This window comes from Cryptomeria japonica, chromosome 4 (assembly GCF_030272615.1).
Source record: "Cryptomeria japonica chromosome 4, Sugi_1.0, whole genome shotgun sequence".
Taxonomy (NCBI): domain Eukaryota; kingdom Viridiplantae; phylum Streptophyta; class Pinopsida; order Cupressales; family Cupressaceae; genus Cryptomeria; species Cryptomeria japonica.
Genome location: NC_081408.1, coordinates 303660655 through 303732743, shown reverse-complemented (window position 1 = coordinate 303732743; position 72089 = coordinate 303660655). Strand labels below are relative to the sequence as shown.

Sequence of the window (72089 nt, the reverse complement as noted above, 5' to 3'; positions counted from 1 at the left end):
CCCATCACAAGATTAGTGCTAAGAAAGCTCACTCAATAGGTGTGTAATTGAGTTCATAGCCGACCAGTGTGTGAGAGATGTAGTAAACAACACACTCTTTCCCTTCTGCATTATGTTGGATCTATTGGGATCAACAACGGTGTATACATGAGATAGTCCCTAAGCATCTGGAATGCTTGCTGGCATCTGGCATCCCATTGAAAGTGGATGTTTTTTTGTAACATATCTATAAAAGGATGGCACTTATCTTCTAGTTGTGTAATGAATCTTTGGATGGATTGAAGCCACCCTTGTAATGTCCTTACTTGACTGATGTTCTTTGGAGGTGGCATATTGATGATTGCTTTGACTTTTGTTGGGTCGACATCAATATCTTTTCTTGAGACAATATATCCTAGAAGCTTCCTTGAGGTTACTCCAAAGACACATTTATTTGGATTGAGTCAAACATGATATTGATCCAGTCTATCAAAGATTTTCTCTAATATTTCTATATGACCTTCTCTGGTTAATGATTTTCCCAGTAAGTCATCAACATAATCCTCCATCATGGTATGCATCATATCATGAAAGATGGTGGTCATTACTCTTTGATAGGTCGCCCCTACATTCTTTATACCAAAAGGCATTACATTCCAACAGTATGTTCCCCATGGAAATGTGAAGGTTTTCTTATGTTGATCCTCTGGTGCAATCTTTATCTGGTTGTACCCTGAAAAGCCATCCATAAGAGAAAGCATGGCATGTTCTGTTGTTAGGTCTATGATCATGTCAATGTTTGGTAGGGGGAAGTCATCTTTAGAACATGCCTCGTTTAGATCTCTGGAGTTAGTATAGATACAGATGCCCCCATTTGGTTTTTCGACAGGTAAAATGTTGGATATCCAGTCTGCATAATCAATTGGTCTAATAAAACCAACATCCAGGGTTTTCTTAAGTTCTGATTTGAATAGTACTGCAATTTGGGGGTGCATCTTCTGAAGCTTCTATTTTACTGGTTTATTTCCTTTTGCCACAGTGAGGTGATGCATGAATAAATCAGGATCTAGACCAAGCATGTCTGCATATGACCATGCGAAGTTGATTTGATGCTTCTAGAAGAATTATACAAACTTATGTTGTTCCTTTGGAGTTAAAAGGGATGTCAGATGTATTTGGTGAGGAGTTTTAGGGGTCCTCATGTTGAATTCTTTTTTTTCCTCAATAAGGATCGTTGATCATTTCGGATTTGCACTGGAGGGGAGGATGTCAAACCTTTCATCTGTAGGTGCCTCAAAGAGGTTTTCACCATTAGATATGCTCTTTCTTTTTAATTTTTTGGGATCAACCGTGCCATGGTGTGGTTTTCACTGGAAGATCCATGTTTTATTGTAATACTATTATAGCTGAAAAGTTTTGCATCTACCCTGAAGTAGGTTGCGCTATTAAGTTCAATGGCGAATCCATCTTTTTGATCCCTACTTGGTATGTTATCCTGTAGTTCCAAAAACTCAATGATTGCCTCATCGTTCTGGAATTGGTCAAGGCATGGAGGATTTGGTTGGTTTCATTCGATGAGTTCAAGATGGATAATGGGTATTACATCATCGATCAGGTTAAGTCCATAAGATGTATTAGTGAGGTTTAAGACATTATGGTGAAGGTCATTGATGGTAGTCTCCCTATCAGAATTAGGCATAGGATGTGACGTAGGGTCTGTGGAAGATGTTTCCAATTCAGGAACCCAAGAGGTTTTAATCTATGCTTCTCCGTAAATAGGGATTTCTTTGTGAGGTGGAGGTGGTGATGCATCTTCCTAATCTGGAGTATTGAGATGTACTGAATCAAATTTCCACTCATGTGAGTCAGTCTCTGAGTCTCTTTCCAACATCCGATTACTATACCAAACTGAGATATCTTTTGAGTTAAACACTGCAGGTGTAATCGACTAATGTACCTTTGGAGATGGAATGATTGGTGTTGCAAGGAGGATTATTGGGATCAGTGAATCTGATACTAGGAGTATCGGTATTGTTGAATCTGTTGCTTTTGATGGAATTAACAGTGTTGTTGATGTTGTTGGGGGTTCTGATACTACTAATGGTGTTGTTGATGCGGTTGTTGTTGTTGATGGGGTTGCTGGTTTGATGGGTGGGATGATTGGTGTTGTGGATGGTATTGCTGGGATTCTCAACCTCATTGGGGAAATTGGTGTATTTCTTAGTGTTGCTGATATAATCAAGGGTGGCCTCTTTAGAGTATTAGGTTGATACAGAGGTTTGTTGGGTTTCCCTTTGAATCTAAGCTTAGGAAGAGTCTCCTTTTGAAAGCCTAAATGAGTGTTATCTTTAGGCTTTAATTTAGGCTACAACAACTCTTATCGTCCTTGCTTGTGAGGTCCCAAAGCACTCTGACTACCATAGCCCATTCTTTGGATAATGGTAAGTCCGTTGCCATATTGATCTATGGGAAGCTTAGCTTGTCGGATTTTCATGGTGATAGGGTCTTTATAGATCCATTCTACTAAGTCCTCATCTCTGGTCTGCTCTTCCTGATTCTTTACAGGGATAAAAGGCTCTAAAGTGTATGCTGGCTTGACTAATGGTGTTTGAAGTAACCTTTGAGGCTTACCATAAGTTCTAGGAGAAGTGGGTAGTTACCCAACACAAAAGAGTTGTCTTAGATTGTACTCCCTAGGACCTTCCTCTGCCATTTTCATCTTTAGCTTCTCTTGCTTTGGTATAGTGGTGTTTGAACTAGAAAGAGAGGTTGGACTTACATATGATGTAGATGGGATAGCTTCTCTATTGTTGGGAATGGTAATCTTTGGCTGATGGTTGATGTTGTTACAATATGCAAATGGATTTGCATCACCCAGGATTGTAATTTCTACACCATTATGAGGAAACTTTATACACTGGTGATAGGTGGATGGAACGACTTGCATGGCGTGTATCCAAGGTCTTCCTAACAACAAATTATATGATAGAGGAAGGTCCAAAACTTGACATATGATGTACTTCACCACTGGGCCCACTCAGATTGGTAACACAACTACTCCTTTTGAAGAACTCTTCGCATCATCATAGGCTTTTATGGTTATCTTTTTGTGGGGGTCCACTGATTCAACTACATATCCCAGTGTTGTGACCAATTGTAATGTACAGATGTTTAGGCCTGCTACATTGTCGATCAAGACTCACTTGGTCCTATGTTGGTTGATAATTCCTTCAATATGGAGTGAGGCATTATGAGGTTGTTGGAAGGATGTATTGTCACTTTCAGAGAAAGTGAGACATGGTGATGACCTCACATTACCAAACATAGCTTGAAATTGATTTGTATTTAGATTGGCAAGGACTAGCACCTCTTGGAGAGCTTGATCCAAGATTGTTTTATGAGATGGGGATAGGTGCAAAATCTCTAAGATGGATATAAGTGTGGGCGTCTTTTCTAATTGTTCCATAAGGTTATACTACTTTGGGATAAAGGTTGTACCTTGTGGAGCTTCTTTAATGGTGATCTTGCTATGGCGCGTAACAACATTGCAGGTAGGGCTTGGATCTTTGATGGTAATGGTTGCAATTTGTTCATTGGCATCATATAGGTGATTCATAATGTAATTATAGGCAGCTCGTGTATAATTATTGGTATCTATGTTTTGTCCTGAAGTGGAAGGACCCCTTTGATCTTGTGATGGAAGCGGGTTCTTAAACATGAGATGATCATTATTTGATGTTTCTGGGTCGTGTCCTTCAATTTCAATCTCTCCTCAGTCAATAAGATCCTGAACAAGATCTTTCAATCTATGTCATTTACTTGTTTTATTCGCTTTCTCTTGATGGAATTCACAATGTTCATTATCCCTCCACCATAGAGGTTTGACCTGAGGTTCATAATTACATTTCTTTGGTAAGGTCACCAGATTTGAAGAGACCAATTGACATAAAACTGTTTCAATAGATTCCCCTAAGGGAGTGTATGTACGTTTTGGTTTATAATTTTGTTGTCATTGTCTCGGTTCATCTTTTGGTGCATTGCATCCTTGATTTTATGGTGGAGCAACCGTATTTTTCTTAGGAGGGGGATTTTGCCCCACAAATTGGACCACGGGTTGTGCACTCTTTATAGTCCTTGCATCCACAACCCCGTCATGGATGATGTTTTTTGTTTTTATTCCAAAAGTTTGGTTTATCACTATTAAAACGCAGGCGAGGGCCATCTTTTGGTTCATTGTATATCTTGATAAGCCCTTTTTTAATGAGGGTTCGTTCACATTTTAACTCTTGGGTGATCATGTCAGTAAAGGATTATGTGCATTTCATGTTTAGGTGGAATTTCATTTCATCATTCAAGTTGGAAATAAATATTTCCACTAACTCTCATTCAGGTAGATGAAGAGAACATCTACTAGATAGTTGTCTCCACCATTGTAGGAAAGCAGAAAATAGTTCCCCTAGTTTTTGCTTGGTGTTACAAAGATCTTCCATGGTGGCATTGCATTCTATGTTGAGTGAATAATATGCAATGAACTTCTAGACCAGTTCTTCAAATTTCCTAATGCCGCCTATTAGTCAGGAAAACCATTGTGTGGTTTTCCCCTCAAACTCTTAGGAAAGAGGTGCATTAGATATGTGTCTTCATATGCCACTTCTAGGCAAGCTAAGTGAAATTCCCTAACATGATCTCGAGGGTCTCCTTTTCCCCGATACTTTTCGAACTTAGGTGTTTCAAATCCTCATGGAAAAGGTGGCATATGTAGATTCCTATCAAAGGGATAGGGACAAATATCATTAAGTGAAAACCGTATAGTTTTCACACCACTGTGGAGTTGTTGGGATAGATTCTCGACTTATTGCCTCAACATGTCAATGTCATTAGGAGGAGGAAGAGGTGGGGGATTTTATTGATTAAGGTTATATCTGAAGTTATCTCAACCTCTTCCACCCTCATTACGAATATGGTGTTCTGATACTTGCTGTAATTATGCAGTATCAAAATTAGAGGGTAATTTGCCTCTCTCTTGAGAAAGTCTCAAAAAGTGAGCATCAGCGTTGTTTTTGAGGATTTCATCGAAAAATTGATTGAAGAGTAGGTTGTGTTGTGCCCTCTCTATTGCTTCAGGAGTGGGAGTACTAGGATTTTCAACATTTGTGTTTCCTCCAAGGGCTTCTTGGAATTCATTGAGATTTTCCTCCTCTTCCTCTTAGATTTCTAGTTGTCTAGTCCTTGATCTGGTATGAGCCATTTTTGAAAGTTGTTGTTTGAAGTTTGGTGAAAATGATTATGAGTTGGTGATGGAATGAGAGATAAATGTTTGTTGAAGTGTTTAGCATATAGATCTTTAACCCTAAAGGTTGATGTTACCAAAGTTCTTCTATGAATTGTGTGTTGTGTTTGTTGACAATGTTTGAGATGATAAGGTATAGCAAAGTCTGAGATGTGTTACAGACCAAGCTACCTAGTAATGAGAGGATGCACTCATAGACTAGTTTTAACTTGCATAGAAATGCCTCCTAGGATGAGTTTATCTTAGATGTAGAGACACTCTAAAGAGTGATATGTTGTTTTGATTCAAGCAATATCTAAAAAGGAACTTAGGACAAGACCTCTTTATGTTTTGAGAGTTGGAATGGATTGATGATGTATGAATGTGAGAATGGATGGAATGTTAACTTCAATAAAAATTTTGCGTTATAAAGGGGATAAATTCTTACTCTTCTCTTTCAGGGGTTGGCGGTTCTTCCCGAGCTATGTTATATGTTATACAGATGTCTAGAAAGAAAGCATGATTGATTTTTCCTCCTTTGTTTTTATGATAACTCAAAGCTCTATATTGAGTAAAAGCTATGTGGTTCAAAGACTCTTGATCAAACTTGTTGGATTTTCCTTGAAGATATAGACGCATGTGACGTAAGAAGGCTCTATGTGAGACAAAAATTTGTCTATTGAGATAGAAAAAATTTCTTCTTTTGATGAAAGCCTTTGAGCTCAATGATCTTTTCTTCAAATTCATACGTTGATAAAAATTCTTCCTTCTCAAAATGTGAAGGATGTGATAACTCAATGATGAACGGTGAGTACCAAACCAGTATTGAGAGGGGGGGTGAATCAGTACAAGCACAAAAACTTTTCCCAGACCAGTTTGACTGCAAACAGTGAACTTGACTGACAATCACTAACACTAGTCTGAACTAGATTACTACCAGTTAAACACAATGCTACTGGGAAAGACATAAACCAGCAACACTTAGCTTTCCATACAACCTACTCCCTCATTTCCACTTTATCCTTATGCATAAACAGATAATCTATCATCAAAGATACAATAATTTACTAGCATAACATGATTCACCGCTTGACAGAAAATAACAAAGCATCACATGAAAGAGGCATCAAACATGACACACATATTTTTCACGTGGAAACCCAACTGGGAAAAACCACGTTTGGGATGAATACCCACAAGTTGTTTTTGAACTCTTTAGAAGTCCGCTCTATTAGGAGCCTAGTCTAGTTAAAGATTGTTACAATAGGTTCTGTTAGGAACCGATCCTGTTAGGGATCACCCAGTTAAGGGATGTCTAGAATACCTAGTTAAGGGTTAAACCCTATTAGAGGTTACCTTGTTAGAGGATTTTATGAACTCAATGGCTTTGAGTCACCCTATTAAAGGATTTACAGCAAGCTGGTTAAAGCTACCCAGTTAAGGGATTTTCCAACTGTTGAAGTAGTTAAAGATCAACAGGTATTACAATGATCTGGTAATAGCACTCAATGCTAATGCAGATCCGCTTTAGTTCCTTCCTTCTGCACACACACTATGTAGGCATCAATCCTCTTATCTAGTCTGGCAAGAATCACATATCTCTGCACTTAGATACATAGACAACATTTGCCAACAATCTCAACATGAAACACAACATTGACCTTATAGGAAACAGATAGGTCGGCAACATAAACCCTAAAACCTAAACATTTAGGTTAAGCAATTGATCGGTTCAATCCTGACCATTGAACACTTTGCATTTGAATACAATGGTCTTGAATAGATCTCAAGATATTCTCCATCATTTGTTCTTCACTGCTTCATGGGTCGATAACCCATCATGCGTTCTCCACCATTTACAGGGACTTCACATATTCCCGAGGTAGATAGGATCAATCTCCTTCATGCAAGATCCTTCACGCGCACAAGGTTGACATGGCAACACGTTATGATCTTCATTACAATGCTAACTCATCACACAATGTCATTGGTTGAATCACACAGGCTTGGAACACTTCAACTGAAACCCTGGAGCTAAGACTACCAACCGGTAGTCCTACCATATTCCATGTACTGGTTCACATTTCAACATACTAGTTCACTTGGACAAACATACTGCTTCACCTATTTCACATATACTAGTTTACAACACCATACCAGTTCACTTTGCCAGTTGCTTAACTTCAATATACCGGTTCACTCCTCAGCATATTTTGATACCACTTCACAACACCATACCGATTCTCTTTGCCAGTTGCTTAGCTTCAATATACTGGTTCACTTCTCAGCATATTGACATCAATGACAACATACAATATCATCATGTCAGCATACTCTTGCACATATGCCAACAATCTCCCCCTTTGGCATTGATGGCAATATACAAATATATCACTCAGCATCACATCTTCTCCCTATTGCTACAAATATCTTCTCCCTATTGTTGCGGATATCTTCTTTGCTTCACATCTTCTCCCCCTTTGACAACAATGCCAAAGTGGAGGGACAAGCTTTCATCTTCCACTATGTTGCTCCCCCTGAGGAGTAGCATCCTTCAACACATCAATCCTGAAAATTTTTGGACACTGCGATCCCTGACTAATGTGGAGCACATACTTTTAGTTCACCTCTTGAAGGGGCAACACCCCTAATTCACCTCTCAAATAGGTAAATGAAGCCTTTGGTAGAGGCTTGGTGAATATATCTACTAATTGCTCCTTACTGGAAAAATGTTCCAATACAACCTCCTTGTTTTGAACCTTCTCCATCAAGAAATGATACTTGAGCTCAAAGTGCTTGGTTCTAGCATGCAAAACTGGATTCTTTGAGATGTTAATTTCACTTGTGTTGTCACAAAATATACTTACTGGTTCTGATACAGGAACTTTGAAGCCATTCAATACATGCTTCATCCAAATAGTCTGGGTGTAGTTCATAACAGTTGCAACATACTCTGCTTCTGTTGTAGACTGAGAGATACAACTCTGCTTTTTACCCATCCATGAGACTAGTCTACCACCAAGGAAGAATGCACCACCGGTTGTTCTCTTCTAGTCATCCACATTACTAGCCTAATCAACATCAATAAACACTTTGAGACTGAAGTCATTGTTGTATGGATACCACAATCCATACTATATAGTTCCCTTCAAATATCTAAGAATCCGCTTGACTGCTATCAGGTGGGATTCTCTTGGGCTTTTCTAGAACCGAGCGGTAATGCCCACTACATGTGCAATGTCCGGTCTGTTATGCACTACATAATGCAACTTAACAATCATTGATTGGTATTCCTTCTCATTTACCACCGCTCAGTCATCCTCTTTTGATAATTTACAACCAGTCACCATCGGTGTACCAACTAGTTTGCTGTCTTTCATGCCAAAAGTCTTCAACACTTCTTTGACATACTTGGACTGAGTGATAAAGATTTCATCTTTCCTTTGTTGAATTTGTATTCCAATGAAGAACTTAATCTCCCCTATAAGTGACATCTCAAACTCCTTTTTCATCCCATCTGCAAAATCATGGCTTGTCTTGTCATCTCCTCCAAAGATGATGTCATCAACAAATACTTCACAAATTAGAATCTGATCTCCTTCTGATTTCAAGTAGATATTTCTATCTTCACTTGTTCTTTCAAATCTAATCTTCACAAGATGGGAGTGCAAGCGTTCATACCATGCTCTAGGTGCCTGCTTTAGTCCATACAAGGCTTTAAGTAGCCTAACCACTATATCACGGTCTTCTGATAGGGAAAACCCATTTGGTTGCTCTATATACACCTCCTCTTCAAGTATTCCATTTAGGAATGCCGATTTTACATCCATTTGGTATACCTTGAATCCTTTAAAAGCTACATATGCAAGAAGCATACGAACTCCTTCCAATCTAGCTACTGGAGCAAAGGTTTCTCCATAGTCTTCTCCTTCTTCTTGAGCATACCCCTTACACACTAGTCTAGCTTTGTTTCTTATCACTGTCCCATCTTCATTCAGCTTATTTCTGAAAACCCATTTGGTACCAATGACATTTTTATGCTTCGATTTGGGTACCAAGGACCATGTACCATTCTTTTCTATCTGATCAAGTTCCTCTTCCATTGCCTTGATCCAATATTCATTTTTATGTGCCTCTTTAAATGATTTAGGCTCAAATTCAGAGATTGTACATGAGTTTTCTCTGACCTTTCTTCTTGTAAGGATTCCTGCATCCTTGTCTCCTATTATTTTCTTTGGATCATGATTGAGTTTGACATACCTAGGTATGTTCTTAACAGCTTCCTCTTTCTTTTCTTCATCATCCTCATCTTCATCAGCATCAACATCTACTGGTGTAGGAGCACAATTACTAGTACTGGGCTGATTTACAACCGGTTCATAGAAGGTTACTACTGGTTCATCTCCTACTTTCTCACTGTCGATTTCCTCAGGTTTCTCAAATTTTTCATCAACCCTAACATTGGTGCTTTCAACAATTCTCTGAATCCTATTGTTGAAACATTTGAGAGCTTTACTTTTGGTGAAATATCCTCAGAATATTCCTTCATCACATTTTGCATCGAACTTTCTCTAATGTTCACTCCTCTTGATATAACATTTTCTACCAAACATTCTAAAGTATCTTACCACTGGTGTCTTACCGGTCCAGTACTCATAAGGAGTCTTATCCTTACCTTTCTTGATGAGTACCCAGTTCATTATGTAGACTGCAGTGCTCGCCGCTTCTCTCCAAAAGGTGTGAGAAACTTTTCCTTGAATCAACATAGTTCTAGCCGCTTCAACCATAGTCCAATTGTTTCTCCTGTTAAGACATTCTGTTGTGGAGTCCGGGGGGTAGACAGTTGCCTCTTGATGCCATTCTCTTCACAATATTTGTTGAATTCACCGGAAGTGAATTCCCATCCTTGATCAGTTCTAAGGCATTTGATTCTTCTACTGCTTTCCTTTTCTACCAATGCTCTGAAAGCTTTGAACTTTCCAAAGGCTTCAGACTTGTCCTTCAAGAATGTGACCCACATCATTCTTGAGCAATCATCTGTTAGAATCATAAAATACCTATCTCCCTACACACTCCTAGTTTTCATAGGACCACACAAATCAGTATGCACAAGATCAAGTAAATTGTCTGGAATGAAATATTTACCTTTGAAGGTTGAGGAAGACATTTTCCCTAGTTGACACTCTTTGCACAAAGGATTTTCTGGTTTTCTCAGCACAAGTAATCCTCTAACTGCCTTGGTCTTACTAGCCTTCACAATGTTATCAAAGTTTACATGGCAGAGTCTCCTATGCCATATCCAACTATCATCAAACTTAGCCATAAGACATGTACTGATATTTGCATTCAGCTAAAATAGGTTACCTTTGGTTTTCTTACCGATGGCCATCAGTTCACCATTCTTTCCTTTGATTTTGCACATTCCATTTTTAAATTCCAGAGTGAGTCCACTATCATTCAGCTGGGCAACACTCAAAAGATTGTGTCTTAGACCTTCCACCCAATACACATTGTCAGCACTACTCTTTCCATTCAGAGAGATAGACCCTCTGCCTTTGACCATACCAAGTGCATCATTACCAAAATGGACAACACCACCATCATACTCTTCCAAAGATAGAAACTTACTTTGGTCACCAGTTATATGATGAGAGCAGCCTCTATCAATAATCCACTCATTGGGATTATCAAAGCAGGAGACAAGAGCCTTCTTGTCTGGCACATCTTCCTTGACTGCAACAAACACAATATCTTCATTTTCTTCATCTTTTGACTCCTCATCAGTGACACCTTCATCAACTGCTACAAAATAGTTTCTCTGGTTTCCTCCTTTGAACTTCTTGAAACTTTCCAGTTTGTCCTTATTATCACCATTAGGGTAGTTTACAACAATGTGTCCTATCCGGTTAGAAGAAAAGCATTTCAAAGGGAGCTTACCTTTGTATTTACCAGTTCCCTTGGGGAGTCTCTTGGCAAGAAGAACTTCAAATTCCATCAGAATCTCCTCATCATCCATTTCTCTACTTTGTCTTTGTTCACAACTGATACTAGCTTCTTTGCCTTTTCTAGATAGTGCAACAGATGCTCTAAAGCCTGATTCAGTCTTTTGAATAATACCATGATAATTATTTAGCTCATAAGTTGTTAGCTTTGCAATGATGGAGTCCAAGGATACCTTTGTCTTATCTATAGACCTCAACTCCTGAATAGCAACAACCCTTATTACATAGATCGGTAATAAGGATCTCAAAACTTTGCTAACAATAATGGAATCTTCGATTTTACCACCTGCACTCTTGATGTCTCCAACAATAGTTTTGATTCTTATTCCATATTGTTAAATGGTCTCTCCTTCAACCATCTGCATGTCTTCAAACTTTCCCCTAAGGCACTCTTCCTTAGATTGTTTCACATGCTCATCACCGCCATAGATATTTTCAAGGGTGTCCCATACTTCTTTGGGATTCACTTTATCCTGAACATCAATAAACTCAATGTCAGATAAACTATTGATTAGGGCTTCCATGACTTGCCCATTCTCCTGAATCTCTCTCTTTTGATCATAGGTGAGAATACCAGTAGGGATAACATAAGAATTCTCAACATAGCTCCAGTGTTGAGAACCCATGCTTCTGATGTATATCTTCATTATGTCCTTCCATATTTTAAAGTTATCTCTGTTAAACTTTGGACCTTCCCTCTTCATCATTAGTGTAGGATCTTTGCCTCAAGTGGTTAAGCTTACAACACAGAGGACCTGGAAGATGCTCTGATACCAATTGATAACTCAATGATGAACGGTGAGTACCAAACCAGTACTAAGAGGGGGGGTGAATCAGTACATGCACAAAATTTTTTCCCAAACCGGTTTGACTGCAAACAATGAACTTGACTGACAATCACTAACATCAGTCTAAACCAGATTACTACCGGTTAAACACAATACTACTGGGAAAGACATAAACCAGCAACACTTAGCTTTCCATACAACCTACTCCCTCATTTCCACTTTATCCTTATGCATAAACAAATAATCTATCATCAGAGATACAATAATTTGCTAGCATAACATGATTTACCGCTTGACAGAAAATAACAAAGCATCACATGAAAGAGGCATCACACATGACACACATATTTTTCATGTGGAAACCCAACTAGGAAAAACCACGGTTGGGATGAATACCCACAAGTTGTTTTTGAACTCTTTAGAAGTCCGCTCTGTTAGGAGTCTAGTCCGGTTAAAGACTATTACAACAGGTTCTATTAGGAACCGATCCTGTAAGGGATCACCTAGTTAAGGGATGGCTAGAATACCTGGTTAAGGGTTAAACCCTATTAGAGGTTACCTTGTTAGAGGATTTTATGAACTCAATGGCTTTGAGTCACCCTGTTAAAGGATTTACAACAAGCTGGTTAAAGCTACCCAGTTAAGAGATTTTCCAACTGTTAAAGTAGTTAAAGATCAACAGGTATTATAGTGATCTAGTAATAGCACTCAATGCCAATGCAGATCTAATTTAGTTCCTTCCTTCTGCACACACACTATGCAGGTATCAATCCTCTTATCTGGTTTGGCAAGAATTACGTATCTCTACACTTAGGTACACACACAACATTTGCCAACAATCTCAACATGAAACACAACATTGACCTTATAGGAAACAGATAGGTCGGCAACATAAACCCTAAACCCTAAACATTTAGGTTAAGCAATTGAGTGGTTCAATCATCACCATTGAACACTTTGCATTTGAATACAACGGTCTTGAACAAATCTCAAGGCATTCTCCATCATTCGTTCTTCACCGCTTCATGGAGGCGATAACCCATCACGCGTTCTCTACCATTTACAAGGACTTCACATATTCCCGAGGTAGATAGGATCAATCTCCTTCATGCAAGATCCTTCATGCGCACAAGGCTGACATGGTAACATGATCTAATCTTCATTACAATGCTAACTCATCACACGATGTCATCAGTTGAATCACACAGGCTTGGAAAACTTCAACCGAAAACCCTGAAGCTAAGACTACCAACCGATAGTCCTACCACATTCCATGTACCAGATCACATTTCAACATGTCGGTTCACTTGGACAAACATACCGCTTCACCTATTGCACATACACCGGTTTACAACACCATACTGGTTCACCTTGCTAGTTGCTCAACTTCAATATACCGGTTCACTCCTCAGCATATTGACATACTACTTCACAACACCATATCGGTTCTCTTTGTCAGTTGCTTAGCTTTAGTATATCGGTTCACTTCTTAGCATATTGACATCAATGACAACATACAATATCATCATGTCATCATACTCTTGCACATATGCCAACAGGATGGTCATATAGTTTGATATTTTGTTTGTACTTTGTTTTGATTTTTGCCAAATGTTTGGTTTTGAAAATTGGTGTTGGATGAATACTTGGTTTTTTTAAATTGGTTTTGATTTTCTATGACAAGAAAATAGAGCAAGCACACAAACACAATAATGTTGCCTCAAAAGGCACAAATAAGTGTGTGTCTAAATCAATCCAATCTTTGAACTTTTTGACCCCTTTTCAAATGTTTTTGTATATGTTTTTTCAAAAGTGTAAAGCTGGCTCAATTTATCACTGGTCTGACACAAAACGAAGACACATCAAACACATTTTATCCCTAAGTTCAAATGGTCAGTTGCGATAATTTCAGCCCACATCTTGATATTTCTTCAACTTTGGTACTACATACCTTATGAATCCCATTGTAGCAAGTAAGGATGTCATATACTAAGTCTTGCATGAGCATAATAGATAGATGATACCTATGATGGAGGAGTCACCACTTTTATCAAGCTACAAGTAGCCTTTCAAAAAGCCATGTTTCTACTCAAGGAAATATGTACGGTGAGTATCTTGGGAGCAAAACCATCTATCCTCTTGCACTGAATTTATCACAAATATTCTCAATCCATAGAATGGTTGGGTTTCTATATAAAAAGGTGTCCAGTATTTTTTGATGTTTTTGGACATAAGTTCATTCTGTAGTGACCCACTTAAGAGCCTTGTCACTCTTAGTGGGGCCCATATGTCCTTTCGGTAAGTTACACTGTAGGAACAACTATACCCAAGGCTACAACTTTCACTCACACTTGATTTCTATAGTGGCTCGAAGGATTTACCACGTGAGGTCATTCTTAAGAGTGATGTGTCTCTTGGCAGGCCTCTATTAAAAAGAAAAAAAATTGAGTGTTACTAACACTTTTCTCTTGCGCCTAGGACCACGAAAGCCAAGGGAGAGGATAGTGTGTGTTAGAAGTAGGACCACTCAACAAAACTTTGCACAAGCATGCCAATCATTGAAAACACTTGCTCTTTTTAATTAATTTTCATTGCAATGTGATCTAACTATTTGGAGATGCTGCTCCAACAATCATGGTGTTCTTTTTAACTTCAAAGGCAAAATGTTTTGTAGTCTAAGAATTTGAAATCTTGGTCAACTGAATTGAGAAAATGTTTTTGCTTGAATTAAAATCGCTTTGAACTTGAAAGAAAAATGGCTTGTTCTTTTCAAGCTTTGCCCAAAACGAAGTGTGGATTGTGATTTCTTTAAATTGATGCAAGAAATGAAATTTGTGTTTGTTGATTTTAAGCACCAAAATAAAGATTTTGCTCCTATCTTGCAAAAAAAGAAATTTGTTGGGTTTTGAAATTGTGGTTCTTTTTACCTTGACAAATGAGATTCTTTTTATGAGCCCAAACAAAATATCTGATTCTTTTTATACCCAAAAAGAAATGTGAAGTTTATTTAAACTAAAATAAAAGGTGAATTCATTTTTAAGCCAACTTTGAAAAAGTTAGTAAAAAAAGTAAATTTACTTAATTTAAAAATCTACACAAAGAGATAAATAGTTAGTAAAAATGATTATGGAGTTTTGGTGGGCTTCTACAAGCCTAAATTCTAATTTTTCGATTACAAAAAGCCCTTTTTTACAACTCTTTGTTACAATAGCACTACTCTATGTGAAAACAGAAGCGCTATTTAGTACGAAAGTGCTAAATAACAATTGAGAGCACTAAAAGAAACACAAACGTGCTAAAAAAAGAAACAAAAATGCTAAAAGAACTTTGTTTGACAGAATTAATTCTGTTAAACAGTGAGTTAAAAACACTAAAAGAAGAAATGATAGCACTATTTAATGGTCAATAACGCTAAAAGAAAGACGAGAGCGCGAGTTGAGAGACAATGGCGCTATTATTAGGAACAATAGCGCTAAAGTACCAACTTTCAAAGGTGCTAGAGCATGAATGAAGGTGCTAAAGCACGAAGTGTGTGTCAATTAAAACATGCAAAATGTTAGTAGTTTTTGAAAAATGATATCGGGAGGTTGCGTGTTCGATTCACGTCGGGCTCACCAAATGATGCTCTGCAAAAAAAAGTGTTAGGATAACAAACACCAATAAATATGAAGAAACAAGTGTTAGTGTTAGAAAATCAAAGATCAAACACTATCCTAAGCAAGCATATCAAGAGAGACACTAAAAGAAAAATAGAACATTTAACAAAGAAAACAAATGCAACAAGGAATCTCCAAATGTCTTCCACCATGCTTGTAGTTTTTCCTCCCTTGTTCCTCTCCTCTCCAAGTTCCCAAATGAGTGTAGCTCTCAATAGCTTTTTGCACTATTCTGGATGTCTTATAGAGGTTCAAGATTGTGAATGCTTTAAGCTATGCAAAATGCAACTGTAAAACAAACTAAAATGATATATTATCTAATTATCTAATATTAATTTTAGCCCAAAATGACAATGTGAAATGATTATGCTAAATGCTCTCTAAAATTCACTATAAGTTAGATGCATACAAGTTTTCAGGATCTGGATTATGAAGAAATGAGCTCTATTTATAGGTAAAATGGAGCAATGGAGGGTTGAGATTGAGTAATCTCAACAAGGGTCAGGATTGAAAGGCTTAAGATCCATCTAAGGAATTTCAACCCAATCCCAAGATGACAAATGTCAACAAGAGATGGGTTGAGAGGAGAGGGAATAAGCATTAAATGTTTGACATGACTGGAGGGTTAACTTGGGAGGTAAGGTTAATGTTGAGTTGAAAAATAAAACCATTATCCAATAAATAATTTCTTTATCCAAATGGATAAACTCTTGTGCAAGAGTTAGTGAGGATAACCATGGTCAAAGCAATAAATGCTTAAAGAGACCCATGGGTTAAATGAGGGTTGAGTTAGAGGTAAAGTCTCTAACCATGGGAGCAAGTGGATTTAACCATAAATGGTTATGTAGGAGCCATTAATGGTCATGTAAGAGCCATTAGTGGTTTGGAAGACTTTAGGGGTTAGCTTGTTGAACACATAAAGTATTAAATGCTATTCAAAGACTATGGAGGCTTTGAGAAGTGACTTCAAGTTTCTTAGGAATGTGACAATATTTAGGAGATGGATTAGGCTAATTAGGAATGATTAGAAAGTGGTTAGAAGGGTCTAGAAGAGGATTTAGGATTGCAAGTGGATTTGGTGGGTGAGGAAAAATAGGATTTAAATTAAAATAAAATTAATTTATTTCAATTTGTGGTTGCAACTTGCATTTGTAGGAGAATGCAAGTGGGGGGATTTAATGATTTAAATAAATATTTTATTTATTTATTTAAAAGAAGGGGGGAGAAAATTAAATAAATAGGATTTATTCATTTAATTGATTGTGAATTTGGTGTAATAAATAAATTAAAATAAATTGAATAATTTATTTAATTAATGGGAGAATGATTGAAGATGAATTAATTAAATGTTAATTTAATTAACCGTTGGCTAGTGGATTTATTAATCAAATAAATAGTAAAGATTCATTTAATTAAAATGGATAGATTTATGTGACTACAAAATCATCTACATATAAAATAATAATCACAATGTCATCTTCACTATGTTTAATATATAAATTTGGATCATTTTTACTTCTAATAAAACCTTGAGAAATAAAGAATGCATTTATCTTAGAATACCATTCTCTAGAAGATTGTTTCAAACCATAAATTGATTTATTTAACTTGCAAACTAAACGTTCATTACCTTCCTTAACAAAACCACGAGGTTGAGACATATAAATTTTCTCATGTAAATCACCATTTAGAAAATCATTTTTAACATCAATTTGATGAATAGGCCAATTCATATGAGAAACTAAAGCAAGAACAAGCTTAATAGTAGGCATTTTAGCAACATGAGAAAAAGTTTCATTATAATCTATGCCTTCAATTTGAGAAAAACCTCTAGCAACTAATCTAGCTTTAAACTTAGTAACTTCATTATTTGCACTCAGTTTAGTTTTATATAACCACTTACAAGAAACAAGATTTTTACCTTGAGATAAAGGAACTAAATCCCAAATTTGATTAGCAAGCAAAGTATCATATTCTTCTTGCATAGCTTTTTGCCAATGAGGTTGATTTTTAGCTTTCTCAAAAGAATTAGGATCATTAAAATTTATAATAGTAGACATTAAAACATAATTGCAATAATTTATTCTTTTAACCTTAAGTTTATCCATTGTAGTTAAATAATCATCAATTTTTTGAATCAAAGTCATAAACCATTTAGACTTCCTTTTAGAAGTAATAGAATCATCACTAGAAGAAGAATCATTAGGAGTAGAGTTATCATGATCATCATCACTATCACTTTTAGAAATAGATGCATTAGGAGGAGTAGGGTTGAGAGAAGGAGTAGGGTTTAGAGAAGGAGGTGTGTCCTCCACAACCACAACCTTACTTTCAACAAATTCATTATCCTGCACATTAGAACAATCATGAATACCATTTTTAGTGATATAAACATCTCTAGCAACTTTAACTTTGTTAGTGATAGGATTGTAAACTATGTATGCTTTAGAGTGTTTATCATAACCAAAAAATATATAAGGAGAATATTTAGAATCTAACTTGTCTCTTTTGTTTAGGTTTATGAATATAAGCAATTGAACCAAAAATTCTTAAATGCTTTAAATTTGGCTTTCTACCGAACCAAACTTCTTCGGGAGTTATATCCTTTAAGGATTTGGTAGGTGCTTTATTAATGAGATAAGTAGCACAAGCCATAGCTTCAGCCCAAAATTTATAATGTGTATTCATAACATGCAATAAACATCTAGCCATTTCAACAATGTTTTTATGTTTCCTTTTTGCTACACCATTTTGTTGAGGTGTATAGAGAATAGTAAGCTCATGTTTAATACCAAAAGATTTCAAATAACCATTAAATGTATTATTAACATATTCCTTACCATTATCAATTCTAAGGATTTTAATCTTAAAACTAGATTGTCTTTCAACAAACATATGAAATTCAGTAAAAACATCAAGAACTTGATCCTTACTATGAAAGAAATAGATCCAAACTCTCTTTGAAAAATCATCAAAAAATGTAAATACATACCTTGATCCTTGGATGGAGGTATTCTCCATGGGTCCCAAAAGGTCATTATAAACGAGGTGTAATTTATGATTTGCCCACCATGATTGACCATAAGGAAAGGGCTCCCTATGCACCTTACCACTCATGCAACATGTGCATACAATCTTAGAAGGAACAATGCTCCATCTACCATATTTGTTTTTTGCATCAAGACAATATTATTAGAATTTATGTGGCCAAGTCTTTCATGCCAAACATTTCATAGGAAACGCGCCTGGGCCAAAATGTGTGTTGGAAGTTCCGTAGTGGGGTGAGGGTGTTTGTGTGTATGGTAGTAAGCAAAGAATACTTTGAATGAGAAAATTCATAAAATTTGAATAAGTTATCATTGACCATTTTAGCATTAACAATAACTTGGTTATGCTTTGGATCAATGATATAACACATATCCTTATAGAATTCAATCTTATAATCTTGGCAAAGCTTAGCAACAAAAAGAAATTTTGATTTTAATTCAGGAACATAAAGAACATCATGTAATTTACCATTAGGAACATTGATATCACCAATAGCTTCTAGTTTACAAGTATAATTGTTAGCAAGTTGAACAGGAATATTCGAAGTATCAGGATGCATTTATGAGAAGTAACATGTTGAGATGCACCAGAATCAATAATCCATTCAAGAGGCTTTGAAACATTGTAACTACAAGTAAATGCATAATGAGAGGAATTACCATTATGATTATCTTTCTTATAATTAGGTTTATGTTGTTGATTATTTTGGTTCATTGACTTTTTACCATTTTGTTTCTTAAAACAATTATTAGTCAAATGACCATCTTTACCACAATATGTACAATAGGGCCTCTTAAAATAATTATTCTTTTGACTATTATTAAAATTGTTATTATAGGATTTGGAATTAAATTTATGATTAGAATAATTATTTTTTATGATTATAATTATTATTATTGAATCTAACATTATTATTATGATTTTGATTTTTAGACATAAAAGCATGTTCACTACTTTTAAGGGTACCAAACTGAATTAATGTAGCTTCCTCTTGACGTAATAAATTATGAAAAAATATCATAAGTTAATTGAGTAGCTAAACTAGGAATAGCAAGTTAAGCATGAATATTAGTAATAAATTGTTGAAATTGATGAGGAAGAAATTTTTTAAGAATAAAATAAATAAAATGTATATCGGATAGTTTAACTCCTAAACCAGGTAATTGACTATTAATAGAATCAAACTTTAATAAGAATTCATCCATGGATTTAAAATTTGTATACCTGATGTCTTCGAGTTGATCTTGAAGCAAAATTTTGTGAGATTCATATGAACTATCATAAGTTGTTTTTAAAATGTCCCAAACTTCATACGCTTTTGTACAATTTCCAATAAGAACATACAATTTAGGAACCGTCAAAATACCAATTAAACCAAGTGCTTTCTCATTTTGAGTCTTCCATCCGTCTTGGTCGTCTTGAGGAGTAGTTGTAGCGGGCTCTGAACTTTTATCAGTTGCAACATCCAAAAGGTGTTTGAAGCGAAAAATAAAGGAAATATGCGTTTTCCATGAATGATAATTAAAACTATTTAATTTAATTTCCAGAATTAAAGTAGAAATGATAGCAAAATAATGGTGAACAAATAATGACTAGTTGTAAAAAAAAATTACCCCCATTGATTAAAATACGAAAAAATAACCTCCCTGATTAAAACTTTCAAAAACTTAAAAAAATAAATATTATCAAGAAATGTTATTATCAAAACTTTAATAAAAAAAAATGATTTATAACTTCAAATTTTAAATGACAAATTTTTTTATATAAAAGTAAATAAATTTATATTAATATAGTAAAAGCTTGAAATTTTTTATTTAAAGACTTAATAATAAAGTTTTATTAAATTCTATAAACTTTTTTTAAAAACTTTATTAAAACTAATGAATATGGACTTTTTAAACCTTTTAATACAAGAAGGATTTTAAGAAAACTTTAAACTCTTTTACATGAAACATAGAAATGATTCTTTAACTTTTTTAAAGATATCAAAGTTTTAAAGTAATACTAATCATATAAAAAAAACTTATGAAAGATTTAAAACTAGAACAAAGTCTAGTATTAGCAATGGGAGGCTATGGTTATTGAAAAATACACAGTCGTAATGAAATGAGAGCAAGGGCGTTACACAAATAGGGAGTGACAGAAAAAAGTGTTGCAAAAAAAAGTGTTGCAAAATCAAAGGCTTACAGGTAAGCTAAGCATTCCAGACAGAACCTCCACCAAGAAAGACAACAGTTGCCACAAATCGATATTAATAGAGAATCATGTACAAACCAAATGTCTTAGAAAAAAAATGGTTATAAGTTAGAGCACCCAACACATGCAAGGAAAAGAGAGATTAAAGTGAGCTTAGGCTCATATATCAGTAGAACATGAAAAAGTAACAAAAACCAAACAAAATTGAGAAATCACAAGCCAAATGCATTGGCCTATGTTGGTAGCGTGGAAGAAAAGAGGAGCACAAAGAGATAAATAAAAGTTTGAACAACAAGATGATGCTACTCCATGTAGACCTAGAAAGCTTGAACGGTTTTGACAAACAAAAACAATACAAAAGAGATATAAACACAAAGATAAAACAAAGATTGATATTAGAGATATGAAGCCAGTTTTTAACAAAAATCTGCAAACATAAGAAATGTGTGAACCTGCAAATAAACAAAGAATGTCTTGGCAACAAGCCTTCCAAAATGAAAACTTAAACTAAAAGGAAAAACATCTTTGGCGGCAAGCCTTCCATTTAGCAGATAAATTAAAGAATGCTGGAAAATAAAGAGGTTAGAACAAAGTTTTGACAACAAGCCTTCCAAAACTAAAAAATAAATTTTAAATTAGAATCTAAATGGATTAATCTTGCATAAAAAGCTAATTAAAAAACTAAAATCAAAACCTCCACAAAACAGGTTAGAAAATAAACTTCTACTCTTCTCTCAAAGAGTGCCTCCAAAAAAGGTGAGCTCCAAAATGAATAATGACAACCTTCATCAACTCCAACTTAAACAAAGATTAGTAACTTGCTCCGATACCATGAAAGAAAATACAAGAGCAAGAAAATGAAAAATAAATCCAAGTAAGTGTGTTGATTAAAGTAGAGAACAACTTGACAGCAATCACCCAAAACTTGAAGAGGAGACACAAGAGCTTTTGAAAGGGGAAAAGCAAAGAAAACCCCCTTATGTATTATGAATGAAGGAAAAGCCTAGAGAGAGAGAGAGAGAGAGAGAGAGAGAGAGAGAGAGAGAGAGAGAGAGAGAGAGAGAGAGAGACTCAATACAATGACATCAAAAGTGAAAAATAAGAGGAGATGATATTTAAGAGAAGAGGAGATACAAAGTAACTCCCAAATCTATGAATGTCATCATTCATAATATGTGTGTGCAATGTGGCAACATCCTCTTAAGGAGGATAAACTAATATTCTTTAATAAAGGAAAATAAAAGAAACGACTTGTCCTCACACATGAACTAGAGGACATATTGCATGTAGGGATTCCAAAGGAATATCCTAAACTAAATACAAATAAACCTAAGCCAAGTAAAGATTAAATATTCTAACAAATCTCTCTCTCTCTCTTAAACCCTAGACTCCTTCCTTCAACCCCCTTACCGAATCTTTGACTATTTGTCTACTTTGGGTCCACTTGCCCAATCTTCCCCTCCATTTTTGGGAGCCTTCTTGTTTCGAGACCATCGATAATTCTATTGGCAGCTTCTTGAAGGTTGATGACACCATGTAGTCCATGGGTCATTCTACCTTTTCCCATCTATTAATTGATGTCGACATATCTCCGCCCCTTTAAGGATGTGGTTCTTATAGTTGGGGATAGGCCTTGGACTCACCGTTGGATTATGAGGGCCTCCCCTTTCGTTGCTGAAGATGCTTCTTAATAGGTCACTTAGCTTTGAACTATTCTCTCTCTCTCTCTCTCTCTCTCTCTCTCTCTCTCTCTCTCATCGTAGAGGTGTTGCTACTTGGTAGAAGGATGCTACTGAAGATCATCTGACAATCAATGCTTCTGACTCTGTTTTAGTTGATTCATCTCTGGAGGACAATGTTGCTGATGTCCGTGAAGTCCCAACTCTTGTGGCTCCAACTTTGGATTCAACTCATGTCACCTTCGACTTGCAAACCCGCTCCACACCTTCTGCTTCTGCTCTTGAAGTCACTCCTCTACAACAGTTTTGTGTTGTTGTTCTGCAGCAACCGGTTGTTGCCTCGTTGTTGTACTCTCTCAAACCTTTTGATGGTATCCAAGCAGGGACCTTACCACTGGATCACCCTCTTGATGGTCCCAGATTGTGCTTAAAAGGTGTTTGGAATCACTTCCTATTTTTAGCTACGTTACCCCGAGTTTTTGAGACAGGGATGGCAAGGGATAGGGGTACACGTTTCCAAGACGATGATTATTTTTTGTCAATTTTGGGGACGGCTAGAGGACAGCAAAGGGGATGGCTATATAAAAATAGGGAAAATTAAAATATATAGGAAAATTTAAAATATTCATATGAAAACATAGATAAAAAATTTACATATACATTATAGAACCTTAACATATAAGAACCAACAGAGTTCTTATGGCAAATTTGTGTTAAATTGAGAGTCAAAGTCAAATTGCTTATAGAATTCATTGTCAAAATTCATTCTCTATATGCAGAATTTATGCGGACGTCCCTTAGGAGTCCCCTCTCCCCGGGATAGGGATGACTGAAAAAAATACCGTGGACGCATCCTCAAGTAACGTAGATTTTTAGTAAGTACTATGTTTAGTAGTACAATATAGCACTCGGTTTCTATTTCTGGTAGTCCGATTTGAGGGGTGGCTCATTTGGTTCTCTTGGAGTCCATTTTTGGAAGGTAATATCTAAAATAATTTTATAATTCCAAGTTGCTTTTTGATCCCCACGCCTAGGCTCAATGACTTTAAGTTGTTTTTAAAAGATGTTCTCATGAGGGTGCCCAAGTTGGGAAATATTAATATTTTTTATGAAGTTATTAGTGCACATGAAAAGGGAAATAAAATAAAGTAAAATTTTTAATCCCACATGACTTGGAGAAGAGGGTTGATTCTTGAGAAAAAGCTATAAAAGCGAGTATGAGAGGCCCATTTGGGTATGCTAATATTTTGATAACGAAGTGCTACTGAAATATATTCAGAGACTCTTGCTTCGGGGTTGTGTGCCTCCTAGCTTCTTCCAGTTTCAAGTTTGAAAGAATAACTCCTAGCTGATTGTGGTGCAGCTTCATCCAGAGGTTGCTAGGGTATTCCAATGGAGAATTCAATTTTGAGTGGATTTGATGTTTTCTAGTTGGTGTGCGAGTGGTGTTTGCTTTTGGAGTGTAAAAACCCTAGTTGCGGATTCAAGTTTGTATTCATACTGTTTGGAGGTTTGGTTTGATTTTTGTGAGTACTGGCTCATTCTTTTCCAAATATTTAGGCGCTCCTATGACCAAGGTTTCATGATTTTGATGAGGAAATTAATTTTTTCTGCTAGTCATACCTTTTAGCTGGTCATGCCATCTTGCTTGGTCTGCATTGGGATTTGTGCCATCTCCATAGTTTCTGGTTGGAACTTGAGATTGGATGGAGGTTGGGTGCCTAGCCTTTATGGTGTCTTTGCTTTCCATTTGAGCTATTTCAAAGAAGAATCAAGGGAGATATGATCATTTGAAGCTTTCTTGGATTACTGGTTGAAAAAATTCAGTTTGCAGCTGTTGCATATCATATTGGGTATTGCTGTTCTAAACTCCTGATTATCATCATAATTTATCAGCAATGAGTTTGGATTTGTTTTTCTAACTTCTTGAATCATAGCAGCAGTGTTTTCTCATGATGCTTCTATGTTAACCTTATTGTAATTCACTGATTTAGTAGTACTAAACAGCATTCTTTAATTTTCAAATTTTGAAGCTAATCTTGTTACCCACTGAACAAGTGGAAGTGGCTGGTCATACCACCAAATGTAGTGCTCTTTCCCTGTTATAACTTATCCTCCAATTGCTCAGGTGGTCGAGATGGTTTACTTTGCTTCTTGCTAACGCTAATGGGTGCTAGTGTTGTGTTCAAAAATGGAAAAAACTAAGGGGGCTATTTCACGGTTTCCCTTGTAGTGCGAAAGAATGGAAGGTGGATCACCCTTCCATCTGCTCAATTCACCTTAGAGGCTGGTCATCCTCCTTGATCAAGCCCAAGAGCATGGAAGGCCGGTCTTCCATTCTACCTCCTAGCCCACAAACATGAAAGGTTGTCACCATCCAATCTCGAGGTGGTGTACTTGATAAGAGCATGAAGGTCAGTCTTCCTTCACCTCTTGTGAACTTGGAAGGTTGGCCATCCTTCCTATTTGCAATCCGTTTCTCTTAATTTAAAATGGATTATTATATGAATCAATTATCTATAATAAAGAGAAGCATATAATTTACTCTATTCACAAAATTTATCCTTTAATCTATTTGCTGCTATTAAATATTTATTTCTGCTCTCAGTTCAGTTTTGATTCCTTAATTCCTTTTATACTTTTATATCCTCCAATGTAGGAAGGGTCACAACTCTTAGTTGTGAAAAAATACAACTTGCGCAACCATTGCCCTTTCACCTTGCAATCACTGCCAATTGTTAAGGATAATAAAGGTCGCTACTAGGGATAACTAATAATTAATTTTACTCAAAGGAATTTGCCAAACAGAAATGGTAATTACCCCTTTCCTTTGTAACTAAGTTAACTCCTCACATTGAGCAACTATTATTATTTTTTATTGTTTTGCCTAGACTTATTTATAAAGTCAGCCCCTTGCATTGTTTGCCTAGAATTATTTTAAAGGTTGTCCCTTGAATGGCTAATATATTGTCACCCAGGTTTACTATTAATAAAAGCTGCAACTTGTTTTTATTAAGGCTGCTAAGCCTAGTGTGGCAGGGGCTTGACACTTGCATGAATGGTGGTACCATGGATTGGTTAACCAAAGTAATAGTTTGATTGGCACATATGATGAATTTTGCAAAAAGTTGATTGAAAGGTTTCTATTTTATGGAAAGGATCCTAAAGTTCATTTTGGAGAGTTGGCCAGTTAAAGCAAGAGAAATCAATGGAGAAATACGTGGAAGAATTCCAAATATTATCAATATGGTGCTTGATGTTTTAAAAGAAGATTAATTTTCCTTTTCATTGTAAGGTTAATTGGATATCTTAGGGGTTTGCTTAAGGCAATTGACCCATTGACCCTTCATGAGGCTATTAAAAGAACTTTGAAACTAGAAACTTCAGTTGCCAACAATAACTTCTATTAGCAAACCACTCCTATAGGGCAATAAAAGAAACCTTTTCAAAAAGGGTTTCCTCACCAAAAAACATTACCACAAAAGAGTAGTTTGTTGAGGTGACCAAAACTGGGCCCCATCAAAACAAATTATGTTTTTCATGTAGGAAAACAATGGGAATCTGGGCATTGATGCTTGGGAAAAGGTTGAATACATTATATAGAATGTAATTCTTGATGAAGAATCAAAGGAGGAAGAACCAAAGCTAGAAATTGAAGAATGTGAACCTGAATAAGAGATAAAAGAGTAAGGAAAACATCTAGAGGGAACACTTTCAACATTGTTAGGTACTTCTAAATTTCATCTTGGTCTCACACTACACCTCACACTTACCTAGTCCATGTGAAGAAATAAATGCCAACAAGAAGAAACAATGAAACCACTTGCCAAAACAAAAGAGATACCCTATTTCATATAGTAAATGACCTTCAAGTGTTTAGCAAGTCTCTTCATGCACTTGCAACACCCTCACAACTCACCAACAAGCTTGATCACACAACCAAGGATCAAATAAATGAAATTATTTAGAAACCATAGACATGACAAGCACAATTGACTTAAATAGCACATTGGCATGGGTATTAACACATTCATACATCAAGATGATCTCCACTATCCACATGGTGGGCCAATGCCCCAAAAGGCTAGCTCTCGGCCCATAAACAAAGGAGTACACTTTATGAATTGCTTATCAAGGATCGTTTGGCCACTACCAAGTAAAATACACCATGCAACCACAATTCATTGGAGCAAAGGTGTCATTAAAAGGTCTTGTTGCTATGACCACATGTCATGAGGCCACCATAATTACATGTAAACACCACAAGAATCAATGGTATATTGCCACCATACCATGCATAGCCACCATGATAATATTTGGTCTACCACTACCATCAAGGTGACACATCATGAGTCAACGTTCATAGAGAAATCCATGCAATTCACCCTAGGACAATATACCCATGGATACAAAAGATGGATCCTACCAATATTGATGCCACATGAGATAGATATATGGCATCATCATAGAGCCAAGTTGTCACACAAGACTCTACATCAACCAATGAACACATGCCACAAAAGAGCCAAGCCCATCAAGGAATCCATGCAACAATAGAACACACAATGGCTAAACCCATGCTAGGGCAAAAAAGAATTGACCACTAGGACAGAGCAATGCATGGCAATGGTACGCATATGACTATGTGAGGGAATTGAGGGCTAGCAAAGCATGCATTCTAGAGAATGCTACTAGTAAGCATGAGAGTAGGCTGCCACAAAGAGCTATGATTGGGGGGATAACAACTAAATCGGGGCCAACAACCAAACTAAAGGTGATTGCTAGGAGTTTCGCCACCACAAAGGAGAATGCATTACAAATTGATTAAGGGCATAAACATAGCGTAAGAAGGGCATGAAGACGGACAAACTTTCAAAAGCCAACACTAGCTTTGGTTGGGGATGAGAACCCCTACTGAATATTGCAAGAAATTAAAAAGTAATGCAGTCTAGCCTAGGTGGTTTATTTAAAAACTACCTAAATTAGCAGACAAATTCATATTAATAGAAACTTTTGCAATATGGAGACGACAAGATTTAATGAAAGCCATTATTAACCTTTTTTATCATTACAACATACTTTCAAAATACAAATGCTTCAATGACTACAAGACACTTTCTATGCCTGGCAGCTTCCTCACATGATTCAACTCTATCAAACAAAACTTTCACCCAATAACCTGATGAATTATAGACACAAACAGGAATACTTTGGCCATCCTTGAAGATTCCAATGCCAACTTGCCAAGACTGCCAATGCAACCCTTGAATAAGGGTCATCTAGCAAACAAAAGGCCAAGAAAAGATGAAAATAATCCTATGCAACTAGAGCAGAACAAGGAAAATATTCATAAACAGCGAAACACTTTGTCAAAGCTAGGTTAATGACACGATCGGGAAAGAATGTGGAGTCTCCCAAACAGCAAGATGTAAAACCAAACACCACGAATAAAAAGAAAACTAGAACAAATCGAAAAGGTATCTTCTGATTTTGTTAAAAATACACCTGTAATTTTAAAGGCAAATGATGTCTCAATTATAAACACCACAAACAAACAAGCTAAAATAAATTATTTATCCTGTAATGAGTCCCTACTACATTAGATTGAGTAACCAATTTAAAATAAGGTTTCACCTTCTTTCTGATCAGCGGTTGCAGCAGCTTCACTGATTTGGGGTAAAGAGCGGCAGTGGTAGACAATAAGGCAGAAGAAAATTGCAGAGGGGACCTGAGAATTACATTTCGTGTGGCTGCCCATGACAGAAGCTTCAAAATTCAAGCTGAAATGAATAATTACGCGACTACAACGGTTACAGAATGCCATACTTTGTGGAAATGTATAAATTCTTTATGTTTCGGTGGGGTGAGCTGGTGTCCGGAACTAAAAGTTCAAAAAACAGCAGTTTTTTATAATATAAACTCTTCAAAGTTAAACAATATTTTAAATTCCGTTGCTAATGTAAACAAACGTTAATTAAAAACTCATCAATATATTTCACATATATTAATAGTCATCCTTTATTTTAGCATTTTTGGATCATAATGAGCTCCTTTATGCACTTTTATTGTTATTCATAGTAAAGCTTTTATGCATAAGTATTTTCAAGTGCACAGTTATTAGGGCATCTTTAAGTAAATACCAGGGAACACTTTGAAATGTGTACTTTTTGACCCTTGAGTACATAATGGATCCCATAAGATGCATTGTTACTACCAATAAGCTAAAAAAATAGCTATAAGCAGTTAAGTCGCATGCAAAGACAACCAGAAAAAAAGTCAAAATCCAATGTATCATTTAGTTATGTGGGTATCATTTAGAATATGTGGAGACTAAAATACTTAAATTTAATTAAGAATTTTCATAATTATGGATTTGGTGAGATCTCATTCTCTACCCATATACAAGATGTATATGTGCACCCAAATGTCTCTTTCATAATTAAGCAATACTTCGACAAAATGATTATATTATCACTAAAATCTACTAAAATGCTCCCACTCAACAATACTCACAGATTAAATTAGTCATTTTTTTGGCATGACTATGACTTTTTTCCCAAGCTTACATAATAAGATTAGCGGATAATGAAAAAAATTCTCAATTTTCAAGTAAAACAAAAAATATTGTCCACTTTCAAATCATTTTAATAATGAATTAGGCCAACATTACTGTTTGTAATGTTCTTTGCATTATTAGTCATGAGCCTTTAGATACATCCAAACACCATTCCCTAACAAGAGGCAGAGAACATTTGGGAAAGAGGAAGGAGAGGACAAAAGTCACATAGTTGATCTATTTTTTCCACACTACCTCTAACTTTCGCCTTTTAGTGGACATGGAAGTTCTCTTATTCATTAGGCTAAGTATGGACCTTTAGGACATGCAATGGCCTTTATTCCCTAACATCCATAATTTATTCAAAGCCTCCAAGTTTGAACCATATCCATATCAAGGTTGAGGTCTATTATATTAATCAATTGAAACCATGGATAAGATCATAGTCTATCCAACAATTCCATCAACATACAAAGGAGGAGATAGGAGAGGCACAAGTAGCAGTCATAACAAAGCAAGTTAGAGTAGCAAGAGGTGTGAATAGCTCAAAAATTACAACATGGGTCAGTAGGATGGTATGAGCTTTGAACCAGAGCCAACTAACTGGTTTTGATTGGTTGAGAAAATTCAACAAGAGATCCAACAATAGAACTAGCATGAAAAAAATATCTTGACTTACTCTTACCATCCCACTAAAGAGAAGACAAGCCAAAAAAAGAGATTGAAGAAACTAAAAATGAATAGAATGGTAAGTTGGAACCCATACCTAATTCTACTCATCTTCATGGTAACAAGGGGTGCACCAAAGTATATAATCTATAACCTCCTTCAAAAAATAGCTCTTTGAGATCAAAAATAAATTTAAAATTAATAAAAACTTAAAATCCAATCTAAAATCCAACATTAAAAGACAAAAATTAATCTAAAATCTATTTATTAAAAACCAAAATTCAACTTAAAATATACTAATACCAATAACTATCAATAATTTTTTTAATTAAATTTAAAAATTTAAATTTAAATCTATTAATATTAGCGAAAATTTAATCCAAAATCCAATGACAACCTTTCAAAATTAATTAAAAGAATTTATAAATGAAAACATAAAACTCTTTTACTACATATTAAATAGCAACATAAACAAAGTTCATAGCCCCACCTTAAAAATAAGTACATGAGCTTTTAGGGTTAATCCTAGCTCTATTCAGAGGTTGGGAGCTATTTGGACTCTTTTAGAGGAAAGATTGATAAAGATGAATTTTAGTAGGGCTTTCAAAGATATTTTGGGACAATCCAAGAGTAGATATATATTTAAAAATCACAAATGTGATAAAATAGGCAAGGTGTGCATCCCTCTCCCTATTCAAACAAATAATGAAGCAAAGATTCAAGAAAGTTTAAAGCTTAGGATTAAGAAAATAATAGTTGATGGTTGTTCTCTCATAATTATAGATATATTTAGGGTGGAAGAAATTTAATAAATGGAAATTTAATAGTATTTTGTGAAGAAGTAGTTAGCTAACTTGAAAGTAAGTCATATATATCTTGAGGTAAATAAGTTTTTCACCACTAGACCAACTTAATAACAATTACATATTTAAAACCGATTTCTCCATGGTTCTTCAATTGATAAAGATGGCATTGGGAAAAGCTTTCGTGAAGGTTGAAACAGGTATAGAGTCAATTCTATTATTGCCTATCAGTTTGTGGTAATCATACAACACCTAGGAGAAGCTAAAGACGCTGTGAAGAAGATTGTCGAGTTTCTCATTAAATTTCTCCATGGTTCTCGAATTGATAAAGATGGCATTAGGAAAAGCTTTCATGAAGGTTGAAACAGATATAGAGTCAATTCTATTGGTGCCTGTCAGTTTGTGGTAATCATGCAAGACCTAGGAGAAGGTAAAGACGCTGTGAAGAAGATTGTCGAGGTTCTCATTAAGCCTAAATGGCATGTGGGTCTGAAATCTGTTGTAGAGCAGGCTGTTGTGGGGCTTGGTTTTCTAAGTGGACCTGGGGTTTGGCCTGTTGTGCACCCCAACTACAATGCCCCTTGTGCCATTCATGATTGAAGCTATGGGGGAAACTGTGGCTGAGCAGCATTATCGCGCGCGTTGTGGAATTCCTCAAATCCATTACAGGGGTCTCCAATGAAGATACTGTTGACTAGTCTTTTGCACTCCAACCGAGTTCGAAGACTAATGAGGAGGAAGTCGAAGTAATACTATGTCTACGGTAAGACTGGAGGTTTCGTTGCCTGGATGTTTTCTCTCATTCCTTTCTCCCCTTGTACATTTAAATTCACATGGTGTGTTTGGACCTTTCCATCCACATCTAGGTTTTACGAACTACGCCTAGTTTGAGCCCAGATCTTTTTAAAAGTCTGAATGAGATTCAATAGCAAATTAAAAAGTTTGAAAACAATCTGCAGAAACCTAATGGAATTTCTTCTTGGGCATGGAAAGATATGCACCATTATGTACTTCCTTCTGCCTACAGACGAGGATTGCTCTCATCTGACGACACTGGGTTTTTGTGGTAGAAATCTCATGCAGAGGCTAATGACATGCTTTCAAATTCTGTTTCGTCTCAGAACTTTGTATCTCAAAGTGCACTCTACAGGCTCTTAAGCTCCACTCAGCAACTTTTTGCAGACAATCTTGATCTGATGACAATGGAGGACAATAATGACAGCGGTTTTTTCCTTCAGTTGTTCATTGTTATTGACGAATATTGGTTTGTGGTGCCTGCCCCAGCTGGGAAGAAATTTATAAAGACAGCTAAGGAGTCTTCTTTGCTGATTTCTATGATTTCTTTACAATTGCTGCTGCTATAGACTCCAAATTTTTTGGTAGCAAAAAGGTTATTTTGTGTGGTTATACTCTTACTTTCATGAGACCTCACGTAACTGTTATGCTTGGCATTTTAGTGGAGTTGGCTTTCAAGGATTTCCTGTGTATTTGAGCTATGTATTTGCCTACTGAAGCTGTTTCTACAGCAGTCATTATTGTTTTAGTTATTACTGTTTTAGTCTGATGCCTGCTGTAGCTATTTCTTCAGCAGCAACGTTTTAGCATGTTGCTCTTTCAATTGTATGTAGTTTGATTTCTTAATATAGTTTACAGTTCTGTTAATATAGACTACATATAGACTAAAATATGTAATCAGACTCATCGTAGTTAATATAAATTTATTACAGACTTGACCCTCTAGAAGAGTAGCCATTTTTAATTTTTTATAGAGTCCGTCTCCCTTAAGCCTGCTCATAGATCTAATAAACAAAATTTAGACTATGAGTTAAAAATGCATACAGTTCAAAATTAATAGTGAAAATAAACAAAAATTAGAGGCCGGGATGGATAGCAGAGTCCAAATACAAAAAAAACTAAAAAGTTCGGAGTCCATCAAGGATAGCACAAACATGAACTTACAATCGTTCCAGATTTGTCAACTTCCCAAGCTCTGGCGGCAGCGTTCCAGATAAGCTATTCATCTCAAAACTCCTGCACCGGATACACACAAAACACATTTATTTCATCGAAATCAATATTAATATGCGACTAAATTCAATCTAAGCGATAGATGGTAAGATTACAGAGATATCAGCTTAGTAAGGTTCCCCAATTCCTTCGGAATTTGACCAGTTAAACGATTTTGCACAAGCGACCTGTTATAACATGCAAATCACAACTTAAATTATTGACACCTAAAACATCTTGAACAAGAAAATAATAATGCACAATTTATATGGGAAAAGGCTCTTGCTCGCTTACATATATTCAAGGCGCGATAATGAGCCTATAGTTGCAGGAATCGATCCACTCAGATAATTGAATCTCAGGTCGCTATTTAAGAGTTACTAAAATTCAGTAAATTACACCTTGTTTTACAAAATCTAGTTGATTTAACTTGACAGGAAGGACAAACGTTTGAAAATCTTTAAGTCGTACTTACATGCTTTGCAAGTAGGTAAGATTAGCCAATTCAGGGGGAATAATCCCTATCAGTTCTTCATACACCACTATTCTGCAATATATCAAGAAAAATGTGTATCTCGTTACATAACTCTAATGAATAAACTAACATGATTTTAAAGGCGAGAGGTGCCTACAGCTTAACGGCATGGCAAGTGGTATTTTTCTCAAATTCACAGTTGCACATGACCCCACGCGGCCCGAGTGCGTCGTCAAGAGTATACCAGTTTGAATCGTCATTTTTGCACGGATCCAAACTAAAGTCCCAATTCGAAATCTTCATTTTGCTGGCAATTACTTTGAGTGCCTCAACTATAAACACCATGAACAAACAAGCTAAAACACATTATTTATTCTGTAATGAATCCCTGCCAATTTAGTTTGAGAAACCAATTTAAAGGGAGGCTTCACCTTCTTTCGGATCAGTGGTTGCAGCAGCATCATTGAGTTGTGGAAAAGAGCAGCAGCAGTAGACAACAAGGCAGAAAAAAATGCAGAAGGAACCTGTAAATTGTATTTCGTGTGGCTGCCCATGACAGAAGCTTCAAAATTCTAACTGAAATGAATAATTACGCGACTGCAATGGTTACAAAGTACCAGAGTCTGTGGCAATGCTTTTGCCATGTTTATAAATTCTTTTTGTTTTTTAATATTTTGGCGGGGATGGGGTCCCGAACTAAAAGTAAAAGAAATCTTTAGGTGGATTCAATGAAAGTAGTGTTTATACTATGAACTCTTCAAAGTTCAAACAAAATATTTTAAATTCCGTTGCTATTGTAAACGTGATGTCTGAAAGAACTCTAATCTCCGGTCATACTTACTCGCTCAGCCACCGTACAAACAGAAATTTTTAAATTTATGAGATTTGCACATGTTGTGGATTCTAATAGATTTTTAGATTCAATTCTGTTAAAAAAAATTGTACTAATATTTCGGGTAATTCGTAAACTATCATCAAGTTTTTTCTCTTTCAACGGTTTTTTTTTTATATTTGACAATTGAATTCAAAAATCTATTATAATCTAGAAAATTCTTATTTTCTGATTGAGAGTGTACTTAACTATCATATTTGCGTGTACTATAATAGTGTGACCACGGCCACTTAGGAAAACTCGATCCTAAATCAACGCGTGGGAAAACGTTATGTTTGGAGTGGACTATGACGGCTTCAAATTGAATACTTAAATTTACTTAAGATTTCTCATAGTTATGGCCTTACACAAGATGAATATGTACGCCCAAACGCCTCTTTCATAATTAAAACGTTATCACTAAAGTCAAATAAAACGCTCCCACAGGGCGGTGCACGCGGATCAAATTAGTCAATTTTTTGGGCACGACTTTGTTTCAAATCACTCTTATTCTGAATTTACCATGTGAAATCCGTATAAAATAGAAACGAGTTATAATGAAAAGTCAAATCTCATTCAATGATCCTACCATGAACTGCCGTATTTGAATTGGATTTGGTAGAGAAATTTTCAAAAAGCAAGGCAGGAAGAATCTTCACTGCCTTTCGCTCAGTACTGTCCAACGACAACGTCATTCCATTTGGAACAGTTCTCAATCCACATACCTAATTCAAAATGCCCACCAGTGTTTACCAAATATCCTTAATAACAGCGACATTTAGATTGAAATGAAATTTGATAATCGTGGCTTTCATCGGGTGAAAAAACTTGAAATTCAATCCAAGAATAGCAAGACTCTTAACTACAATTCACTCTATAGATACATGACCCAGATGATCCGAACGTGATCAGAACGCAGTATACTTCATGACAATCTCTCCCAAGGTTCTACAAGCCTGCCCACCCGTTTTCGGTGTGTTCCTTTAAGCTGTGCAGTAACGGAGATTACTACGCTAATGGCTGTGGACTAAACAAATCGTCAGGAAGCGAAAATGAGGAGGATACAGTAATTATTAAGAGCAATGATGAATGTTGTAAATGTTTCTGGATTACACTGTGTAAACTTTTATACACAGTATAATTAATCCAGAAACATTTACAGCAGTAATTATTACCAAGCGTTAGAACCCTCGATTCTGATTCTTCGCATAGGCAAACCTCTGCGGCCCATAAAACAAATCAAGCGAACCAAAAAATTGTAGAGAATACGAATTCCAGCATTACAAAGATCTTTCAGACGGAAAAAAGTCCGAAGACGACAAAAAAAAATAATGAATCGACGGTTTTAGACTAACCATCAAACATTAGTTTCCTTTGCAGAGATATTGAAATGTTGCAGTCAATGGCGTATGCAAGTTTCCTTTCGGTTGCATACGACTGTGATTTTTAATGCTGAATAACTAATCTGGCTATAGTTAGTAACTGGCGGTGTACGTTTTGCCAGTTGACTTTTTGGTTGTATTGACTGAAGCTAAGAACGTGAAACATGGCTGTACGGTACGCAGTGGCAATTTTCAAAGACATGAATGAAGCATCACAAAATTCAAATATGCTATCGTAATGGAGGCGTCATAGTGATAGGTATGGGCAATTGCTATGCAGCGGACAAAATGGCCCGCGCATGCCATGCCTTCTCCATGGATGCCCCCATGTCACGACTGCACGACACTGCACTGCCTTCCGTCCTCCTGCGCAAACGTCGGGAACGGCCAATCACTGTCCAATCAAAGCGTACACGTCCACCACCATCAATCCTCGATAAGTTATATATTTAATTTTTTTATTTTTATTTATTTTAATATAATTGTATTATAATATATAATTATGTGATTTTAACATGTATGTAAATTTTAATAATATTATTTTTTAACTTTTTAAAATACATTAGGTAAATAACAGTTTAATTTTTTAATTATATATTTCATTTTTTAATAATAAATATAATTTAAAAATAAAAGTAAAAAAATTGTAATTAAGTAAGAATATGTGTAACTTGGTTAAATATTTTTAACTAACTTAGTTACTTAGTTCCTTTTATTTTTAGTTTAGTAAATTTTTGATATTTCTTAACTTAAATATGTGTAACTTAGTTACTTAAATATTTTTAACTAACTTACTTAGTTACTTTTAGTTTATTTTTTTATTTTTTTTAACTTAAATATGTGTAACTAATCATTAATTTTAACTTACATATGTTAAAATTGCTTAATTAGTTATATATTATGGATGTTAAAATTTTACATTACTTACACATATTTTAATTTTATTTTTAAGTTATATTAATATTTTTTTAATATATATGTTTAATTTGAATATTTTGTATATTAGTTACAAAATAAAAATATACACTTACAAAATATGTGTAATTAAGTCTATGTAACTAATATACAAAATATGCAAATTAAACATATATATTAAAAAAATATTAATATAACTTAAAAATAAAATTTAAATATGTGTAAGTAATGTAAAATTTTAACATCCATAATATATAACTAATTAAGCGATTTTAACATATGTAAGTTAAAATTAATGATTAGTTACACATATTTAAGTTAAAAAAAAATTAAAAAATAAACTAAAAGTAACTAAGTTACTTAGTTAAAAATATTTAAGTAACTAAGTTACACATATTTAAGTTAAGAAATATCAAAAATTTACTAAACTAAAAATAAAAGGAACTAAGTAACTAAGTTAGTTAAAAATATTTAACCAAGTTACACATATTTTTATATTTTTTAAAGCTTCTTTTTAATTATATTATACTTTTATTTTTATTTTTAAGTTATATTAATAATTTTTTTAATATATGTGTTAAATTTATATATTAGTTACACATATTTTTACTTAATTACAACTTTTTTACTTTTATTTTTAAATTAAATTTATTATTAAAAAAAGAAATATATAATTAAAAAATTAAACTGTTATTTACCTAATGTATCTTAAAAAGTTAAAAAATAATATTATTAAAATTTACATATATGTTAAAATCACATAATTATATATTATAATACAATTATATTAAAATAAAAAAAATAAAAAAAATTAAATATATAACTTATCGACAATATATATGTTAAAATCACATAATTATATATTATAATACAATTATATTAAAATAAATAAAAATAAAAAAATTAAATATATAACTTATCAAGCTGATGGATTGATGGTGGTGGACGTGTACGGTTTGATTGGACAGTGATTGGCCATTCACGACGTTTGTGCAGGAGGACAAAAGGCAGTGCAGTGCCATGTAGTCGTGACATGGGGGGCATCCATGGAGAAGGCATGGCATGCGCGGGCCATTTTGTCCGCTGCATAGCCATTGCCATAGGTATGACACATCAATACAATAAATTTATACTAGTAGTTGCACGGTTTTTCTATACAAAGGTAGGTCAATAGGATTTTGCTTTAGTGATAGGTATGACACATCAGTACAATAAATTTATACCAGCAGTTGCACGGTTTTTCTATACAAAGGTGAGTCAATAGGATTTTTCTAAAAAGCAATGTGATTAGTATTCAGATCTAATTTTCAAAAGTATCAAGGAAATGGCTAGCAATATGCAAATGTTATAAACAACACAATCTCTAAACTATATCCATGAGATCTAAATTTGGAAGTTACACATTTTATCATTGATATTCTATACGTGATGTTGCAATGTACTTGCAAGTTACAATGTATAGAAGACATGGACACACAAATAGTTCTCGGTGACTCTGCCATATTGAATGGTCATATCAAATTCAATTTGCTTCTTTAGTTGCCTTATTTCCTCTTTAATTCATTTTTATATATTTCTATGTTACTTATAGATTTAATCATATTGTTATATTCATCTAAATATTTATTAAAAATTAAACTCATTATATATCCAAATAATATTGACATTATTTTTTTTCATTGTGAATTGAAAATAAAAAATAATATTCTATGTTTTCAATGCTGTGGCTTTATGCAATGTAAGACATGGATCTAGTCTCTTCCTTCATATTTTGCATGCATTCATAAAAATATTTCCACGTGCGTAAACTATGCTTCCACCATCTTACATGAATTTCCAAAAAATAAACAAAAGATCATGCTTTTTATGACTACGCCTGTGAACATGAAGGGTGTCGACTATTTTGTACATTTCTTGTATTGGCTGGACTTCATTTTGTGCTTGTTGCTTCCTTATGCTCACAAACTCATAGGACATCTAACACTCATGCACATCACTCTAATTCTTCCCCATTTGCACAATATGATGTCAAATACTTCACACAAACTTTGGGCCATTTTAGTTTCACACATCAAAGCTATGTCACATTTCAACAAAGGTATCTCATCAACTTAAAACACTGGGTTGGTGCTTCATCTTATTCTCTAATCTTCGTTTATATAGGAAATGAAGGATATATTGAATGGTTTACTCGAAACACAGACTTTATGTTCAACATTGCACTTGAATTCAAGGCTCTTCTCGTATCATTGAGGTATGCTTGTTCTACTCTACATATGGTTCTACTTTATTGTGATTACCAACCCCATATTTGCTAGTGCTTCTCCATGTTGTATCTCTACAACAAACAGTAGGGAGTGCTTGAGAGCTTCTTGAGAAGAGAATTAAAATTGAGAGGATAATTAGTTATTATTCAGCTGTTGTGTTGGTTGTTCAAATGGCATTCCAATAGGATGAACTTCGCGGTAGTTTGTGCAGCCTTTCAAAATGATGAATGAATATTATCAGGGTGCATTGAATTGGGGGCTAGCCCTTCAAATAGAGGGGGGGCATAGTTCTTGATTCTCTGAATGAGAGCTTTCTTCCACCTATGCCCATGTGAGCAATTATGTCTAGTTTGGTTGTTGTTTAGCTTGGGGATGTAAGAACTTTCTTTCTTTCCTGCTCTAGCGCTCTGGCCTAACATTCTTTGTCTGGCTAGATAGTAGGGGGTTAGGGCAAAAGCATAATGTTGTGTCACCCTTTGGGCTAACTGGTACAATCTGACTAAACTTAGTTCAGCCCAACTGAGTTCGATCGAACTAAGTTCGACCAGACCATTTTCCCATCGCGTGGTGCCCGATGGTGCCAAGAGTTCGGTTGAACTGAGTTCAATTGAACTATTGGTTATATAAACCTGATTTTCGACGGGGTGGGGGGGGGGGGCACCATTTAACACCTAGGAGCTTTGGGAGTTCGGTCAAACTACAAAGAGAGCTTAGTTTCGGCCCTTGTTTTTTTATGTATGTACAAATTTCTTCTCTTTTTTTTAGTTTTGTTTTTGTGGTTTAAAAAATAAATATATTTCTTGTTACGTGTTTTTTTTATTTTTCTAGTTTGTCAATTTTCTGAAAACCTTTAGTATGAAACCATTAGAAAAATGTAAAAAATACATTAAACCAAACAAATTTTGAAAACCCACACTATGAAACCATTAGAAAAATATAATCGTTACTATTAAATGATGACAAAAAAATGTTCATTTTCTCATTAACCTTACTATTAAACCATAAAAAATACTAATCAATATACACACATACACATACAAACGTCAATCCTTATATACAAACACATACACAAACACCCACACCCACACCCACGCCTACACTTGCACCTGCACCAACACCTGCACATGCACATACACATATATATACACCTACACATACACACACACATACACATGCATACATAGATGTACATGCATGTGTGTGTATGTGTGTGGATGTATGTGTATACATGTAAGTGTGTATTTATATGTATATATGTCCATATGCATGTATGTGTGTATGTGTATATATGTATATGTATGTATGTGTGTATGTGCATGTGCATGTGTACAAGTATGTCTACATGTATATGTGCATGTGCACAAGTATGTCTACATGTATATGTGCATGTGCACAAGTATGTCTACATGTCTATTTGCATGTGCACATGTATGTGTATGTATATATGTGTGTATGTAACATGTGTGTGGATGTATATATGTGTGTGTATGTGTATGTATGTATGTATGTATGTATGTGTGTGTGTGTGTGTATGTATGTGTGTATGTGTATGTATGTATGTATGTGTGTATACATGTGTGTATGTGTGTATGTGTGTATGTATGTATGTGGGTGTATGTACATGTATATGTATGTATGTATATGCATGTATGCATGTGTGTGTGTGTGTGTGTTTGTATGTGTGTGTGTGTGTGTGTGTGTGTGTGTGTGTGTGTGTGTATGCGTGTATGTATGTGTGTATGTGTATGTGTATGTATGCATTTATGTGTGTATGCATGTGTGTATGTGTGTGTGTGTGTATATTTGTATGTATGTGCGTGTATGTGCATGTATATGTATGTGTGTATGTGCATATATGTATGTATGTATGTGTCTATGTGTGTATGTGTATGTGTGTGTATGTATGTGTATGTGTATGTATGTGTGTATGTATGTATGTGTGTGTATGTATGTATGTATCTATGTATGTATGTATGTATGTATGTGTGTCTATGTAATGTATATGTGTGTATGTGTGTATGTGTGTGTATGTATGTATGTATGTGTGTGTGTCTATGTAATGTATATGTGTGTATGTGTGTGTATGTGTGTGTATGTATGTATGTATGTATGTATGTATGTATGGATGTATGCGTGTCTATGTAATGTATATGTATGTATGTGTGTATGTGTATGTATGTATGTATGTATGTATGTATGTATGTATGTATGTATGCATGCATGTTTATGTGTGTGTATGTGTGTGTTGGATGTTGCTGAGAAGATTGTTGGAATGTTGTGTTGTCATTGATACCAACATATTCTTCTGTGTATTCCTATGTTGCGGTTAGGTTGGATGAGTTGCTTTAGCTTGTGTTTTGCAAATGAGTTGATGTAGATTAAAGAGTTTCTAGTATGTTGTTTGCAGATGGTTCATTCCCATTTGTAGAGGTCTGCATGATGTTTTGATCGAGTTATGAGATCTAGTATAGAGGATGTTATTAAGTTGTTTGTGTTATTCAGTATTCTAGTTTGTGCTCCATATTGATTCGAAATTGTAATATCTTTTGTTGCGGATGCATAGGATGTGTTTTGGACATTGATTTGTGTCCTTAGTTCGATTGGTTCATGATTTGAAAATCCACAATCAAATATTTCAGGTTGACAGTTAGTTATGTTGATGTTCTTGAGCTACAATAAAGAGATGATGATGATTCTGATGATCCGAGTTGTTGTGGTTGTTGTGGTGCAATTCACGTTGCTTGTGAATGTTTATGGATCATGTGCTATGCGTATTGGTGGTTTGCATTGAACATTGTGCACGTTATTGAAGATTTTCTTCGTCCGATGACGTTCTTCATGTTATGTGGCATTCTTGATGGTTGTAGCGTGTTGCAGATGATCGAGGCGTAATTCTTGGAGGTGTTGCATGTTTGTGGTATTGATTTGGTTCTAAACTATGTCTTAGTCAATATCGTTTTGGTCTGCATGTATTTTTGTACCCTGTGAGGTCATTATTTTGTTATTTGTGTTGAGGGTTTAGCCGACCTTGAAATATAGGTTGGTGACTTGTATAAATAAATGTAAGTCATGTAAGATGTATGTCTGCAATCTTTGAGAGTGTGTATGATCGAGTTGTATGTGCGGTCAAGTGATTTGATCTTTTAGAAGTGTGAAGGAGAGAAGATAAGTGATGCAAAGCAGACTGTGTGCTTAATCAGAACCATACTCAGGCATATGGAGATGTTATTTTCATAGTTCATGTAATCTGGATTGTTGTCTAAATCCTTTTTTAAGTCAATGAGACTTCTTGTAAGGCAATGAGCCTTCCCTAAAGGTTGTAGCCTTTCTGAGTTTCTTATTTTGAGCAGTGAGCTCTAGGTAGTGTGCCTGAATGCATGTGCATTCCCCATTGTAATATTTTCATTTACTCCTAACAAGGTATTATCTCATTATGGGTAGGTTCCCACCGTAGTTTTTCCCTTAACCGGGTTTTCCATGTCAAAAAATCTTGTTGTTATGTGTGTTATTGATGTGGAGTTGTTTCATGCTTTAACTGCTAATCATCAGATCCGATTTGTGGTTTAAGTTGCAATAAGTTTTTGTGCAAACTGGTTCACCCCGCACCCCTCTCAGTCTGTTGCATTATTGCCAACTGTCTGTGTGTGTGTGTGTGTGTGTGTGTGTGTGTGTATTTATGTGGGTGTATGTGTGTGTATGTATGTATGTATGTGTCTGTGTATGTATGTCTATGCAATGTATATGTATGTATGTATGTGTGTGTGTGTGTGTGTGTGTGTGTGTGTGTGTGTGTGTGTGTGTGTGTGTGTGTGTGTGTGTGTGTGTGTGTGTGTGTGTGTGTGTGTGTGTGTGTATGTATGTGTGTGTGTATGTGTGTGTGTGTGTATGTGTGTGTATATGTGTGTGTGTATGTATATATTGTGTACATATGTGTATGTGTATGTGTGTATGTGTATGTGTATGTGTATGTATGTATATTTAGTTTTAATGTTTCTTTAAAGTAATTTGTATCAAATGTTTTATATTCAACTACTAAATTGTATCGTTTTCAACTTAGTTTGAATTAGAATTGTATCAATTTGAATTTTTTTGGAATAAGTTTAAAATAGTTTCAATTAGTACAAATTACTTTAAATTACAGTTGTATCATTTTCAAATATTTTTGAATTAGTTTAAAATAGTTTTTAGAATTAGTTTGAACTACTCTAAATTAGTTTGAATAATTAGTTTTAAAATTTTGTGCTTTTATAACTACACATGCAGATATTTTCCACATGGTCAATCATCTATCTAAGGATGGTGTTCATCAAGAGGGTGTAATGTCCCCGATGTAATTAAATAATAAATTTAATTACTTTATTGTAAGGCCCCAAATTTAATAACAATCTTTCAGGTCATTTTATTTAATTAGATTAGACAAGTCTTGATTGGTCATGTCGGCCCATTTGTAACCCTTCGGGAAGTTTCTCGGAGCCCATATATATGGTCGAGTTAGTCTTTGTCATAGGTATGTGAATTTTGGTATTTTTTCTCTATTGTGCGAATTCCTATTGGAGTTCTTTTATCCACCATTTCGGAAGTGAAAGACCCTCCCTATTTGGTATTTGCAGTTTTGGTGAGATTCACCCCTCACCCTATTCTGTTTATTTGTACTCATTTCGGATCTAACAAATCTTGAATCTCATCATTGTTTACTTCTCTAGTTGCATATTTGTTAATCTAATACATGCACAAGGGATTTCTAATATTCCGAATTTATTGCTTACGAACAATCAACTCCTTCACCACACATCCACTGAAGCCCACCATATGGTTATACCACTGTACACCTCCCACCTCCACTATACATCTCACCAAACTCACCCCCAACCATACATCCCCACTGTACACCCTACCTCCACCATACACCCCACTGTACACCTCTCACCCCACCGTACACTCCCATTTGCATCGTACGGTTCCACACCCTCACCGTACATAGCACCCTCATCGGTCACCTCCACCATACGCCCTCACCCTCACCGTACGGTCACACCCACACACTCTCAATCTTGTCGTACAATGGCAAGAGAACATTACAGTGGTATTGGAGCCTGTGATCTTGCCAGCTTATGATGTAGTGGATGCAAGTGTACACTAGAAGGAGGTACCGTTCGACCAACCGAATGGAGGAACCACATGATCTTGCAAAATAAGTCATGATTAAGGGAGCTAACTAGAAGCCAAGCTTAGCTCAATGACACCATAACCAGAGGGGAGCAACAACAACAAATCATGGAGGAAACCTTACGACAATTGGCCTTGGGAAAAATGAATGGAGAACAGAATGGGCATGGCGATGATTCGGTCATTGGAAGGTCAAACGTCTAGCGCTCACATTCACGGTCGCTGATGCTGACTTATCCTCAAAAATCAGAAGCGCCATGCAGGGAACATGAACTCACCTTTTAGGAGATGCAAGCACAGTTGAACCAAGATTGGAGGGATGCAAATCTTTGAGAGTGTGTATGATCGAGTTGTATGTGCGGTCAAGTGATTTGATCTTTCAGAAGTGTGAAGGAGAGAAGAGAAGTGATGCAAAGCAGACTGTGTGCTTAATCAGAACCATACTCAGGCATATGGAGATGTTATTTTCACAGTTCATGTAATCCGGATTGTTGTCTGAATCCTTTTTTAAGTCAGTGAGCCTTCTTGTAAGGCAATGAGCCTTCCCTAAAGGTTGTAGCCTTTCTGAGTTTCTTATTTTGAGCAGTGATCTCTAGGTAGTGTGCCTGAATGCATGTGCATTCCCCATTGTAATATTTTCATTTACTCCTAACAAGGTATTATCTCATTATGGGTAGGTTACCACCGTAGTTTTTCCCTTAACTAGGTTTTCCATGTCAAAAAATCTTGTTGTTATGTGTGTTATTGATGTGGAGTTGTTTCATGCTTTAACTGTTAATTGTCACATCCGATTTGTGGTTTAAGTTGCAGTAAGTTTTTGTGCAAACTGGTTCACCCCGCACCCCTCTCAATTTGTTGCATTATTGCCAACTGTGTGTGTGTGTGTGTGTGTGTGTGTGTGTGTGTGTGTGTGTGTGTGTGTGTGTGTGTGTGTGTGTGTGTATTTATGTGGGTGTATGTGTGTGTGTGTATGTATGTATGTATGTGTGTGTGTATGTATGTCTATGCAACGTATATGTATGTATGTATGTGTGTGTGTGTGTGTGTGTGTGTGTGTGTGTGTGTGTGTGTGTGTGTGTGTGTGTTTGTGTGTGTGTGTGTATGTGTATGTATGTGTGTGTGTATGTGTGTGTGTGTATGTGTGTGTATATGTGTGTGTGTATGTATATATTGTGTACATATGTGTATGTGTGTATGTGTATGTGTATGTGTATGTGTATGTATGTATATTTAGTTTTAATGTTTCTTTAAAGTAATTTGTATCAAATGTTTTATATTCAATTACTAAATTGTATCATTTTCAAATTAGTTTGAATTAATATTGTATCAATTTGAATTTTTTTGGAATAAGTTTAAAATAGTTTCAATTAGTACAAATTACTTTAAATTACAGTTGTATCATTTTCAGATATTTTTGAATTAGTTTAAAATAGTTTTTAGAATTAGTTTGAATTACTTTAAATTAGTTTGAATAATTAGTTTTAAAATTTTGTGCTTTTATAACTACACATGCAGATATTTTCCACATGGTCAATCATCTATCTAAGGATGGTGTTCATCAAGAGGGTGTAATGTCCCCGATGTAATTAAATAATAAATTTAATTACTTTATTGTAAGGCCCCAAATTTAATAACAATCTTTCAGGTCATTTTATTTAATTAGATTAGACAAGTCTTGATTGGTCATGTCGGCCCATTTGTAACCCTTCGGGAAGTTTCCCGGAGCCCATATATATGGTCGAGTTAGTCTTTGTCATAGGTATGTGAATTTTGGTATTTTTTCTCTATTGTACGAATTCCTGTTGGAGTTCTTTTATCCACCATTTCAAAAGTGAAAGACCCTCCCTATTTGGTATTTGCAGTTTTGGTGAGATTCACCCCTCACCCTATTCTGTTTATTTGTACTCATTTCAGATCTAACAAATCTTGAATCTCATCATTGTTTACTTCTCTAGTTGCATATCTATTAATCTAATACATGCACAAGGGATTTCTAATATTCAGAATTTATTGCTTACAAACAATCAACCCCTTCACCACACATCCACTGAAGCCCACCATATGGTTATACCACTGTACACCTCCCACCTCTACTGTACATCTCACCAAACTCACCCCCAACCGTACATCCCCACTGTATGCCCTACCTCCGCCATACACCCCACTATACACCTCTCACCCCACTGTACACTCCCATTTGCATCGTACGGTTCCACACCCTCACCGTACATAGCACCCCCATCGGTCACCTCCACCATACGCCCTCACCCTCATCGTATGGTCACACCCACACACTCTCAATCTTGTTGTACAATGGCAAGAGAACATTACAGTGGTATTGGAGCCTGTGATCTTGCCAACCTATCATGTAGTGGATGCAAGTGTACACTAGAAGGAGGTACCATTCGACCGACCGAATGGAGGAACCACATGATCTTGCAAAATAAGTCATGATTAAGGGAGCTAACCAGAAGCCAAGCTCAGCTCAACAACACCATAACCAGAGGGGATCAACGACAACAAATCATGGAGGAAACCTTATGACAATTGGCCTTGGGAAAAATGAATGGAGAATAGAATGGGCATGGCGATGATTCAGTCACTGGAAGGTCAAACGTCCAGCGCTCACATTCACGGTCGCTGATGCTGACTTATCCTCAAAAATCAGAAGCGCCATGCAGGGAACATGAACCCACCTTTTAGGAGATGCAAGCACAGTTGAACCAAGATTGGAGGGATGCAAATCTTGAGGGGGACATATTCTTCAAGGATTATGCTGAGCTCCAGATGAAATACTCAGGCAATAGAAGTCGGGGCTATTATGGACACCATAACAATGACATCAAGTGGAAGCTTGGCAAGATCAACCTATCATCCTTTGATGGGACCACAACAACCTCGACACAAGCTTGGGTTCAAAAAGTAGACACCTACTTCTAACTCAACCCCATGCCTGAATATGAAGCCATCAATTTTGCGACACTTCACCTGGAAGGAGTCGCGCATGAATGGTGGCATCATGGAATGGTCACTCTTGGCCATGACCAAATAACTTCCTATGCCGACTTCATAGAGAATCTCATAGATCGGTTTGACAGGAAGGATCCAAAACTCAATTTCAAGGAGTTGGCACAACTAAAACAGTCGGGACCGATGGACAATTACATCACAGAGTTCTATAGACTATCCGTGTTGGTAACAGACATCTTAGAACGGAGATTGATGGTCTTGTTCATGGACGGATTGATGGAACCTCTGAAAGGTTGCGTAAAGGGGTTCAACCCTAGCACGCTCACGGAAGTAATAAAAAAGGCTCGTAACATGGCAACATCTTCCTCTTCCATAAATTTTGCACATACCAAACCACCTTTCGTTTCGAAGGAGAAGGATAATAAACCCTTTCTGAAGAGATCATTTCTTGATGAAGCCACAAAATAGGAACTTAGAAGGAAGAATCTTTGTTTCACCTACAAGGAGCCATGGGAACTAGGACATTGATGTTCGGGCAAAGGGAATATTCACTATATTGAAGTAATGTCCAATGGGGAAGAGGTGCTTGAGGAAATTGAACCACCAAGGGAAGAATATGTCAAGGAAACTAGCCTAGCGGAGAGAATCTCCACATTGATATGGAGGGGAGGGGTCATTGTCACACTGGCGGGTACCCCAAGGTGTAGTGTATTTAGGGTACATGGTACACTCCAAGGGAAACGAGTCTTGGTTATGCTCGATAGTGGGGCATCGCTCAACTTCCTAAACTCATCACTTGTCACCTGAAGGGGTTTGTGTGCAAAGGAGCATGAAGGATTCGATGTCAAGGTGGCAAGAGGAAATCTCCTATCATGCACTCATCTGGTTCCGCAACTAAGCATCAACATGGGAAATTACACAGTGATCGACGATTTCTTTGTAGTAGATCTGGATGACACAAATGTCATATTAGGCATTCAATGGATAGAGACCCTCGACCAATAAACGTAGAGCTTCAAAAGGATAGAATTCTCATTCGAGGTGGATGGCAGGAAGGTGGTTCTCAAAGGAATGTCGAATGGTGGCCCGAGGGAGATTTTTGCCAAACAGATGGAAGCCATCTTCTGACATGATGAAATAGTCTGGGTAGCACATTGCTTGATCTCAACAAAACCTGTGAAAGAGCATCCGACTTACTAACAGGATGAGGAACTTCAATCGGTTCTGGATAAGTATAGTTTGGTCTTCGTTGACATTCCATCTGGTATACCTCCACACCGAGGGTTAGAGAACACCATCGAGTTGGAGGAAGGAGCAAAACCTGCTATCACAACACCCTACCGCCACCCGAAAAAGTTCAAAGAAGAGAGAGAAAACCATCCAGGAACTCCTTGATAATGGATGGATCCGACCTAGCTCTAGCTCCTTTGCGTCCTCAGTGGTACTGGTAAAGAAGAAGGACGAAACTCTTAGAATGTGTGTTGACTACCGTGTACTGAACAAGAAGACTATCAAGAATAGATACCCCATTCCCATGATCGATGAGCTGCTAGATGAACTACATGGTACAGTCTATTTCTCCAAAATTGATCTCCGCTCCAAGTACCATCAGATCCATATGAGGGAGCAAGATGTGGAAAAGACAAATTTTCACTACCATTACAAACACTATGAGTTGTTGGTCATGCCATTTGGATTAACCAATGCTCCGACCACTTTTTAGTCCTACATGAACCACATCTTCAACAAGCAACTACGTAAGTTCCTACTGGTATTTTTTGATGACATACTCATCTACAACAAGACTTGGGAGGAGCATGTGGGACATATGGATTAAGTATTGTGGATTATAAAATTGGAATCATTATATGCCAAAAGGTCCAAATGTGAATTTGCAATGACCGAAGTCCTGTACTTGGGTCACGTCATCAGCACCTAGGGGGTACAAGTTCAGCAGGAGAAGATTCAGCCAATTTTGGATTGGCCTCCACCCAAGACTCTCTCAGAGTTGTGTGGATTTTTTGGATTGTGCAGTTATTATAGGAGGTTTGTGAAAGGATTTTCACAACTTGGTGCACCATTGATAGATCTGACAAAGAAAGGATCCTTCCATTGGAATGTGCAGGTGCAACAAACTTTCAATAAATTAAAAGAAGTTATGAGTACGTGTCCAGTTTTGGCCCTACCAGACTTCACTCGCCCTTTCATCCTAGAGTGTGATGCCTCGGGAGAAGGAATTGGAGCAATGTTGATGCAAGACCATCACCCCATTGGGTTTGAGAGTCAGAAGCTCTCGGGAGTTGAGCAGTTGTACTCCATCTATGACAAGGAGATGCTTGCCATCATGCACACACTGACGAAGTTTTGGCAGTACCTCGTCGCGGCAAAGTTTGTTGCGCGGATAGACCACAACAACTTGCGATATTTCTTGGAGCAGAGGGATCTGAATGAACGACAACATAAGTGGGTGAGAAAAGTCTAGGAATTTGATTTCGACATTGAATATGTGAAGGGGAAGAATAACATGGTGGTTGATGCCCTGTCAAGAAGGCCTACCATATGTTCTTTATCCCAGATTTCAATGGATTGGAAGGAACACCTGTTGGTTGAATACTCCAAGAATACTTTTACCTGTGAACCGATGGATGGTCAAGTACAGGATGATTGATACAAGGTAGTTGATGACATCATTTACTACAAGGACAGGATTTATTTGGTACCCGAGTCCAAGATGAAGGAAAATATTCTGAAGGAAATGCACGAATCTCCCTTGGCTAGACACCCGGGATACTTGAAAACCTACAGACAGATCTGAGAAAGGTTTTCTTGGAAGGGGCTTAAGAATGACGTCCTGCAGTATGTGCGAGAATGCTGCACCTATCAGCAAGACAAATCTGAGCACACCCTACCGGTTGGACTGCTGCAACCCCTGCCAATCCTCGACCAGAAATGAGATAGCATCTTGATGGATTTCATTACTGGGCTCCCAAGAGTGCAAGGAAAGGATTTCATTTTCGTCGTAGTTGACCGTTTGACCAAGTATGCACATTTTTTTGCCATCCCCACAGGATACCAAGCAGTTCAAGTGACCGAGTTGTTCTTTTGTGAGGTATTCCACTTACATGGTTTACCACAAAACATAGTTAGTGATAGGGATAGACATTTTTTGAGTACCTTCTAGATGGATTTATTTCAGTTGGCAGGAACCGTGTTGTTGCCTAGCACGAGCTACCATCTACAGACAGATGGACAAATGGAGATTGTGAACAAATGGCTAGAGGGTTATCTGAGGAACTACGTTTCAGCTCAATAGAAGGCTTGGGTTCACTGGTTACATTTGGGTGAATACTATTACAACACGACCTATCACATGTCGATAAGAATGCCACCCTTCAAAGCTCTATATGGTTATGAACCTTCTTCATTTGTTGACCTGGCATTGGGAGATAGTCATGCACCAAGGGCCAAAGATTGACTTCAAGAGAGTTTAGACATCTTGACATCTCTCAAAGATAACCTGCAGAGGGCTCAGAACTAGAAAAAGATGTATGCTAACTGACATCGGGTTGAGCAAAATTTTGAGGTTGGCGATCTGGTATACCTCTAACTTTAATCGTACAAACAATCCTCCTTGAAGACAAGTGGTAAGGAGAAGCTGAATTCGCATTTCTATGGACCCTACAAGGTGGTTCGGAGGGTGGGTGAAGTTGCCTACAAGTTGGAGCTTCCTAAGGGGAGTTAGATTCACAATTTTTTTCATGTGTCATGTCTTAAGAAGGCTGTTGGGAAGCACATCACAGCGCCCAAGGATTTGCTACCCATCGATGAAGAAGGAAAACCAATTCTGTAGCCAACGGAGATCATTGATGTCAGAGAAAAGAGGCTGAGATCACGCACAGTCAAGGAGTTCCTTGTGCGCTGGAAGAATCTACCCATCGAGGGTTCCACCTAGGAAGGCGAGCAAATTCTAGAGCATCCAAGCTTGCAATTGCTTGAGGGCAAGCAATTTTTGGCCCAAGAGGACTGTAATGTCCCCAATGTAATTAAATAATAAATTTAATTACTTAATTGTAAGGCCCCAAATTTAATAACAATCTTTCAAGCTCTTTTATTTAATTAGATTAGACAGGTCTTGGTTGGTCGTGTCATCCCGTTTGTAACCCTTCGGGAAGTTTCCCGAAGCCCATATATATGGCTGAGTTAGTCTTTGTCATAGGTATGCAAATTTGGGTATTTTTCTGTATTGTGCGAATTCATGTTGGAGTTCTGTTATCCGCCATTTCGAAGGTGAAAGACCCTCCCTATTTGGTATTTCCAATTTCAGTGAGATTCACTCCTCACCCTATTTTGTTTATTTGTACTCATTTTGGATTTGACAAATCTTGAATCTCATCATTGTTTACTTCTCTAGTTGAATATTTGTTAATCTGATACATGCACAAGGGATTCCTAATATTTAGAATTTATTTCTTACAGATGATCAACCCCTTCACCGCACATCCACTGAAGCCCATTGTACAGTTATACCACCATACACCTCCCACCTCCATCGTAATCCCCATAGTACATCTCACCAAACTCACCCCAATCGTACATCCCCACCGTATGTCATACCTCCACCGTACTTCCCATAGTACACCTCTCACCCCACAGTACATCCTCTCCCTACATCCCCATCATACACTCTCATTTGCACCGTACGATTCCACACCCTCATCATACGTAGAACCCTCACCGGTCACCTCCACCATACGCCCTCACCCTCATCATACAGTCACACCCGCACACTCTCAATCTTATCATATAGTGGCAACCGTACGGTCACACCTGCACACTCTCAATCTTGTCATACAGTGGCAAGGGAACATTACAGAGGGTGACCAAACATCTAGTTAGTTTGGTCAAATGCCCTCTGATAGTAGTGCTGCTAGGGCTTGACTAGTTTTTTTCAAAACCCTTTAGGCTCTACAACATCTTGATAGTACATTACAGATTGCTCCTACCCAGCCAAATAGGGACAAGGCTCACATCATTAGGGATGAGTTGATGAATATGATTGACATTGTTCGATCATATAATCCATATGATGATATATCCATTCTCTTTCTATAATTCCCTCTCTCGTAGTGTGACTTGCACACTGGGATGGAAAACCATCTTGAGGGATGTATCTATGACATGGGTACACACTATGTTCCCCCATTATGCAGGGAGAGACCATAAGGTCGAGGCCTATTTAGTCACTAGATGCACTGATCCATTTGTGGCGCCATTCATCTATCCTATATGGTTGGCAGCTCATAATATATGATCACAGAAGGATGAGTTGCCAATTTATTTCCACAAACAATGTTTCACATGCAGTTGGATGTACATTACACATATATACCAACAAATCTTTTATGAGCCCATGTTATATTTTTATAATTGGTTCATGTTGTAGAATTGTTGATTTTAAAAAATATCATGTATGTTTTTCTAATATTTTATTATTTATAATGTCAAGTATTAATAGATTTGGTCTAATATTTCATTGAATGAGGTATTTTAGTCAAGTGCAATTCATGTGTAGAATGGAAACTTCTTGTGGATGCCTTAGATGATTCTATAAAAAACTTTTCTTTATCTTCTTCAATAATCAAATGATTGTGTTGCAATGTTGTGACATGTTTAGATTATTAAAAGATTATGTTCTTATATTATGTGACATGTTATAGAACTATGCTTACTCACCATGGATGTTATGTGATGTGTATAGAAGTTGGGGATATCACTTTAGGCCTTTAATGTGTATTTTTTTTATAGGTAAATAGCTACAGAGGGGCAACGCCCATTATATTAATATGAAATATTTTTACATGTATAATTTGGAAATATGTCCTGCTTCCCACTGCCAACTAATCCCAAAGGACTGATGCCCCTAATTTTAATTCAAAAATTCCCAAAAACTATCATATAGATGCTAACTACTACGAATAGACACACCTACCACCCTACATAGTTTATACTACATTTACAAAAATACAGGCTATTGTCTGTTTGTTGTGCCAAAGTTCAAAAAAGAAAAAAGAAAAGAGAGACTTTACCTAGAGGCTTAGTTAGAGCCAGCATCCATCTCCTCAAGCGCCATGGCCTTAGGTTCACTGACCTCCTCCTCCTGCAGATTCTGCTCACTTTCTTTGGCTTTCTGAAACATGATCTCTCTCAATACCACAGGGAATTCCATCCCACAATCAACATGGACCTCTGAATCAGCCATTTTTTTCGAGAGATGATCATCATCCAGTATCCATTCTTTGCCACAACCAAAACCTCAAGCATTGTCAGGTTCAAACTCACCATTTTCCAGGACTCTAATGTCTTGTCTTTCACTCAAACCCTCTACCAGAACAAACTGCCTCATCCAAGCCTTGTTAGGGCCTGACAGAACGCCAATTGCCTTAAGCAAGAAAGAAATATTTTGGTCCTTCCTGTCCCATTCCGCAACCAGGCTCCCTTGGTCAAGGTCTTGCACCACCACAAATTTCTTAACCTCTACGCCCATTCCCAACAACATGTAGTAGTTTTGTGGCAATGGGGTGCACAAGTTGGCATCGATATTATCTAGGGCAGTGTCAGTCTCACCAAGAAAGCAGTGCTTGAATATCATTTGAGTCATTTTCTTGGCTCATTGCTTGCTCATCCCCATATAAACCAGCATGGAGATGAACATGGTCGAGATATCAAAATTTACCCGATACCAGTGATAAGGTCTCATGAATTCCCCACCCAAAATTCTTTTTACAACATGCAGAATAAGAGGGTGCTTTATGGCCATAATTGCTAGCAGTTGTTTGTCAGAAATTTCCCCTAAGAAGGTCATCTATCGTTTCGTGGACTCTAGCATAACAGGTGTATCCATCCCTAGCAACCCTAGCACCCTAAGCCCAATCGCTCCGAGATAGCTCAACTTCAAAATCAATATGCAAAAAATTGAGGAATAAGATCTATAAATAGACCAAGCATACACTCTCGTGATCGTCAAGGGGAAGTGGGATGTCCTAGCACTTCTGCCATTAATGAAATCTTATGTTAACCAACTCATAAGTCATCCCACTTGTAGTGCTACTAATACGGGATCTGTACCTTTTTGAGAAATATCAAATCCAATATTTCCTAGAGGGTAAGGAAATCAATGATCTCACTGTCCAAGAAAGGTGAGGGTCATGGGTCATGTGGGAATATCAAGCATCGTTGAGATATGATGTTAGCATGATACCATTTAATCATGTATTAACAGACTGCATCGTCACTTTAGCTAGATTGTCTGCTATCACATTCCCTTCCCGATACACATGGCTTATTCAAAAATCTTCCAATTCGTTCAATAAAGATTTGATTGGTCAGAGCCATCGATTGAAGATCTAGCTTGGAGTTTCATTTCTCCTGATCTCATTTACCACATTTAGGGAGTCACCTTCCAAATGGATTTTCTGGGCCCCACTGTTGATCCCAACCTGTAGTCCATGCAATGCAACTCAAAACTTTGCCATATTGTTTGTAGTATGACCAATGTAATTTGAAACTTCCATTAAAGAATTACCAATTTCATCCCTAATCACACACCCAATGCCACTAGGGCCTGGATTGCCCAAGAAGCCCCGTCGAAATTAATCTTGACCCAACTAGGGTCTGGAGTCTCTCACTGAACAAAGGGCTTGGATCAAAGCAGGGGGTTGTAGGAATTGTTCCCAAAGAGAATGGAAATAGAGAGGCTTGGGAAGGTGAGTTTCAGTCGACAATCCCATTCTGTATATACATTTTTCTTTAAAGTCTTTCCTTTTGTAGCTTCATTGGTTAGATCAATCAAAGAGGTTTCTATCTTCTGACAGAGGGCTCCCGAATCCATCAGCTTGTCTTGAAACCTTTAATGTGTATTTTTAATTTTCAAATGTCTATATAGCAAAAAAATAAAAAATAAAGGATTAGATTTTTTAAATAAATACAAGTCGTAATAGCCACTAGTTTGATCAAAATATATTTCTTATAGAACTATTCATACTTTTTTTTAAATAGTATTAAAATTGATCCAAGAATTGTCCAAGGGGTTGAGCTTAACTGGTTAAAACACTGAGTTCTCACTGTGGAGACCCAAGTTCAATTCCCAATAGGGACATCTAAAAGTGGAATTCTAAGCTGTGACTCTTGGCCTTCCATAGGATGGGGAAGGTCTTGGGGTCAATCTAATCAAACATAATAATAATAATAATTCAAAGATATGTAATGGGGATGGGGCTCCCTATTGTGTCCCCACTGGTTCATAGCTCCAGTCAAAAGCTATTCAGGCTTTGGCCAATTTCTGATAAAAAAAAAAAAATTTGATCCAAGAATTTATTCATTTAAAACAATGAAATAGACATGAAATTCATTTATAATAATTAAATTCATTTTCTGAAATAACTTACTAAAATTGATCCAAGAATTTAGTAATTTAAAAAAATAGTAGATATATGATTTTTTAGGTTATTAATCTAATAGTGACAATGCCAAGTAAGTACATTTTGATCAAATTAAGGTTTATTTATTACATTTTGATCAAATTAAGGTTTATTTATTACATTTTGAACAAATAACACAACACATTACAAGATAGGCATTATGAATCCACATATAGATCCTCTCTGTCTTTTATTATCTCTAAAATATTTTCATGATCTTTGATAGGCAAATGCCACTTTTGGGGGCCACAGCCTCTTTTTGGTTAAGTGTCAAAATGTAATCTTGTTGCTTTAACTAAGTGACTGTAATGCAAAAATTTTTGGCCTGGCATGTAATTAGTAAATGTAGCACTATTATTATCTATCTTGGTTTGTTGATAATAGGTAACTTCAACAATGACTGATCCAGTGGGATATTGTTGCCTATCATCAGATCTTCCACTGATTCTAACAATTTTCATTTTGGTTTTGTGCATCTTAGTAGATAATAATCAAAACCTTCTATATTGTCAAGATCTGCAATCACGACAAAAATATCACCTGTGGACCACAAATTGCAAAGAAATTAAATTATAAAGTGTATGCTACGATATAAATGAAAATGAAAAAAAGATATTTAAATAAAATGCAACTGTACCTACCACAACTAAATTAGAAACACGTTCATAATTAGCTGAATATAGAGGATCATGAATATCTACAATGTCACTATCTTCATAAGGAGCCATTGCGACTAATTGTTTCATCTCTCATTGTGAAACATATCCATCTCTAATGTTCTGATGTTGTTGATGATTTGTGTTGTTTTCAATGCAATCAACACAAAAACATGATTTTTCTCATACCTGAATCTCAAGAGGTTTTCTAAGTTCTGTAGTCATGACTTATTTTTAATGCAATCAATAAAGAACATGATCTAGTTTTCTTACCTGAATCACAAGACATTTGCTAAGTCATTTAGTCATTACTTGATGCAAACTTCTAATACCATTAATTGTTTGGCAATTATAAAGATTGGATTGATCAATACCTTTAACTTCCCAAAAATAGTGTTTGTTGTATGTTGTGTCACGAGCACCAAAATGACTTTTGCACCATTCTACTATCTCACATGAATTTCATATGCTATTTCTTGGATAATAATTCATTTTAGCAATTTAACTTCGACCCATAATATACATACTTGTAAATAGAGATTTCTTGAATGAAGTACACATATATACATTGAACATGTTCTTGCAAGTTCATGTTGGCGAAGTGCATGCTCTTGCTCCATCATGCTCTCCTTTTCCATGTCCACTCTAAAAAAATTTCCACAAAAACTTTACACCGTGTTTAGCATGTTGTTGTGACAACCAATTGAACGCTTTTGCGGATTTAAATTGTCCAGTGAAGTTACAATCAAATCCAATGTATTAGTTTAAAAAACTCAATTATACTAGTTAATTAAAAGACTACATGAAATTGAAATCAATTTGTACGCTTACCAACACATCCATTAGACCAAATGCAATGTTGTGAAACATTTATCCTACGTTGTATGATATTTTCAAAAAAAATCTCAAAACAATGGCTACATAACTCCTATCATGACCAATTTCATCACCGATATAAAAATGACCTTCTTTAATGATAATGTGTTCATCTAAGCCACTTTCTACACCATCCACATGAACTAAGTTTCATGTCTACAAAACTTGTACAAATATTGCAACCTACTTAGAATGATAGTATTGACTTTGAATCTCTGTATGAGGACTGAATGCATAGTTCTCAAAGAAGTTTACAATTGAGATAATACAACCTAGAGGAAAGCAATTTTTTGAGTCACAAAATTGTTTAGATTGCCATCTTGAACGATGATAATGTTGGATATGTGGGTATATAATATTTTGAAATCTAGACATAAACTCATTGTAAGGCAATTCACTCTCTTTTAACATATTTTTTTTGGATTTAGCTCCTGACATTATCTAATATTTCTCATATTCAAATCTCTTCCACAAAACTTGCACTAAAAGATCAACGGTCTCAATTTGTAAAAATTTCTTCAAATCTCCACAGTTAGCACATATTTTTTAACATTCTATATTGAACTCATCTGAATCTTCTAATATTTCACATAAAATAGACTTCACAAATTGTGTTGTACTTGCAGGGATGACTACATTTGGATTAGTTTCTACCACTGCCTTTTTATATGACTGCAGGTGTAGATGAAATTCAACATGATTTCGACAACAAAAAGTTTCACGTACCTTTTTGATATGTACAAAACATGGTTGTAATCTCTCAAACATCCTTTGACAAATGTTGACATTTGGAAATTCTTGCTTGAATGCTTCAAACAATTCACTTTGTGTTGTGTCTATAAATTGTTTGCATGTGAAATTTTTGTACCATCTTCATCCCTCATCTGTATAGTGCCCCTTCTATTGGAAGAAACATAGGAGTGAGTGGTCCAGTATTCAGTAACCTATCTTTTTACATCTTCAGCAATTCTAACTTTTTGAGGAACCCTGCAAATATTGACCCAATTCTTTTCAATATTCTCATCCAACCTGTTTATTTTCCTAATATATCTCTAGACAATTATTCTAGAGACATTCAGTAACTGAGCAATTGCTCGAGTTTTTTTTCTATGTGATAATTTCTTTTCTAAAAATCATAGTCATTAATGCTCTCGAGGCAACACTTAAATCAGCAGCTTGACTCATGCTCTCAATACATTTCAGAGCTTCTTGCAAATTTTCAGCTATTGTTTGATTTACTGATCCGTCTAATGATTTCTTCTTTTTATCAACACCCAACAACTACAAAACATGAGCCATTTCTTTTCTCCTAAATAACTTTGTAAACAATTGTGCTCTTCCAATTAGAGATTTATCTTGAAAATGTTCATCCCAGATTTTTTTGCAGTGTAATTTTAATGTGCTTTCTAGTACCATATCTTCAACTGAAATCTCATTGAAAAGAGATTCTTTATCCATCTCCATCGAATTGGCCATACCAAGGGAAAACTTTATGGGTTGACTAGGACCAATTTCTTGTCTTTCCTGAATTGCGATCACTTCATTGTCAATGGGAACTTGTTTTTGAGCAAGTGTTGTATCTCTTTTTTTGTCTCTTTTATTTGATCATACTTCTGTATTTATACTTACATGTGAGTACTGATACATGATTCATATATCCATTTACATAAGGTGTATGAGTATAGTTCATATATGTTGCATGAGATCAATGATTTGTTGGTAATACATAATAAGTTGCTTGTACTAGTAAAGTGAGCTTATGTAATCGATTCAAATTTTACGTAAACATTTCAATCATTTGACTTTGTTGGTCATGTTGTCATGTTACATAAAAGTAAATGGTTGAAATGTTTACACAAAATCTGAATCGATTACAAAAGCTAGTGGCTAGTACATGCTTGAATTACATTATCAACGAACCGTGACTCTCATACAACTTATGGACTCTCCTAAGTAGACCTTAATTTTGGATATAAATTTCATGTATTTGTAAATTCACATGTACTATAAATAATCATCTATCTATATCTATGCTAGGTGAATTATGTCAGATGTACTAAATAATAATCTAAATATCCATGTCAGGTAAAGTATAACACATGTACTAAATCATCTAGATATTTGTGTTAGGTACAAATTATGCTACACATACTAAATAATCATCTAAATATCTATGTTACCTATAAATTATGTTAAATACGAAGTGTTGCATATAAATTTTTTGTACTCAATTAGATCAAACACCGCAAACAAGAAGACACGATGGTTGTTACAACTAGAGATAGTCCAAAAATTTACATTAATGTGTATGTCCATAGGCCAAATTCAACCCAATTTCCATTGGTCTCAACACAATCGAAAACAATTCAAACACTTCTTATCCTAAGGTCAAGGCCTCATGGCAATAATAACAACCCATATCTTGGAATCTTTGTTGACTTAAGTTGCATCACACCTAGATGAGCATGTACACTTTTTGGTCTTTTTGAGAGAGGATAGGCAGGGGCCTCCAGGACTGGAAGGATGTCCCAATCACCCTCTGCCCAGAAAGTTACAAGTATCTTATACTAAGCCAAGTATTTTTGTTTCATCTCAAGGGAGCCATATGGTGAGTATCTTGGGGGAAAAACCAACTATCCCCTTGCACTGAAATTATCACAATGTTCGAACAAAAATAAGGATGGGCCACTACTCTAAGGTGTCTAGTGGGAGAACTTTAATGGTCCTTGGTTCCTATCAATGCGGCGGTGATCCACATATGAATCTATTTTAGTCCTCATAAGTGGATTTTTATGCATTTCACACAAGTGTAGATACCAAGGGAACTTGTTGGATAGGCCATCTTCCCCAAGTCGTGACGAATTTTGCCTAACATTTTAATTTATATAGCGAGCTGAAGAAGGACCACTTGGATCATTCCCTCTCACTTCCAGGCCTTATGGGCTACTCGTGGAGGCAAGCCCTTCTACCTAAAATAAAAATGATAACAACTTCTCTTACACCCAAAGTCCAATAGAAGGCGAGGGGAGAGGATACTTTTGTTATCACCTTTTATAGTTCTATCTAAACACAAAGCATGCCAAAGGCACAAGAAACTTCAAGCAAGTTAATCAACCCCAAAATGCAAAAAAGATGTGAGCCTAATTAAACTAGAAAAGAAAAGACAAACAAACATCTAAACAAATTTTTTATTTTTTGGCATTATTTAAAAGAAAATATGTCAAATTACACACATGATATAAATATTAAATCATTCTCTACATTAATAAATTAAAATTAACATAAAAATTTATAAAATTGGATAAAATAGTACCTTTCAAAAGTTGCCCACAAAAATATGTTCAAGAACCCTGGGTTGACTTTGTGAAAAAGACCAAAAACAACAAACAAAAAACATGACATTTTGTCACTTGGCTGACTAGGGGACCATAGCCGACATGAGCGAGTTTGGTTAAATTGAGTTCATTCGAACTACATATGTTCAGAATAGTTCGGCCAAACTATCCTAAGTGTTAGGTGATGTGGTAGCAAAATCACCATTCAGTCTGCATTTCTGAAACTTTTTACTTTTGCTCTATTTTTCTCCAAACGAAATATTTTTTTCAAAAATAAAAAATACCCTTTTGTAGAGCTTGAAATCAGGAATTTGGACATATAATTTTTAAATATTTTTTTTATTTTTTAAACATTGCAAGTAGGTTTTTTAATTTCAAAAAGAGGTCGATTTGTTCAAAACTAAAAAAATATATTAAATGATATTAAAAATATATATTTTTCACTAGATGAGAGAATCTCTCCAAAAAAATTTTTTTTGATAATGATAAATTTAGTAGACAAAAGGTGATGCCAAATGAAAACAATCATATTCAGCTATGTTGGACTTAAAAATATTATTATGAGAAAAATATACATCAAAATTTAATTTATTTATTTTAGTACTGCATATATATGTCCTCTATTTGAAAAATTAAAATCAGAAAAAGAAAAGTCCGTTTTCGTTTTTTTTTTGTGACTCCTACTAGAACTCTTGTTTTTTAGCTTTTTTCAACAATAAAAAATCTGTCTTTGAATATATTAAAAATGCCAAAAAAAAATTAATTTTTTTAAAAAATATAGAATCCTGGAAGAGTTATGGTGCAGATAGGGCCAACCTGACCCCCTCTTCAAATAGTAGGGGGTGCGAGCCCCAGAGACCTGGAATGATGCTTCCCTCTATATTCGGTGTAGCCCCCATAGCCCTTTGTAGGACATGGACCATCCATCCATTTGATTTTCTAGAGAAAGGGCAAGGAATAGAGTTATTTCATTATTGGGAGTTTTGTCGTAATGGTTTGGTGTTGCCTGGCTTTCAATACAGCTTTGAATTATGTTCAAGCACTGGGTCGAGGATTTGACGCCACTTGATCATGCTAGTTGATCCATTAGTAGAAGCATACAAGCGCATGCATAGGCTAACATTATTTCGGGTAAAATATGACCTTTCCGGGAGCAAAAGCTCCCACTTAGAGCCTATTGGCTAAAACTTAGAAATGCTTGATTATTTCTAAAGTCTACTATTGAAAAGTTGTTCAAGAGTATGATCAAGTCTCATCTCTTATAATGTTAAGGTCTCGTATCCAACAAGATTTGATTTTTTGGATTCATTTAACTTCACCAACAACCCAAGAGTCTATTGTCTCTTAGCTAAAGAGATTCATCCTATGGATTGTGTTCTCCTATCAGGGAGATAAATGAATTTTGGTTTATTATTGAAGTTGAATAGTTATTGTAGATAAAATCTACATCTTTTGTAGGTTTATTTTCAAGGCATTGATGGAAACATGTCTAAATCAGTTCAAAGGAGATCTAAAACAATGTAGAGGTGATGGAGCAATCAAAGATGAGAAAAATTGAAAATCCATTTTTTAATATTTTTCTATGTTTTAGTAATTTGCATTTTTGAAGGCCTTTGGAGCAAAATCTGGGGTCGAGACTGTTGTCGATTAGTTAACTTGATAGTCGAAGGCATAGTGTTAAGGGATTGAAATTAGATCATTTGAAGACTTTTCCAAGAATGCAAGTGGTTTTGAATTCTGAGCATTGAGCAAGGAGTTATGACCCCACCAAGTTGGGATCATCACATGTCATAACGGTGTGGCTTCTAGTTAAACCATAACCCCTTATTTTGTAATGTACCCAATTTTACATGACAGATTAATTATATTAATTTTTTATTAAATTGTCTAAAATTAAAATCAAACATCCTAAGATGACTTAATATTGATTAATTTAATTAATTAATTATAAAGTAACGTTATAAGTCAGACTAAAAGTTTAAGTGACCATTGGGCTTGGACGACTTTATAAGGTAGAGAAAAGGAAGGTTATCCAATGGGGGAACTATATCGAATGGCTCATTAAGGAAGGTTATATAATTAATTTATGCCATTATGAAAAATGTTTTGAAGACCGACTTGTGTAAGGGACACGGGCAAGACAAGGATTATTATAAAATTGATTTATATAAAGGGAGTGACTTTGGCGATGAAATAATATCATTACATGAAGTAAATCAATGGAAAAAGTGAAGGCAAAATATATATAAAGTCGGGGGTTAAGGAAGAGGATTATTCACGACTTCATATTTATTCTTCACTACTCTGTTGTGAGCTTCGAACCCTGTAGGTAAGCGACTCAGGACGAAACCCCTGGGCTTGGGAGCTTGGGACGAAATCCCCAGGCTATCATATTGAGGAATCCTTTGATATAAGGTTGAAATTGCAGCCGTGGTAATGCTTTGACAGTGAAATCACAGAAGTTAGGGTTGAATGCAGCTGGGCACATATATTATCAGCTTCGTTTTCAAAGAAAAAGCAAAACGACCATAGGAGAAGCTGCGACCAACATTGATGGTTGTGGTAGGTGTGAGAAGATAGACGGGCTTGGAAAATTTTTGGGCATTGCATAGGTGTGGCTATAGTATAGAGGGTATTAGCTTAATTTCTGGTTATTATCAGCTACCTAGAAGACAATATTGTGGGAGTATAAGAGGTCCAGCTATCCAAATTTTGTACAGTCTTTCCATACTTTATCATTGCAATCTCAGACCTCATACTGTCCACTTCCAGCCTCATTGGACAACCCTTCCAGTTGGTACAAGGGTGGCTAATAATCGGGTATACAAGGATATGTCTATGACTATGTAATATCATATTTAATAAAATTGTTTGAGTTTGATTTCCGACTGTAATCATGGTTGTAACTAGTTGTTTCAGACTTGATTTAGTGCAAGTCAATGGTCATTTATTGTGTTATATAGTTGTCCATGTTTATGCTTCATGGTTCTTGCATTTCTTCATATCATGTTGTCAATTGTTTCTATTTAACAAACATTCAAACTTCACACAAGAACTCAGAAAACAAAAATCAATCTTTGCACACAAACTGTTTGACAAAATGCCAATAGGTGATAACTGAAAAATTAGAGGCAGAATAGGAAGGAGATGTTACATATTCTCACAAAGACGTGTGATTGTGCAACATGTCAACATTGTGTGGTTTTCAAAAGAAAAAGGAAAAGAAGGCTCTAAAATTTTTAAAATTTTCGCCAGCATGCCACGTGCTAACAAGATGCAGGCCCAGGGATGTTTCGAGTCTAGGGAGATTTCATAAGTCTGCCATTGTTTCTTTTGAAGGTGAAAGGCCGCAAGAGGCACTGCGTGGCGAAACTAGAGAGCACAAATGCAAACAAAATGAAAAGCCCATGCTTAAGAAGTTGCAACAAAATTAATGGATGATTCAAGTGGCATCCATGCCACGTGCATGGAAGGAAAATAATGATGCAGAGATAATCAAGCTCATGATGGTTACAACAACCTCCATGATGACAGTGGACATGTGGTAGATATGAGGGAGCCTGTTCGATTGCAATCACCATTTCATATCAAAGAGATTTCTTTATAGAAGCCTATGGGCAAATTGTAATAAGGGTTCACGATTTTGCAAAAAGGAAATTTTAGAATATCAGTAGCATTGATCTTATTCTGAGACATTAGCATTGCATATCCATATGATTAATAGAGATCAGATGCAGTAAATTGTGCCAAGTTTGCCTCTTTGTGTATCTTATATCTGCTTAAGATTTAGTTTTTTATGCTTCATGTCATTTGTAGGATGGGCATAATTATTGATGATTATGGGTTTTGGATTTTCTAATTATCAATGTAAGTTCATATGGATTTAGACCATGTTAAATACTCTTCTATTTCCTACAATAATTTATGGTTAGGAACTAGATTATGCCATTTGATATTTCTGAATGTTAATTGTTAAAGTGAGGTAACTGAGACATTCAGGGTTCAACGGATCTTAATGGGTGCTTCTCACGAGAAGATTTTTGCCTTTGAGCCTTATGCATTTTGTTCTCTTCTGAACAATGAAGAGTGTGTGGCATTTTGTGTCTATTCTAGTGAGGTTAATTGTCTTCAAAATTAATCTTAAGGAGAATTTTAAAGTGTTGTAAAAGCTTTGCATCGGCATATCACCCTAGTTGATTTGTTTTCATGTTTATTCCTCTCTTCCCTATTCATCTTCTCTGTAACCCAAAGAGTTGACTTCTAAAATCCTCGTAGTTTCTTAGTGAAGTGCAATTAATCCCCCACTCACTAAACTTTTAGGTTGTAACTTTAGAGATCAACAACTATGAATGAGTCTATTTGGGATCGATTCTTGTTGAGTATAAGGCTTTAAAATAACCAAGGATGAGGTTGGTTCATGCCTTGAACAACTTTGATTTAATGGATACCTCTCAATACTTGGATTTTAAACATGGGAAGATAACAGGATACTTGCACATTCCTTTTGCTTTAGGGGTCTCTCTTTTTGAAATGTGGGGATGGTTAAAAAAAAACAAGTTGTTCAACTAGGGTAACAATATTTTATCTTTAGTAGGAAAGATCAAGTAATCAAGAGAGCATTTCTGGATTCGATTGTGTGAAACATTTTTGTATCAAGGTTTCGGATCACACTCCGTGATCCATCATCAGGATGAAGAGAGTCAAATAAGATGAAAAGTTGCAGACTTGGAATAAATAGGAAGGATTGGAGAAGGGTGCACGAAGAACAAGAGACCAAGATGGTCAAACCTCAATAGAAGGACAAAAGATGAAAACAAAAGAGAGAGAAAATAAAGAAATAGAAAATAAAAACCCAATAATACCAGTATATATATATATATATGCAAATAAGAGTGCCTATGTATATGTATGTATATGCATATACATATACAATTACATATAAATACCTACAATCCACTACACAATCAATCATAAATCATTTGTGATATTATAGATATAGTAGAGTTGACATTATTTGACTCTCTTCATCCTAATGATGGATCACGGAGTGTGATCCGAAATGTTGATACAAAAATCTTTTAACATGTTTTTCCATATTCTATAATATCACAAATGATTTATGATTGATTGTGTAGTGGATATGAATTTATTATTGTGTAGTGGATTGTTCTCCCGCCCCTGCCCCCCCCCTTTTTTTGTCTTCTTTCTCTTTGGTTTTTTCTTCTTGGTATATATAATATACTTTGGAGAATTCACACACACACACACACACACACACACACACACACACACACACACACACGTATATATATATATATATATATATATATATGTTGGTTTAGTTGTTTATTTTTAAATATTCATTCGTACACACACACACACTCAAATTTTTGCATTTACTTGGTGGTTTCTAAAGTTCTGGTGTTTATTTTTTCCTATTGTTTATTACTGAGTTCTTGTCTTTCCTTTGCCTGTGTGTGTGGGAGTTTCCTTTTATATATTTAGTTAGCATTTTTGTTTGCTCATTTATTTTATTTTTTGTATACATATATATTTTTAATATATATTTGTATACACCCCATATATATAAAATTTATGTGTAGGTATTTATATGTAATTGTATATGTATATGCATATACATACATATACATAGGCACTCTTATTCGCATATATATATATATATATATATATATGTATGTATGTATGTATGTATGTATGTATGTATGTATGTATGTATGTGTATGTGTATGTGTATGTGTATACATATACATATATGTATGTATGTATATGCATATGTATATGTATATGCATACATATACACATACACATACATATGCATATGCATATGTATGTGTATATGTATACACATACACATACACATACATATGCATATGCATATGCATATATATATATATATATATATATATATATATATATATATATATATATATATATATATATATATATATATATATATATATATATATATATATATATATATATATTATTGGGTTTTTATTTTCTATTTCTTTATTTTCTCTCTCTTTTGTTTTATTTTATTTCATCTTTTGTCCTTCTATTGAGGTATTTATGTGTAGGTATTTATATGTAATTGTATATGTATATGCATATACATACATATACATAGGCACTCTTATTCGCATATATATATATATACTAGTATTATTGGGTTTTTATTTTCTATTTCTTTATTTTCTCTCTCTTTTGTTTTTATTTTATTTCATCTTTTGTCCTTCTGTTGAGGTTTGACCATCTTGGTCTCTCGTTCTTCGTGCACCCTTCTCCAATCCTTCCTATTTATTCTAAGTCTGCAACTTTTCATCTTATTTGACTCTCTTCATCCTGATGATGGATCACGGAGTGTGATCTGAAACGTTGATACAAAAATCTTTCACACAATCGAATCCAGAAATGCTCTCTTGATTACATGATGGATTGTGGAAATCTCTTAGAATTGAAAGATCAAGTAGCCAACAAAATTCTCATTTCCTCTCACGCCCATTGTTCATCTTATTGGATGCCTTCCAAGCAAGGATACAAAGAATTGAACCAAATAATTCAAAAATTTATTTGTTCTAAGTGGGATGGTAATATGCTAGTTTCATTGCCTCTTCTTGGTCCCATTGCATTTAGATGAGAGCTAAAGGAGGCCTTAGACTCATCGACCCCAAAATTCAAGAGCTTTGCATTGTTGCAAAATGGATTATAAGGCCTACTAATGGAGATGAAGCATGGAAAATTTTAGTTTGACATTGAATCATGGAAGCTTCTCTCAAGAAGAACTAGAAAGATGTTAAGTAGATGGATAAAATGTTAATGTCCCCATTTTAAGAATCAAAGCTTCTTTTCCTCTTCAATCCATTTGGAATGCTTGGCAACAAGTATGTTAATTTTTAAAACTGAGCAATGCTACTTTGCAACATGGTTTCAGTTTTACCTCAACTTCAATTTGCTGAAATTTAAACTTATTAATTATTATCATCAACCTCTAACTATTTGCTTCCCAAAGCATGCTTCTTATCTATTTAAAAAAGGAACTCATCAATTCAAAGATGTCTGAATTTTTGATATGTTTGATTGGCCTTCTTGGCAATATATCAAAGATCAGTATGGGCTGAAAGATAAACTTTTAAAAAAGAAATCTTAGTGTGGTCTTTAGTTCCACTTGATCTTTCTATGAAACTTTTCACTTCTAGAGAATGTAATTTTTTTTAGGATTGGAGCTAGTTGTCATCAAGCACCTTTAATTATTTTCCTCTAAAGAATGTTTATTTATAGTTGCTTCCTTGCTTTTCACTCACTCCTTATCAAATATAAATGGGAATGCAAATTTAGCTCCAAATTTTGGATCAAAATGAGTGCTCAACTACCGAAGTCAAAAGTTGATTTTGATAATGAAGTGTTGGCTTGGAAAATTTTACATTGCAAGCTATCTACCAGGGCTATATTGAAATGTCTAGTTCAATTAGCTAAGTGTCGATATTTCTCATGTGTTGAGAACATGAAACATATCTTTTAGGACTGCACATTTTTAAAGAAGCAATTGACAACTACATTTATAAAATTTTCTTCTGTTTTCTATCATGAGCTTAAGTGGAAAGAAACTATTTTTGGTTTTGGTATGTAAAACAATGTTATTGCTAATTCTATTAGACAAATAATTTTAAGGCATCTAGATGTGTTGAAGTGTTTTCTAAAAACTATCATTAGATAATTGGCACTTTAAGGCTTTACTTTGACATCTTTCTTTAGGTGGCTTTTTTGTTCTCACTATACTAGGTCCTAAGCAAGAAGAATATGGTCATAGATCAACTATAGCAAATAAAAGAGCAAGTGTTATAATTTCAATTAGATACTGTATATGGTGAAAATGGATAAACAATAATAACGATATTGAAAGGCTAAATGAATTCAACCACAAAACCCTAGCCTAACAACAACAAAGATCCACCATAACATATGAAGATTACCTAAGACAATGCAAATCAAATGAAATCACAAAGATTATACCATCACATGTCCAATAGGGTTTGGATCTCCATTCTTCCTATCTCCATTGATCTTGCTTGATATATTTGCTCTCAAATTTTATGTGCACAAGAGCTCAACAAAGAACGGAATGTAGTTGAAAGTAGGATCGCAAATGAAAAGCGTAGTGTAGTCAAGTGCATAAATTGATTAGCCAGGGTTTGATAATGAAGGAAGCATCTCCTTATATAGAAGACACTATATGAAATGGAGGGATAAGATTGAGAGGTGTAAAAGAGGTCGGCTATGATTAGAGGGTAGGTAGAGGAAAAAATAAGATAATGAAAGGGGTAGGTAGTGTAGGAATTAAGAGATGAATGACATGTGTCATGGGTAGAAAAGGCTAATGAATTAATTAATTAAATAAATATTTATTTAATAAATAGAAGAAATGGGATAATTAAATAAATAAAATATTTATTTAATTTATGAAAAGGATAATTTAAATAAATAAATGTATTTATTTAAATGAGAAATAAGGCTAGAAGAGGATAAATGAATTAATTAAATAAATAAAGATTTATTTAATTAATAGAAGAATTAAGCTTAGATAATTAAATTAGACTGGACAATTTTGGGTGTCTACATTTTGCCCCTCTTTGAAACAATGCGGCTTGTCGCGTTGTTTCAAAGAAGATAATATTTATTTAATTAGACTGGACAATTTTGGGTGTCTACATTTTGCCCCTCTTTGAGACAATGCGGCTTGTCGCATTGTTTCAAAGAAGATAATATGAACTGATACAGAGTTGCCGCAAGATCGGAATGATATGCCCCCTCGAGAGATTGGATGAAAATGTCTGGAAAGATCGCAGACAATCTCTCGATAAGAAAGAAAGGCTAGAATGGACTGACCGGATAGAGTGACAGAGTCACGAGATAAAAAAAAGACTAACTCGGGAGACGAGGGCTAGGGCTAGGGTAGTCTATAAGATAGACCACGAGGGGAAATACATCTGCATTGTCATCCACACATCCACAAGAGTAGAGTGCAGAGCAAAATAGAGCAGCAGTAGTCAACAGTGATGGCTTTGATTCATAGATTCGATCGCGTTCGCCGATATTAGAGGCTTGTAGAGGCAAGAGAGCCGGTAAGTACTGTAAAACCTCTGTGTACTTTGTTGCATTTATTATTTTCATTAATGCATGCTAGATAGGGTAATAAATGCACTTTAGGTTAGGGTCCAAAAAATGTCAAAAACGTCCAGGCACGTCTGTGTTGGTGCCAGGCACGTCTATGCTTGCTAGGCATGTCTGTGTTTATGTCAGGCGCATCTGTGCGGGAAAAGGCGTCTATGCAGAATGCAGTTGCGTCTGTGCTATGCGGGCGCATCTGTGCTAAGAAGGCATGTTTGTGTTACCCAGGTGTGTCTATGCAGAGCATAGGCACGTCTGTGTGTTTCAAGCGCATTTGTGTAAAATAGGTGCGTTTATGCAGTCTCTAAGCGCATTTATGTCAGGAAAGCACGTTTGTGTTCAAAAATGTAAATTTGTGTCTTTTAGGTCAAATCGACAGTTCTATGATGAACATACACTGTCGATTGGATAAGCTGATGAGAGGATACACTCAAACAGGTCCTCTAGGGAAGACTAGGATTGCAAATAGGGCTAGGATTGACAATTATGTGATAGAACATACGTTGCCAATTAGGAAACTACTCAAGAGGATTCACTCAAGAAGAGGCCCTAGGATATGATAGATCAAGGCACTTTGTGATGAACAGTGAGTACCAAGATATAGTACTTTGTGATGAACAGGGAGTACTAAAATATGAGCAACACTTTGTGATGAACAGTGAGTGCAAATGTGAGCAGCACTTTTGGATGAATAAGGAGTGCCAAACACGTAGTACTTTGTGATGAACAGGGAGTACCACTAGGATAGAAGCAACACTTTGTGATGAACAGGGAGTGTCACTAGGATAGAATACCATATGCACTTAGATAAAAAGTAGCATTTTGTGATGAACAGTGAATGCCACTATGACTGACATGATTGATTTGCTTGACTGCAGAAGTATTTGCCTATGTTGGAATCACGGGAGAGATTCCCACCGACTTAGAGGTCGCGACCTGAGCTGACGTTCGAGGACAGAGCTCCTATTGAGGTGATGGGTCTGTGACATATTCTATATGTGCCTGAGTTTTGGGCGAACATGGGATTGTTGACTGCACTGGTGGAGAGGTGGCACTCCGGGACTTGTATGTTTCATTTTCTGATGGGGGAGATGACAGTCACCCTAGAGGATGTATACAAGATTCTGAGGATACCGATCGATGGGGAGCTGATTCCCTATGATCGAGATGGAGACAGGGAGGCCCTGAGATGAGTTTTTCAGGATCCAGGACTAGAGATGAGGGTAGGGCATGTGGCATGGGATACCATGACAGACAGGATTGGCACTACCAACAGTGATAAAAGGAGCGATTAGTGGGTTCTTGTGTCCGAATAGAGCGACACGAGGGTTGGCTATGGGCTGGGGGAGCACCTTGGAGACACTGGTGACATAGCACACCAGATATGCCTAGGGACCGTGTGTGCTAGCATATCTATATTATGAGCTCCATCAGTTCGTATATCATGGGTCAGTGGGATTGGGCTATGGGGTCACATTGTTACAGGTGTGGGCCTATGAGCATCTACCAGTGACACAACCGATACATTTTAGGGGCAGAGGTCAGAGACGCAATTTCGTGCACTTGTATGATATGATCACCTCGCAGCCACGGATTGGCAGGTTGGAGTACTGGCGACGGGCCATAGATGAGATTGATACAGTTATATGGAGGTCGTATCTGGGATGCGAGGAGTGGGAGGATGATGCAGTAGAGCTACCATACACCTTTTGGAGCAGGTATCTGATTGGGCGGATGCCTTATGTACTGGAGAGACAGCTAGTGGATAGGGTGGGCAGGCAGTTTGGCAGGATCCAGTGGATGCCATGGGGTTCAAGTATGTATGCACGGATAGTCAGGGATCAATTGCAGTTTGGGTCACTGCTATCATATGATTAGGCTATTACACAGCTGGTGGAGATGATGCCCCTACCCTAGGATATATGGCCAGATATCGAGGATGTCGACATGGATGCAGAGTACACAACATATTAGGCCGAGCATCCATTCTCACACCTGACAGATCTAGGAGAGCCATTAGATGGAGATGGTGGTGGGGATGGTGATGATGATGGAGATGATGAGGGGAGAAGTCAATGGAGGAGGCGGGGTGTAGTTGGAGAGAGGAGGGTGGCACCGCGGAGGGAGGGTGGAGAGGATAGACAGGTGCAGATTATGAGGGGTCGCGATGGATTACCGCTACAGGTGCCAGTAGCACAGGGTCCCAGACAGGTGCAGGGACAGGGACAGGTACAAGGACAACCACCAATACTGGCACAGGCACAGGGGTAGGTACCCGTATAGGGGGAGCCACGGGCAGAGCCATAGGGTGCTGAGGCGGAGGAGGATGAGCTGACTGAGCTGAGGGAGATCTGCCAAGGACAGGCAGATGAGATCTAGGACCTAGAGAGGGAGAGGGATAGACTTAGGAGGCAGCTCAGGGATACTGAGTGGGAGTGGGACCAGGCCATTCAGCGCTACATAGAGGCTGAGACAACACTGAGGGCTGGGAGGCAGGCGACAGAGGACACAGGGGCTGGATATGCCTATGTCCTGCTGGCAGGGGAGGAGATTGCCTACTGGCGGGATCTCTATTATGGTACAGTGCCAGCTGATCAGCGGGCGAGGAGCTTCCATAGACCATCGCGGATAGCGAGAGCTACGGGAGGGAGCCGGAGGAGATAGGCATCTAGTGGTGGGGTTATGGGTCCTCCACCACCACCAGATAGAGGGGATAGGAGGGATGATCCTGGGGTGGGTCCTTCTAGAGCTCAGACTCCGTTGAGGCTAGGTGGCTTCGAGGGAGGGAGTTCATCATAGCCATAGAGGGCTCCCTATGTATCAGTATTGTATCATTTTTTTATGATGATGTAAACACTTGT

General features: G+C 36.2%; 1 protein-coding gene across 1 annotated transcript; it reads right to left on the bottom strand.

Annotated features, from left to right (window-relative positions):
* Window positions 1–32150: 32150 nt before the first annotated feature.
* On the bottom strand, window positions 32151–52957 carry LOC131875107 (probable leucine-rich repeat receptor-like serine/threonine-protein kinase At3g14840). The gene is made up of 9 exons (XM_059219129.1): window positions 52847–52957; window positions 34588–34723; window positions 33285–33459; window positions 33128–33199; window positions 32947–33018; window positions 32769–32840; window positions 32605–32676; window positions 32375–32444; window positions 32151–32165 (listed from the first exon to the last, which is right to left on the bottom strand). Exons 1-9 carry the CDS (start codon window positions 52955–52957, stop codon window positions 32151–32153), a joined length of 795 nt encoding a protein of 264 aa, XP_059075112.1.
* Between the last annotated feature and the right edge of the window lie 19132 nt (window positions 52958–72089).

What these genes read in the sequence shown, in the direction of transcription:
- LOC131875107 (XM_059219129.1), bottom strand. Translation starts at nt 52,957, where the DNA reads ATGGCTGATTCAGAGGTCCATGTTGATTGTGGGATGGAATTCCCTGTG. An exon ending in TTCAAATACGGCAGTTCATG is followed by an intron (nt 33,460 to 34,587) that starts GTAGGATCATTG and finishes TGGTGTTTATAG; the next exon opens with TTGAGGCACTCAAAGTAATT. An exon ending in TTATCGCGCCTTGAATATAT is followed by an intron (nt 32,841 to 32,946) that starts GTAAGCGAGCAA and finishes ATGTTATAACAG; the next exon opens with GTCGCTTGTGCAAAATCGTT.